The sequence below is a fragment of the Ixodes scapularis genome, unplaced genomic scaffold (genome assembly GCF_016920785.2).
Source record: "Ixodes scapularis isolate PalLabHiFi unplaced genomic scaffold, ASM1692078v2 PGA_scaffold12__126_contigs__length_90152505, whole genome shotgun sequence".
Lineage (NCBI taxonomy): Eukaryota > Metazoa > Arthropoda > Arachnida > Ixodida > Ixodidae > Ixodes > Ixodes scapularis.
The window spans coordinates 16,585,380-16,646,327 of record NW_024609838.1 but is presented as its reverse complement, the minus strand read 5'-3'; the positions used below and the strand labels follow the sequence as shown (position 1 = coordinate 16,646,327).

Sequence of the window (60,948 nt, the reverse complement as noted above, 5' to 3'; positions counted from 1 at the left end):
CCAAAGCACGGATGAAATCAAAAGGACGCAGGAACTTAATTTGTCCCAGCTGCTGAGTAGAATCGACGCCTTGAGACGGCCTTTAGATTTTTCTACCAGATTCGCTGAATTCGAGGACAGCAAGTCTGAAAAAGCGGCGTACTACACGACGTACGACTGGACTGTTTCTCCCTTCTCGAAAATCCGTGTGGGTGTTCACTACATCTCAAGCGACATCTTCATGGTCGGGCCCGGCTACAAGCTTCAGCTGAAGGGCTGCGTTGAGGGAATCTCCACAGTGGAGCTCCAGGTAAAGGTGACCATCTGGACGATTGCCGGCCCAAGCAAAGCCGGCGGCGACATTGAACTCTTGGATGGAGCCAAGATGTGCGTCTTTAGAATGGTGAACAACAATCGTCGCGAAGACAACATCCATAAGGCGTACCTCCTTAAAGAACCCAAGCAGCACCAGAAAGTGAATTTCGATCGGCCGACGGTTGGCCAGTGTCTGGACAGCTTGGCCACTTTAAGTGCTTGGCCACCGGAGGCATAAACAAGGCCGGCAAGGGTCCGGCCACAAACTAGTTGTTTTTAGCTTGTCCGCCGGAGACATAAACACTGCCGGCAAGCGCCTGGCCAAAAGTGCTAATTTTCAGCTTGGCCGCCGGAGACATAAACACGGCCGGCAAGTGTTTGGCCAGCAGTGGTGATTTTCAGCTTGGCCGCCGGGGACATAAACACGGCCGGCAAGTGTTTGGCCAGAAGTGCTTATTTTCAGCTTAGCTGCCGGGGACATAAACACGCCCGGCAAGTGTTTGGCCACAGGTGCTGATTTTCAGCTTGGCCGCCGGAGGCATAAACACGGCCGGCTAGTGTTTGGCCAGCAGTGCTGATTTTCAGCTTGGCCGCTGGAAACATAAACACGGCCGGCGAGTGTTTGGCCAGAAGTGCTGATTCTCAGCTTGGCCGAAGTGGACATAAACATGATCGACAAGTGTTCGGCCAAAAGTGCTGATTTTCAGTTTCGCCGCAGGGACACCCATAATCTAAACTTTCAGCGCGCTGACGAAACTTTGGCATAACGACGGGCAGCGAGAGAAGCATCATAAGCGAGTGGTTGGCAGGATATTAGTGCGTACATCGCGCGAACACTGTTAGCGCAAGCAAACGATCACCGTTTTATTCATTTTTTTTTCGTTAGACTTGAAAGGCTATTGTCTTAACTAGCACTGTCGTGCGATATGTTCATTTGGAACATTACTAGAAGTGGGAAAATATTGTGCCCGTCGTTGTTCTATGAAAATAAAATACGAAAGCAGCGCCGACGTCATCTTCGCGCTAACAATACCGCTCTGTCGCTGCGCGGCACTCTTAGCGCGAATACCACATCCGCGATTTTTCGGTTAGCGCTCCACATATATACTTCCCAACTGCACTCGAAGAAAAAAAAAATTGTAGTCGGGTGCATCGGGCGCACATGCTCCCCTTTCCTGGAAGACGCACCCTCCGTTACCCAGCCAGTGTATACCTGTACACCGACCATAAGCCCCCTTCTCTACCTTAAAAACCTATAGGTGTATCAATGCACTCAGCTTAGTAAACCGCCACGCTAGCCACGCACCCCGATCAGCTTGTGCTTGAATCGGATAAGATTGGATATTTCAGGCTTTGTGTTTTGGAAGAGCCTAAACAAGACGTCTCTCATATATTGATTAAACTTAAGCTAGTCTCAGTAATGTTTTAATTAGGTGCTAGGATACTGATTTTCTGATCCAAGGAAAGCTAACAGCTTCGGTTAAAACCGCAACGGAAACGTTCAAAATCGAACCACACGTAAAAGAAAAAGAAAATGAACATCTCGACCTAGATGTGCAGGACGCTGGTTTTGTTGTTAACAACGTGGTTGTTGGCGGATAGTGGGCAACGCCGTGACGCTATCGACGCTATCGTGGTGATTGACGCCAGTGATGCTCGGCCGTACTACACAGTAAAAGTTTTTACACCTTTAAGGGTCTAACAGGGGTGTTGTAGCAGCTTTCACCCTCGGCTACACCCTTTTAACACCCTAAAAACTAGGAATACAACCTCATATTTTACCGAAAATTTGCTCTTTCGTGTTACACCCTACATTTAGTGAAGAATGTGAGAAGGGTGTAGAGGAGGGTGCTAAATAAATAATGTGAAATGGTTTTGAAAAGCTTATACATGGCTCTGTACATAATGTACAGGTAAGATTTATGCTTGAAAAGCAACAGTTGTTAGCAGTCTAGTTTCTTATAATGTCAGTTGTAATTCATGCAAATAGCTGATAATAAAGTGCCTCTTTTGCATACAATTTTTATGTTTGCAAACAAAATTTTATATATGAGTTTATATTTAATTTTCTTACAAATCACCCCATGCTCAGAAATCGGAAAGTAGGGTGAAATGTTCTATGCTAGCATTTTTTACATATATTTATTGATGGAAGTGTACAGTAAGAAAATCAGTTAGTCTCGAGTTTATATCTGGCAACATGAAATCAAAATATTGTGAAAATGTTTGACAAATATTCAGGACATGCTGCTAGAACCTGTCTCATGACCATGTCAACCCGAGTAAAATATTCATTTGAGAATATGGTGACATGCACAAAAACTCACACACATAAAGAGGCAAATCCCATAATAAACCAGTCCGAGACATCCCATAAAAAATGGCCTATGGTCGTCTATGGGAAATTCAATGAGAGGCTATCACCCCCTGTAGCTTTGCATGGTCGGCCTTAAAAATTTATAGATACAGCTACAGCCAGCTATAGAGAAGTTTAGGGCCCTGTGTCTAAAGTCTCAGGGCTATGTTTCAATAACAACAACAATAATAATAATAATAATAATCAATAAGTTAGTGTTTTAACAGTGTCCAGGGACATGCAGTTGTTCTTCTTGCGGGCGCAGTGCAATAGAACGCACAAACAGACGCTTGCGCGCTCGCAGTCGCACACATACACGCGCGCACGCACGTACACATGCATGCACACGCGCAATCCCACGCCCGCGCGCAGAGGCACACGCACGCACAACCAGAAACGCACACGCGCATGCACGGGGACGTATCCACACGCGCGCGCACCAACACACGCACGGGCATGCACACACACACACACACGCAAACAATTACGACAAAGGAAACGTTGCTTAAGTTAGTTTCGGTTTACACAAAAAAGAAACAACCTGAAGTTTAAATAAAACCTAAGATTTACTCATTTTTTGTAATATTTTACATTATTATTTTAGTGACATTTTTATTGTTACTAAAATAATAATATTTTTCTTAGTATCGTTCTAAAAAAATTAACAATAAATAAAAAGGAAAAGAGACTCTTAAAGGCTGCGCAAGACCATCATGACGTCATGTGCAAGGAGCCTATAGGCTCCTTGCACATGACGTCATTTCCGATACCCTCCAGAGAAGAGGGGGAGAGGGAGCTCCCCTCTTATCAGGACCCTCCTTTGTGCCTTCCGGATTTGCACAGGCGTCGCTATTCTCCTCCCAGAAGATTATAGAAGATTAACCCGTCACTCAAAATTCTTACAAAAGCAGCTTCCCTCTCCTCCTTTTACTTGGTGTGCAAATGTGTGCGATGTGACGTCAATGCAAGGAGCCTATAGACGTTTTCCGCAAGGGCGCCGCCATCTTGAATTGTCGTCACTTCCAGTATGGGCGAAAACATTGTTCTGCCGTCGCCACGCCAATAGAAGACATTTAGCAGAAAAGCACAATCGTCACACATTCTCATTTTGCATCCCCTCTATTTTTTTACTATTTACAGGTTGAAATGTTTTAATAATTTTTTGTCGCCCATACCGGATATGCGTATTAGGTGGCTGACGACGAGAGTACACGGAAAAGGTCTATATGCTCTGTTCACCTTGTTCACCTTATGATGTACCGCAGGAAAGGCTACAAGCGCGAGCTCCTTGCTCTGGGGCAGATCTCGGCGGCACAAGCTCTGGTGAGAGCAGCTCCCAACGCTATGAGCTCGCGCTTCTAGACTTCTCTGCGGTACATCATCAGGTGAAAGTTGAAACGGAGCATAGATGGCGCTAAAGTATTAAAACGGAACTACCCACGATGAAACGGTTTATAGCTTTTTTTTTCTCGTTTACTCTTTGTCCCCGGTCCCCTGGTAGGCATATCTTCTATGGGGGACGAAGAAAAAAAAAAGCAGAATGTTTAAGTTTCGCCTTTAAGAGTGGAACGCGATAGAGTTCTCGAATCCTCGGCCCGCTTGCGGCGCACTGCCTCTGCACGCCTAGCCTTCGACTCCGCCTTCTCGGCTTCAATCTTTCGTGGCCGACCACGCCACCCGTCACCGAGCAGGAGCAGATGCAGCATCCGTACTCGTAGATGACGATGACGTCGATGACGGCAAGATCGCAGCGCCACTGGGCGAATCCGGCGACGGACGGAAACTTTCCGCTCGTCCGCGACAAATGGAGACTGTACGCTTCTCCAGACAGATGAGCCTAGATCACGTGACGGTGACATCATGCTCCTATCGACCAATCAGGATTTTTGCATCACGTCGGCATTTCTGGCAAGCCACCGGTTCAGGCGCGCCACGAGCTCCTTAAAGGGGCCCACCAACACTTTTTTGACCGGTTTGAAGTTGGCGCTGAAAAGGAGCTCCATGAAAGCAGGAACACCGAGAAAAAATAATATTACAGAAATTCGCAATATTTTGTGAGTTATTAGAAAACTAAATATTGCAGAAAACAACTTTAAATAAGCAAAACATTGCGCTTCATGACGTAAAATGAAACAGTTTAGCGATTGGAGCAAAGCGGTTGGCCAATGGGAGCAAAGCATCGGCCCGGGCGATTGGAGCAAAGCGTCGGCCCGGTCGGCTCGTCGGCCATTAGGCCTAGCCGCAACCATCGTAGCTTTGGGATCGGGTTGCCATCATCGATGAATTTACCGGGCTTATCGGATTTTGAGTGCGGAGCTGGGCGTCGCGCCGTACGAGGACACTGCACGCATGGGCCGCGACGCGTCTCTGCCTCAGTCCGCTTCGACTGCCGCGGAAGACTCGTCTCCCGCAACTCCGCCACCGGAGCCACCTCGGCGAGTAGGAGCTACAAACTGGTGTGCGGCCCGTTGGGCAAAAGCTGGGTCCCGTCGCCGCACTTCACTCGAACAGTGAAAAGTCTGTCACAGCATTAAAAGAAAAGAAGGGTTCCCTTGGCTCCTCTTACTGCTTTTAGTTGACCGGGACCGGGGGCGCACAAGTGAAAATACGATGCGCGTTGTGTGCACGGATCACTTGTCGTCTGCTCACGATGGTACGTCGCGGACGCCGCTGGGAGGCGCGCATGAGCGACAACGGCTCTGACAAGGCGTTGTTTTCGCCCTTTTTGAACTTTACTTTGCAACTTTATTAGCTCTATAAAAATGACTTGTTAGAGAAATAATGACGGTTAACGTGTGATATACTTTATTTCGCTTCAAAATTCCTGGGACGGCTGTCGCCAACCACGAAACCCAGAGAATGTGACGTGTAGTGAAAGGGAGCGCCGTTATGCGCGCGCATTCGGCACCCCGCGACGCCACCATCGGTGGAGGTGTTTCCGAGTTGTCAAATTAAAATATGATGCGCTAATATTTTCAAACTCTTTCGTTGTCCACTGGGTTTCCGGGACCACTAGCGTGTAGAAACCGCAAAAAAAAGTCGACGCTCAAATACTGTTGGAGGGCCCCTTTAATGCTGCCCCGTTGGCAATGAAACATTTCAGTCGGCAAATAGTAAAACGATAGAGGGGAGGCAAAGCGAGAATGCGTGACGGTTACGCTTAAATCCTGAATATTTTCTATTTGCGTGGCTACGGCGAAACAATGTTTTCGGCCATCCTGAGTGACAAAATTCAAGATGGCGGCAGCCCTGTGAAAAGGTCGTCCACGATGGCCCTAGTACTCACACAACAGCTGTTTCCGATGCGAATATCTCCCAAAAGAACACAACACGATTAAACGAAATTCCTTCATTGTTGCTTGATCTCAATATTCCTCGGGTTGGTTCTGTATCGGCTAAGGGGCCGCAACGCGTTCCTAGAGGCCCAGAACGACCGGCTTGGGCGTAGCACTCTGCAGGGCGGCGACGCTAGCCTCTCTATGCGTGAAGCTAAGGTAGATATGTTCCAGCGACGTGTCGGTGATGTAGAAGTCCTGCAGCTTGAACGTCTTTTTGATCTTGGCCATCCTGTGGAACATCTCGCTCCACAGAAAGCTCACGTGGGTCATGCGAAATTCCAAGAGACCCTGCGGCAGAAAAGGTATAAACGAGGCAGCGGCGACAACTTCCTTTCACAGAATATAAATAGATAATAGGGACTTTTAGCAAACCGGCTACCGTGTTCCGCGTACCGCACTACCGGAGCCATTTAAAGCAAATCGCCCCGATGATACCTTGACCGCGAGGCGCGCGCTTAAAAGCATGTTTCAAAGATACCAATCGCGCGGTATGTGGAACACGGTAACGGTTTGCTAGAAGTCCCCAAAATGGCAGCGACATTGATCTTTAAAGTCTTATAACGCATGGAATGCACCATTTAAGTTGCGATCGTGATATTTGTTTAGAAAATATTAAACTGCGGTTTCGGAGAGCATAAGAACACCCTAGTTCATCAAATCTCCTTTTAAATATATAATGGCAATTTCCGCAATAAATTTACTGGAAAAATTGAATACGTCCCTGGGTCACGTGATGTCAATTTCCTCGATAAATTTAACTTGCAAACCGAATTGATGTAAAGGGATAAATAACATAAATTTTCTCGCCAAATTTAACCGGGACATGCAGAGGAAGTAATTTTTGTAAATAAAAAGCTCCGTAAAAAAAAAAAAAAAAAAAAGAACCTTGCGTGCTTTTAAATTTTATACCATTGATGACTGAAAGCACGTGTGCTCAATCCTACGTTCGCTTCTTAGTGTTTTAACGAGCAAGCACAGCGATATTTGGGGCTCGTGCGACTTTGCGAAGCAACGTGCCCTCGAGGTTCGAATTCAGAGACCTCCTGCAGTTCGCAAGACATTTTTCGTTTTCTTCCGTTCTCAGTCACGTGGGTTTCATATCTGGTATGCGGAACAATAAAATTATAAGACATTTCAACTTGGACTACACGAGAAAACATAGGTGAGGCAAAGCTATAGCGTACGGTCCACTAAAACTGTCTAATGCTTTGACGCATACGAGAAATGACGACACGAGATGGCTGCGCCCCTATGAACAAGGTGTATACTTATAAATTTTACGCGGTATATTATTTCGTTAAGTTTCAAGTAAGAAGACTAAGTTGTAGAGTTCTATCGGCGCAACCGGTTCTGAACCTCGTAGCGCCTCATCGCGGCGTAATGCCGCGCTATGCATTGCAGGAATCAGTGGAACGCAAAATCCATACGCGCTCCGCTCCTGACCCACAGGTTCCCAGAATGCAGCGCGCGCGGTGACAGATTAATGGAACCAGTGTGTGATGGCCGCCTAGCGATGCGCGCCTTTTGAAGAATGCAAATAGAATGCTTCTCGCCTCATTCTTTTAGGGTTGTCACCTGAGGAGACTATGAAATGATTTTTAAAATCCTTCCTCCCTCGCTTTAATTCTCAACTCAAAAGCGAAATGAGAAATCACCCTGGTCGTGACGTCCCGGATAAGATGGCTCCGAGCTTCCACCGTGCATTTTAAGCACGCCGTGAAACTTGTCATTCGCTAGTGATGATTAGAGCCGTCACGGCACTCGTTGACCACGAACGGGAATCCAAATATTCGTCATCCGATTTGTATGTTGACGAGGGCATACATCCGAGAGACGCGGTTTTCTTGTATAACACCTGAGCTAAGTTCGGCTGATGTGCCTGGACACCGCGGATGCGTCACAGTGAAATGGCGGAGAACTTTTGAAGGAAAGAAGGTCATAAATATTCTACTATATATTTCAAACTTTCCTACCGAATGACGGGTTTTTGGCTTTCCCCCTCTGTGTACTAGTTTTGGCCCACTGAGCAATATGCTATTAGTAAAATCCGCACCTGAAATCATTTACCCCAGACCAAAATCATTTCATGGTCCCATTAATCTACGTGCTCTAAGGGTCCTATCCATCTGAATATTATTTGCGAGCCTTTTCGATTGAGTATAAACACTGCAGGGGTTATCGAAGTCTATACATTGTTGAAGAGGACTCTTGCTTCGCTATGAAAAACCGTTCAAATCATACTTTGGTGAAAACCGACGCTAGTTGGAAGAGGAAAAAAGGAAAAAAAAAAGAAGAAATTGTGATGAAATGTGCTTGGTCCACGCCATAAGCATTTAGACCAGTTTGTGGGTTAGATTCCTCCAAGGTCGCAAAGAGTCCGCTCGCTCATGCTATCAGAATCACGCACGCACACGCGCACACGCACACAAACACACACGCACACACACACAAACACACACGCACACAAACACACACACACACGCGCGCGCACGCACGCACGCACGCACGCACACACAAAAAGAACATTTTCAATGCATATTTATTAACGGTGCATTCTCGGTGTCCACTACATTTCGCTACGTTGCCAAGGCTAGCGTGGCTTCCGCGGTGGTCTACACCTGTCAAAGCTAGCTGCGCGACCGCGTCCGAACGAAACGCAAGACGAGCCACATATTAGGGAGTTTTAGAATTGCGCACACTAAAGCATTGCGTACGCAAAGAATAGCGTCGTCGCCACTGCGCATGCTCCAAACGCTAACCAGGTTTTCCGCTTTGCGTACGCTATTTTAGCGTAAGCTATTTTTTCAAAATTGCGTGCGTACGTCAACGAGGTAGAGGGGCTTAGAGCGATGAACCGCGTTTCCGGTCTGCATTCGAAAGTGACCCCCATAAGGCCGCTGCCATTTTACGCAAATTTGACCACTCGTCACATGACCAAACCAAATGCGTGACGTCACAGGAAAGATGGCAGCGCCCAGGCAGCGGCTGGCCCCAGCTGGGCCGGAGCTTGTCGGGTGCTTTGTTCGTTGTCGTTCGTCTCGGCGAGTTGATTTCAGACCCGAAAAACGTCATATGGGGCCGGTCGAAAGTGACTTTAGAGTTCAGCGCGGTGTCTGACATAGGTATAACGTGAAATTAAGGAGGAACGGCTTGCATTTCGCTGGTGACCGACGGGGATATGGCCACGAAAGAAACAATCGGCCCTAGGTTGCTCGGACCTCGGATTGATTTGGATACCACTAGATAAAATTTTAAGGTGACGTTTCTGTGCTCTGTTGACCATCGGAATCTTCGAGGTCTGCAGTGAAGCGTGTGCAATAGATTTCGATACACTGTTTAGCGACGCACATTGCGTGAGTCGTGCTTGGCAGTGTGCAATCGTGGTGCCGCTTCGTTCAAATGCTCGAAGGCTCACTTTGGTTGTGCGGCGCACCGAAGAGCTGCCTTCAATCTGGTAATTCCTGTGCCGTGCTTTAGGTGATGCTGTGCGGCTTCCTAAATTGTTCTGGCGTCGACGTGCAGTTTCACGGAGCACAGGTGTTGCAGTTCGTATTGATTCTGCTGGTCTGTCGCACGTTTCGTCGAAACGAACGTTTCATCAACACTCGTTACGCGAATTGCTAGTTGTATGGACATTTCATCGCGCGTGTTACCTACCCAGTCCTATGATTAAATATCTTAGGAGCTTCCTCGCTAAAAGTTATGGTTATTCGGTGACGCGGGGCTGAAACAACTTCTCCTGGGCCCTAGCGCGACGTATACCTTTCGCTTCGATCCTCAGATATTCCAACATTCAAACGAAGCTAAGAGAATGTGACAAGTTCATGCTAAAAGCACTCAAAGTTCTATCGATCCTCGAACACATCCGGGATTCCGAGCACTGCTACGGCGATACGGCTAATGCTGTCTCATAGCTGTTAATATCCAGATGACCCAGAGCGATCTTGCGCAAAAAGAGTATAAAGTCCAATTCCTTTATATTTTCACATTATACCTGCGTCAGCGAGCACGAAGAAACCGTCGGAAAGCAGCTGCACATCACGGCTACCGCTCACCGAACAAACTCGTATCCGCCAGCTCTGGGCGCTGCCATCTTACCTGTGACGTCACGGCTCTTGGGAGGTCACGTGACGAGTGGTCACATTTGCGTACATCATGGCGGCAACCGGGGGGGGGGGGGGGGTGCCACTTCTGAACATCCGGTTTATCACTCTAAGTCCCTCTACCTCGTTGGCGTACGTAAAGAGTCTTTGCCAACGTTACTAAAACCCTCAGTTGGGAAAATCACCCTTGAAACCAGGGGGGGGGGGGGGGGTAAAGGTGGGTGAGGAGGAGTGGCAAATCCCGCGCGCCGACATCCTGGGTCCCGAGTGAAAAATCGCGAAAGAGAGCGACAGAACACGAGAGAAAGAAAGCAATGTTGCCAGCTGAAGGACGACAGTCGCAATGGTAATCGCGAAGACTGAAAACTCTCAGCAATACAAACAGTGATAATTTAACGTTGCAAACTAAATTCTGTGCTACTCTAAGGTTTATAAAATGCAGCATACTCATTACGCTGCATTAACTTCCCTTCTGTCGAAATCTCGAAAATCTGGTAGTTGCGCGGTTTCGTAATTCCGAGCGCGACCGCCCGCGCCCGGAAATACGAAACTAAACCAAATAACCGAATCCGGTTATCTGGTTTAGTTTAGTGTTGACGGGAGGCCGTACATCTGCGTGCTATGCAAAAAGAAAGCTTCGAAAGGAACGCGGATATCTTTCCACCGGTAAGTTCGTGGATTGTTGAAGTTCATGAAACTGCTCTGATGATATATTTGTGAAATCGAAGGCAGTTGGTAACCATGTGTGACCCCGAGGGTCTGCCTGCATGCTCCGCCGCTTGCGGCAGCCAGAATGCATGGGAAAATGGCGGACCTTTTCCTCTAGAGTTAGTATGTATGATCTCTATGCTTGAAACCTAGGCCGCTGGCGTCCACCGTAGGGAGGCTCTAGTGAGGGTGGGCGCAACTCAAAACCTGGAGAGCGTTTGCAATTCAATGGCGGCGCCTGAGGGAGAGGATTCGAGAAAGGATATGCGCCAGTGTTGCCTGCACGAGAGCAAGCGCCCGCTCTGTTGCAACTCTGTTGCTCCATGCGCCTTTCCTCCTCTCGCCTCCCATTGCAAGCAACGAGCGCCTTGGCGCAGCCTCTCTCGCTTCCTTCTCGCTCCGAGAGTTGCAAACGTCGAGCGGAGAAAGCAGGGTTGCCAAACAAGCAGCAACGTCCAAGATGGCGGAATTTACCATTTTTCGCGTTAAAAAAATATTTAACCTATCGCAACAAAACTGGTGGCTATGGAAAAGTAATCATTTACACCTTGCGTAAATTATTGAAGCACCGTAATGGGCTTTTATGACCTGAGTTAGGAAAGAAAACGACCCTTTTCCCCATAGACTCCCAGCAAAATTTAGCAATTAAATGGCGTCCATGTCGCGTGATCGCCGATCTAGCAGTTGCACCCACCCTCACTTGAGCCTCCCTAGTCCACCGATACGATAACAGCGCCACCCTTTAGCAACGCGTTTCGACGTAAAAGTTGCTTTCAACGTTACTAAAACCCTCAGTTGGGAAACTCGCCGTCGAAACCGGGACCGCTGGCGTCCACCGAGACCGAGCTAAATGCGACAACAGCGCCACTCTTTGTCACTTGTCCGTACTGTGGCCACCTTGAGCTTTTTGAAAGCCTGTTTTTGCGTAAAAACAAACGGAAAAGACTCTTTTTGTATGAAATTAATGGAGTTTAGTAGAAAAAGAGGGGCGCGTTATGTTTTTAAAATCTTTAGTTTGCACGGTTTTGCGGCACAATTAATATTGTTTTTATACAACCATGCCTCAGCGGTCCTTTCAGGTAGCGCGTCCCGACCTAGGTGCATTTTAACTTCGGTAGGTCGGCGCGGCGTGTCCGCGGGGGAGACGGGCGTGGCACCCCTGTAACCTCTTCCGCTGTATCTGTTCTTAAAGCCAAAATAGAAGTCACGTGCAGTTCCTCGAGTGGCCGCTGCGGGAGAAATGGTGGCGTTGTGTTCGTCATTTGCTCGGTGCTCGGAGACAGATTGGGGCCTTTTTCAAAGCTGTCTCTATGGGAGTTTCCCAACTGAGTGTTTTAGTAACGTTGGTTGCTTTGCATAGCTACTGCGAGATGACCCTGCGAGATGGCGCCATCGGCCCTTGCCCGACTCGACGTGCAGCCGTGCAGTTCCCGGAGTGGACGCTGCGGGACAAATGGCGGCATTGCGATCGCCATTAGCTCGGTTCTCAAGTACGGATCGGAGCCACTTTTTTAAAGCAAGCTCTATGGCAGTTTCCGAACTGAGTGTTCTAGTAACGTTGGTCTTTGCGCTCCTCCAAGGTGGATTCGTAATGAGAATTCGGGTATACAGCCAAGACGAGCAGAATTAGAAAATGGTGGCTCCCAGGGACCATGGCTGCGACCGCTTGGGCGGCGTCGTGAGCGCGACGTCGGCGGCATCCTCACGACTGCGATTTTGAATATGGGACGACATTGCACTCGGTTTAGAAAACCCAGTAAGGTGGGCAACGATCACCGGCAACTTGGCCGCTTGCGACGCGCGAACATGTATCCGGCGGTAAGTACACGAGACCTCTCTTGCCGAAACGATGCATGCGGGCACGACCGGTCTACCGCTCGCGTCGCATTTTCCCGTTTAAACAAATGTAAAATGTTACTCTGGACCAAAAACTTGCGTTTTCTTAAGTTACAGTATTTCGTGTGTGAAACAAAAATCGTGACTATCTTGGTGGCGTTGCAAGCGCGAGATGCATGGGCTTTTGCGTGGCGGCGGAAAAACGCTATTCTAAAACTCTCATGCGTCGTGTGCACTAACGCAAGCGCTAAATGTAGCGCTTGCGTGCGCTAAAATTGCGTACGTTATTTTAAAACTCTTCATTCTGTGGCAGCAGTGCGGTGGTACAGCACCATAAATGCTACGGTAGTCTCGGCGACGAGCCCATACTACAAGCGCGAGCTCCGGGCTTTCAGCTTCCCTGCCAAGCACACGCGCTCGTGGATGGCCGGCCGCAGTTCAAGGCCACAGGCTGTTAAAGGTACGCGCTCAGCAGCAAAGACACCACAATGGCCGCTCATGTGAGATCACCGCAAGCCGTCTACACAGGTACAGCAAACGTTGCGCCGTAAACAATGGCGCAATCTACTTTTTTCTACCTACCTGGTGTAGAGCCACACCCACTAGGAAAGCCGAACGCTTTCGAAAGCCTAAAGCAGAAATTGATGAATTGATTTTATCACATTGGTCCTTGTTCTTATCCTTTGATTCTTGAAGCCGGTGAGCTCGATATAGCTGATCTTGTTCTCCCATCGCCGCTATTAATCCAAAAATATTGAAACTTTTGAGATGGCCACTAGATGGCTCTTAATTTTTGAAAAGGGTCTACTATTAACGCCTTCTATAAAGCCCTACCTCGTAGCTGTGGACCAGTTTGGCGTTCCTAAAGTGGGCCTTGACGGCCCTGGCCACTTCCTCCTGGTAGGTCACGTCCTGCTTCTTGTCCGGGTAGGTCTTGACGGTGATGGTGAAACCTTTACCGAACTTCTGCTTGAGGTGCGGCAGCGAGCCCAGGCACTGCAGCCTGCCTTTGCTCAGGATGGCTATACGGTTGCACAGGAACTCCACATCCGTCAGGCTGCGTGCGGTGCGGACAATCGATACAGTCAGCCCCAAATATGGCGCAATGCGCGGGGCTTCTGCGCGGTTATGCGCGTGCCTAGAACGCGCATCTGAATAGTCTGTTTGCAGTGTCCTCTTTTGAGATCCTACGATTTCCGCCTTCTGACGTCACACTTGTCTTATGCGGTGGCCTCTCTCGATCCCGGGGGTGGCACAGCAGCACTAAAGGGCGCAGCGGACGCCTCTTCTGCTAAAGATCGCTCTGGAGTTTGACAGTGCACGGAGGATTCAGCAGCTAGGTGTGGGGATGCCGTGGCGACAAGCGTCGCTTGCGTTTGCTGGGAGGCTTTGGCGAGACTTCTACGACCCAGGACGGCGACATTCAACAGCGTGGTACGCCGGCTCCCCTAGCGCAATTTTTCGCCACTTCGGGACCACTTTCGATGCACGTGGGCTATGCAAGACGCTATAGACTACACCCCAGTAATCGAAGACTCCTTTCAGTCAGCATATCTGCTAAGCGAGGGGGCTGAGATGGCTGTTCGATTCAATCAAGCACGATGTTCTATTGGGAAAACATACATGTGGGATTAGAGGGAATTCGCTTAGCCTAATAAATAGTTATTATTTAATCGGTTGCAATAAATTACGCCAAGTCAAATATCGGTAAAATAAAGTACGGTGTCCCGAAGGGTTCTATCCTTGGCCCGCTGTTATTTTTAATGTATATTGCCATAACTAACGTACGACATAACTAACGTACGACATAACTAACGTACGACATAACTAACGTATCGCTCTCTGGAGATATAATCCTTTACGCTGATGACACTAATATATATATATATTTTTTTTTTCTGGGAAAAACCTACAAGAGACTGAGCACCATACCAATACGTGGCTCAGAAATATATCATTATGCCTCATAGCAGATAAGCTAGAATTATATACTAAAAAAACTAAGTATATTATTTTTAGACCTTGCAATAAATGTGTCGAGCAAGAAATCATCATATAATATCACGGCGATATTATTGAACGGGTTGTTTCGCACAAATTCCTTAGCGTTTTGTTTCACGAAAACTTAAGCTAGTCTTTTCATGTAGACAAACTAAGAACCGAGATCTAGAGCTCCATTGGACTTATCTGTAGAGTTAGACATTCATTGCCACGTCGAATAAAAAAACAGTTATACTACGCATTGGTTCATTCTCGTTTTAACTACTGCCCTACTTGTATGGGGGACAACAACAAAAACAAATATAGACAGCCTATACACACTGCAAAAGCAAGTCTTACGTTTAAAAGAAAATGTACCTTACAGGAGTCGTACTGCTCCGCTTTTAAGAAAGCACCAGTTATTAAAACTGTTAAATGTTATAAAAATAAATTATCTTTAATCATCTGTAATCAAATAGAGCCCGAGACCGAGTCAACAGCCGTCTTTCAACAGTACCTTCGGAGAGAACATACTTACAATCTTAGATCCACAAACTACACAAGAGAAAATGTACGTACAAACTACGGAAACCAGAAACTATCTAACCAAATTACCATCCTTCTGAATGACCATCCTTATCTGATGGCTAGAATCGAAGACAGTGTATCAGTTCAGGCTTTAAAAAGAAAAATGAATATGCACTTTCTCTCATATCAGGAGTGACTGCTTTCTCAGTTTTTCTTTCCTCTTTGGAGTGCTATGATATGTGCTGTGTCATGTTTATGCTTTTTTTATCACAGCATGTTATTTGGTACTTTCTTGACCTTTATGCAGTGCTGTCCCGTGTGCATTGTTATGTTTATGCTTTTCATAGTTTTGTTTACGCTTCGCAAGGTTTCGTGTGTTCCACTCTGAGTGATGTGCGGGGGGGGGGGGGGGGTCGACACCTTGTCAGGCATTTTTAATTGCCTTTTGCGACGGCCCCCTAGACAACTGTTTGATGTAGTGTGTATTATACGGGAGGGCGTAATGCGTATGTGTATTATAAAGTGGGCTACAGAGAGTGTGTGTGTGGGGGGGGGGGGGGGGTGGAGGGGGGGGGGGGGTTCAGCCTGAACTCCTACCCCCCAAAACAAAATTGCCTGCGCCATTTATATGCAGCTAGTTGCCTCTTTGGAAGAAACTGTGGAGTGCCTGTTACCTGTGCGATGTAAGTACAATAGACATCTTGGCTGCCCGCTGGAGGGCACTTATATAGTTGATAATTCTTTTGCGTGCCAATGTGCTGATGCCGACGTAGGGTTCGTCCAGCAGCAGTACTTGAGGCGTGCCGATCATAGACAGGCACAGAGACAACTTGCGTCTGTTGCCGGCACTGTAAAGGAACAGGAAACACCATCGCCGAGCTACAGTCACTTCAGCAAGCAATAGGCTGCTATGGCCAGCGTTAGGAAGTACTTTAAGTACATTCTACTTAAAGACCCACTTCAAGTAGGTTTAGAAAACTTGTACTTCACTTGAAGTACATTATGTGAGCTTTTATAGTTGTACTTTACTTAAAGTTTTTTTTTCTGGTACTTTCCGAATAAAGTAAAACTCCCTACATCAAAGCACAGTCCCCGAATTTGGTCTTGTTAAATTTATATCACAAAATGACGCTTTGTCAACGAAGAAGTGCCTTATAAGTTGATTGTGTTAAATAGTTCATCAGCGAAAGAAAAACAATGCTCTGTGATCAGTTGACTTTATCCAGTATCCGATACCATTTCCCGAAATAACTCATACAATCCTGATTAAACCTAAAGCAATGCAAAATTATAAAAAAAAGAAAAAAAACGGTATGGGGGAATGAATGGGCAGCATAAGAGATTCTGTAAAAAAGTAGTTTTACTTTGCTTTGAAATTATATTGCATTTATGTGTTTAGAGTGCTTTACTGGAAGTACATTGCGCCTTGTATACTTACTACATTACTTGAAGTACATAACCTCTCATTACTTCGTACTCTTCTTCAAGTACCTGTTAGATGTACTTTCTTCAACGCTGACGCAACGGTAAGTCAATACGTTTGTGGTGACATTGTAACAATTCCGAAGAGGTGGTGTTTTCTTCATTTCTTTCTGAACAGATTCGTGACAGCAAAGACTGAACTGGAATTCTAATAATTTTCGCGAGAAAAGAAATTATAGCTTGGACGCTAAGACAATACTGCTTTCGTGCGCAGATGATAAACTAGAGTAACCCCAAGAAAGCAAGACTCCAAGCAGCACGCAAAGCGCCAACAGCGTGAACGTCATCGCAGTAAAAACCTCATCCACTCCCACACTTGCGATGGACAGACAATATAAGACCAGCGTGTCTAAACTGCGCAGATGTCCGGGAGGCCTATAGAGAACCATTACAATAGGGGGTATTCACTAGATGCCACATCTGGAGTCCGCTGTTCATAGTGCACGCTCGGGACGAGCTCGCAGGCTACAGAGACCAGCCATCCTGTTGGTCTGGAATGCAGGTTACAAGGTCACTGTTTGGGCTCGTCGTTACACCTCGCGCTCAGGAGCCATGGGCTGAGGGCTCCTGAGCGCGAGCCCTGAGCCCATGGCTCAGGAGCCCTGAGCGCCATGGGCTCAGGGCTCCTGAGCACTGGTGAAATTAGCTCCTGAGCGCGAAAGCGCTCAGGAGCTATGGCCACCAGTGTGAATAGCCTGCACAACCTTCTAGCCAGAGCAACACTGCTCATACATCATACTAGAGACACGATGTTCGCCGTAGACATGATGACATAATTATCTGGAGACACGACTCACGCATGTTCAAAGCTTGTCTCCTTCATACATATATGTATTCTTTGAACATGTTTGCAGACAGTTCTTGCATGACCAATCTGGCGTGACCGTTATATGATGAAAGCCTTAGACAGTGTCTGCGGACTGTCTTTTGTACTAGGCTTCAGCAGCGTGGCCGTGGCCTAACGGATGTTACCCATCGAAGCCAAGCGTGAGGTCTTATACCTGTACGTTCCCACTAGCTGCTCGGCGATGTCCTCCATGTTGAAGACCTCCAGCAGGACTTCAGTGTACTTTGTCGTGTCGGCGATGCCCTTGAGTTGACAGTGCAGCATCAGCGTCTCTGTGCCCGTCAGGAGGTCCAGGATTCCGTCTCGTTGAGGACAGTAGCCCAGGTAGCTCTGGAACTGTATGCCGCCGCATGATGCCGCCGCCATGCGGCGCAACAAAGGAAAGTTCACAACGCAAGGTACGTCAGCTGAAGAGGAACAGAGCTGGAAACAAAGGGCCCGCGAAGGAGAACATGGCGTAGGCTTTTAACTGCTATACAAAAACGAAGTGCTGGCGTTTCCGGTAAAAATGGGAAAGTAATGGATTAACGTACCGATTATTGAATTAATTCATTAATTGACGTACCAATTTCTTGACCTTTTTAACCAATCAAGGGTGGACCCTAGGAACACGGAGAGAAATGAACAAAAACACAGCGTTTATCCCCTCCTCTATACGTTCATCATCTATGTATAACCTTGAAGAGCCGTCAGCGAGCTTGCCGCTGGCTATTTGTATCATATTACAAGATTTTCATGTGCCCTCGTGCATCTGCATATGATAGTCCTGCACTGAACAAGTAAAATACAAAACAATATATGATTTAAATTTTGTTCCTTACTAAGTTATCAGGGCATTTTTCTTAGAGGGGCAAGGGGGTGAAGGGGGAAGGTAGAGGAGTACTTCTGAGCTATACCAAATACTTTAATAGAAATAATTCCTCCCTCCCCGCTCATCTGCATAAGACAGTTCCCGCCGGGCCAAATTATCTCCTAGCGGTTTGAGCGTTTCGCTTCAGAGAGAACACATGCGTATAGCACTATCCGCGCTCCCAGTGTGAGGGTTACCGCCGGCGCACGTAGACATCAAGTTCACACTGGCGCTAGAAGAGATAGATGGCGCCAGCCACTCCTCCCAGTTCCATAAAAAACCACCAGGCTGCGGCACGTCCAGCCGTTCGAACTACACAAAACCTGCCTGCGCCAGGGCCATAGGATTTTCGCAGAGTTAGATTCATTTCCGCATACTTTGTTGTAGTTTAAGAAAATCAGGACAAGCCTTCCCGCAAAGCCCTCCACACTTTCCACTTTAGCAGAGTGAACGCTGGAGTGGACTCGCCTCCTTTCCAGGTTTCGCTCTGCTATAGCAGAAAGAGTGGACTGCTTTGTGGGAGGATCATCTTCTGCTTTCCGTAGCCATGCAGCAGCGGAGTATAGTCATGTATCGGGTAATACGCACAGATCTGGTATCCTTGACGACAGAGAGTGTGTTGATGTACGCGTCGCCGCAGGCAGGCATGAAGTAGCCCGTGAGGATCCTGAAGGTGGTCGTCTTGCCGGCCCCGTTTACGCCCAGCAAGCCGAAGCACTCCCCGGTCCGTAGGGTGAAGCTGAGCCCCTGCAACACGGGCTTCTTCTCCCACCAGCCGTACGCCTTCGTCAGGCGGCTCACAAACATGGTGGTCTTGTGGACCGGCGAAATAGGTATCGAGGACGCTTGGCGAGAGGACTGGCCCATGCCCTCTACCAGCTGATTCTCCCGGACCACGTCAGAATCTTCCGCCCGGTGCTGCGAAGTGTAAACCGAACGTGCAGCTCACTTTTTTATCTCCAACGGCCAGGGCAGCTGGATACCGCTTGACCAATGCATTTAATTCGCTCGTTTGGAAACGAACGTGAACTACGTTATCAACTGCCCGTTGCCTCTTGCTAAAAAGAAATAATCGTAGAACTGAAATTCTAGAAGCACAATAAGCTACACCGAGTGTCCCATGGACAATAGATGCGAAAAGGAGTCACACGGGGGCAACTTCAAAATGGCATCAAGGAATTGCTTTATTTAAATCACCAGAATGCTAAGGTTCTATACTCCGTTTCACTTTAATTGCGACCGCAACCAAAACTACAATCCAGTAGAGTCAATGAAGCAGTGATAAAAGTGCATCGTCAAGGCGCTCGTTGTCTTATGAATTCGCTAGTAACCCTTCAACCAATGACGCGAAAAAAACAAACAAACAAAAACGCATGATTGTGGCGTATTTATCTGACGCGACTGGTCTAGTCGGTGATTGGGAATGCACTTATGCGATGAGTGATGTGAGGTAGAAATTTCGACGTTGCTTAGTTTACTCTATCTGAACGGCCAAAATACGTAAAACGTTTTAGGTCTAGTCTTTTTTTTTTTTTTTTTACACAGGTATAATTACGGGGTTTACACTGCAAGCCTTTTGTCGCTTACATCCTTCGTAACACTTCAACGTTATAAAGTTTAGAACAACCAGTCCTGATGCAGCTTTGCAATGTTCCTTGCAGAAGAACCAACGATAAGAAGAAAAAGTTCCGCGCGAGTTCATAGCGACTTTTAGCAAACCGTTACCGTTTTCAGCGTACCGCACTACCGGAACCTTTGAAGCATGCTTTTAATTAGGCCCGCGCCCGGGTGATACGGTGACCAGGCTCCAGTAGTGCGGTACGCGGAACGCGGTAACGTTTGCTAAAAAGTTCCTAATGTGTACATGACCGCCATTACGAGAAGAAAACCGCTGCTTTTGCTAAATAAGCTAAGCATGTTTTCCTGGCTTAGCGCTTAATAACACCATTCTCATAAGGACTACAATCGAGAGATCTTCCGCGGAACGATAGCGAAGCGAAAAGAAAAAAAGTCAAAGCCATTCCTCATTCTTTTTTTCTTGTCCTGAAGCCAGCACCATGGTCACTACTTTCAACTTTCACCAGTTCACTTGCGTTCAAACCATATTATGCTTTACATTTAAAAAGACTCCTGATTTTAAGTCAAAGGGAGCTCTATCAGCTGACCAAGACGCCCCCGTGATGCGTACAAAGTGACGTCAATATTTACCATTTATATTGAACTATTCTTTGTATCACTAACTGCAAGCCATAGCCTCTCGTATTTGCCTATGTGCGAGTGTAGATACAGAAGCTACAAAAGCCAGCTCCGGGATTTCCGCACCCCTGCCAAGTACACTCACTCGCGCATCGCAAGCATCCTTGAAGGCAACATGTTTATAGTTGTAGCTTCGGCTTCGTTCATACATAACTAGGCGTATTGCTAAATTACCCGAGCATCAAGAAGAATAGACCGATCTCACCGGCCAGTTTGACAACGCCACCGCTGCCGCAATGCATCAAGAAAATTTTAGTCTTTCTGCACGTGCCCGAATCTCGCTGGAACACTGCACGTGAAGGGCGCGGGACGGCTCGAGCCGTCTCCAACACTCCCGCCTGCTTCTTGTGAACTAAAGCATAGCCTCCTCTGTACTCACAAAGCCTGTCAGTTCGACGACGTAGTCATAGAGTACCCGGTGGTGGATTTGGAGCGCGAGGATTTGGTACCACAAAGCACTTCTCGGGGAAGCTGGACGTCAGCCCACAGAGTTTGCAGCGGCAAAGACCCGAAACATAGTTTTCAAACTCGACGAGAAAAGACCTCCAGTGAATACCCCATATAGATGTTAGCTAGTCTTTTGACAGGTTACGTTTTACATATTACAATCCGTTTCTTCTTTTCTACAGCGGAGCTGTTCAAGGCTAGTTTCCCCAGTTTCGTGTCCGTCACTAAATAAATGTCGACACAAAACTCTGGACAGCAACCGCCATCTATGAGCGATGGCGGTAACCAGACAAATGGCTTGACGGTTGTCTGGTTGCCGCCGTCGCCCATAGATGGTGGCAACCTTTCTAGCCTTTCCACTATGGTTTTCACCAGAGTGGAAAGGCTGAATTTCTCTAGGCGTCGTCCTAAAAGTCGTCCTCAAGGTAGTCTTAGAAGTCGTCCTTGAGATCGTGGTACAATAGTACAGCTTCGCTGCTCTTCCTTCTTCACAAAAGTGAAAGGCTATATATATATATATATATATATATATATATATATATATATATATGTATATATATATATATATATATATATATATATATTTTTTTTTTTTTGAACAACGCCATTTTTAGTTTTACAGCGCTCCCTGGGGGGAGTGCGCCGGAACCTGCAGCCTCGCTGGGTTGGGGCGGAAGCTGCCCTTTTTCACCTGCCATTGACGTGCGAAAATGACTGCGTCCGATGAAATAAAGTTTCATGATCGCCTTGCGCGTCTTCCTCCCGTTTGCCCAACCCAGCGAGGAGAAAAGCGCGCGTGCAAGCCCTTTTCCAGTTCTCTCTCGCCCTCTTTTAGTAATGCGATCTAGCTGGCCGGGTTAAAATTGCGGGGACCAAAATTTCCGTGTGTGATGCAATTTATCTGAAAGAATAATCCCACACTGTAGAAAGAATAATGCCTTTCGTCTTTTTTCTTCGTTTTTTCCCCTTTCTTGTTCGTTACGACGTTACAAATGACAACGCTCTGGTTTAGCTCTGTTGCATTGGCCTCACCCTGGACGGCCGCGGGGCCAGGCTGGAGGTGACGCTGATGGAGGACTTCTCCTTCGGCGCGCTGAGCATGCTCTCGGTCCTGTAAACCCAGCGTGACTCAAAGAACATGAGCAGCAGGAAGAGGACGCAACCCTCGACGGCCAGCGTGACCACTTCGTAGTAGGCCGAGTAGTGGTGGGCCGACAGGGGCTGGATCAGGATGTGCTCGAAACGCTGGTGTTCGGGCGCTGAGAGAAACGGCACGAACGACACACAGTCATGGAAACGACGAGCACGAAACCGAGAAAGGACAAAAAGGGCGGTGAAACGATAGTTTGTTGGAATGTTTCAGCTTCACACGAGCTTCCTGACACTATAGTGGGGACGCTAGTATACTCGCAAGCAACGCCCCTGACCAAGAAATCTCTTTGTTGCGGAGTAAGTTCAAGCATAAAAGCGAGCGTTTTCTTTCAATCTCCCTTTCGTGAAACTTGGTGACGTAGTTTGAGGTCGCAGTTTTGGCGTAGTCCCCTGGTGACGACATTTGAATGCTGCTCGTAGATTGTACCCAAGTGTTGCGTGAGCACTCGGTTGTGGCTTGCGATAATCAATGGCTCTACAAGCATTCGCATATTGGCTCGTGTCCAATCTTCGTAATTACGACCGCAGCCGAACCATAATAACAATGTTTCGAACTCAGCGCGTGTCCTGTGCGATGCCAAGGCTCAGCGCGTGACTATAACCACTAACACCTTACCAGGGACCCATATGAAGGAAACTCTAAGTGGTTCGATACATTATTCCGTCTTGTGCACGTAGTATACATTAAAACACAAAAACGTGGTGGTACCGTCCGTCACATCGATTTGATTAAAATTATCGCCAATTTACAGGGTGGAAGACAACAGTATCATTTATGTTCCATTTGACCAGGAAAGTATATATGTAAGAAAACCATGACCAAAGATAAAATTTACGTGTGCGTTTTTTTTTTAAAGAAAACTACATATCGCAATATGATTTCATATAGTGATTTCATATGATATTAGGGGGCATAGGTCGTATGGGTACGGCATAGAGTCTTATGATGTACGCTGGGGGTTCAACAAGCGATAGTGTCTATATGCGACGTCTGAGAGGTAAATAGAAGCAGGTAGCAGAAAGTCTACATTTGCGGTGCTCCTGAGCATTCCTATGAGAAAACGGGCATGCATTTTGTCTCTTCGCGAGAAAATAACATGGAACACTTTTGTTATTAGGGTCGCACCGAATGAGATGTGCCTTTACTATCAAATGCAATTGCTTTATTTAGCGCAAGTTCCTTCATCAGTGAACCATGTTAAATTTCGCAATATTTCAGGCCCATACCTCTGTAGTGTTGACGATTGGGCTAGTTGGTCATTCATATTAGCGGAAAACAAACAGCGCAAGGACAAGGACAGAGTAGAAGGTGGTAGACACACACAGCGCTGTGTGTGTCTACCACCTTCTACTCTGTCCTTGTCCTTGCGCTGTTTGTTTTCCGCCATACCTCTGTTCCACAGCAGGTGTGTAAAAACAAGCGACGATTATAAGAAAAATTATAATAAAAAAGAATAAATAGCGTGTTCAAGGCTCACCAGCATTCCGGTGACGCTTATTAATTGCTAAAATGTCAGTCCTGTCACTATATGAAAATGACTCCGTCGTGCATCTTTACGAGCGGTTAAAATTGTTCAAAACGTAAAGAATAAAATATGTTGGCTATGAAACGTGTCTCTTTTATTATTTTCTATGCCGGGCAGCCTTTATCTGGAACTTGTTATCAAAAATTTCGAGCGTGCGGGTGATGTTTTAAAAGCAGAACAAGCATGTTCGCACAGAGCAGAAAGAATAAAGCAGCACTTACTTATTAAAAATCGGATTGTATTAGGTTGCGTTCAATGAATTTTGATCGTACATGCACAGGGAGTTACTGATCTAGTGTTACTGCGTAGTTCTTGCCGTCTTTCTTAGTTTTCCAGATGTCCTTTGCTCGTTTGGTACGTATATCCCTCATGCTGAAAAGCGCCGACGTCGTGTTCGCGCTAACAGTGCCCGACAGTGCACATAAATGCACGTACGAAGCCGTTTTAGCACTGTTTTTATTGGGATGAGTTTGAAAGAAAAACGCCGTAACTGACCAATTATTTCGTTTGCGTGACTGAATAATGTTTGAAGCTATCTAGTACGTACGAGTTATTCGGGCTATTTATTCTTATAATTGAGCGGAAGGAGAAAATGACACTAACTCTTTCCATAGAACTGGATTACCGCAGGTCAATTTCGACTGGTTGCTGCCTGCTTCCATTTGCCACAGCACACTAGCGCCAGTAGAACCTCTAGCGTACATTATATAACTCTATGCTGTGAACACACCAGGAACGCATCTCCAACTGGTGTGTCCACAGCATAAAAAAAGGACCCTTCGATTTTCGCCTGATGACGTCACCGAAGTGTCATGCTGTCGCCCGACGCGATCCTGGCGGTGGCACAGCGGCGCTGGTAGAGGCGGCAGACGCCTGTCCTGCTACAGGACGCTTCCTATAGTTTGACAGACCACGGAAGCTTCAACAGCAGGAGTTGGGACGCCACGACGACGGCGACACTCACGCTACCTCGTGCTTTCATCCGGAACTTCTACGCCCAACCGCCTAGATCGCGACATCCGACAGCATGACACTCCAGCTTTTTTTGGGAAGTCGTTTTGTTGCCACCTCAGGTTCACTTTCGATGCATGGGTGGAATAGGACATTAAACTCACCTGTCAAAGACGCGTTCCAGTCGTGGGCGCAAATAGTTTTTTTTTCTTCTTTTTAATAAGCAAGAAACACTTGAACTGTACTAATACGGCAACAAATGTCATTGGTCGCGGGAGGCCCGTCCGCAGGAAATATACAGTTAGATAAACAAAAGTTACAGGAAGATCCTACGCATTAACTCTCCGTTAATGCGTAGCATGACGCTTGTGAACGCCGCACATATCCCCCTTTAGGAAACGCTCACTCTGACACCTTCACTTTTGCTTTCGGCTTTCTCTTTTGCTTCCTCCATTTTTTGCTGCCTCTTTTTTGCCCTATTACAGGGTCAGTGTTAGCGTTTCCCAAAGGGGGAGATGTTTGAATTTTCCTAAAGTTCATGCTAACGGATTCCTAAAAAAATCCACCAACAGATCTTCCCGTAATTTGTATCACCCCTTTTTTGTCCTGCCTTGTTTCGGCCTGTCAGAGTACGTCGACGCCCTTGAATACGGTCATTCATATCACTCGAGGAAAGAACCACATCCATACAACTCGTGCAATGAGTTGCATCGATCACTTTAACAAAACACACATCTTAGCCCCAGGCACCGCTACTAGGGAAACAGAGCGACGAACAACCGGCGACGACAGGGCATCAACAGAGCAAGCCCGCAATCCACCGCACCACCGCGCAACACCTCCTAGATAACAAGGCCGTAGTGCTGAATGAGATGGCGCCATCAGATAGTGGCAACGCTCGGCACAGATTGGACACGACGATTGCGTCGGCTCAAACTTGACTCCAAGCCGAGCGCTGACGCATCACTCGTTTCCAATCTGTGTCCAGCGCTGTCCTTCTCTGATGACGCCATCTCATTCAACACAACGGCTTTGTTATCCGCGGCGCCTCCTTCTTTGTGGCTCCGCGCCAGCTGTGCCCTTGGCTTTGCCGAAAACGAAAGGGCTCGTTTGAACGAAAATCCCGCGGTGTCTGTCAGTTTGTCAGGGCCGGGGAGAAAGAGAGAGGCTGACGCGTGCTCACGTGAGCGCTTCGGACCAATAGAAGCGTCGCACGCGACAACTGACAAACGAAAGACACCGCCGGGTTTTCGTTCAAACGAAAGCTCTAATGCTAACGAATTAGAAACGAGTCAATTGGTTTTAAATGCTATAGATGTCATGGACGCCGGCGAAAACTATTTCCAGAATTCCCACAGAAGTTTCTTGAGCATTTAAATAAAGAAAACATTCTACTAGGCGATGCAAAATTTCTATCGCATTAAATCTACAATCAATGGTTTCTGAGCAGCGTTCACGTGGAGCGAATGCGCTGCTTGAAACCGTGTGATTTTCGCGTGTTCACGCCTTTGTGATCACCTATTCTCCTGGAACATATACTATACACCAACTCATGTTTACAAACAAACCGGAGCGCCCCTAGCGGACGCCACCGGCGCCGCGCATGCGCGATGGGGGTGTGGGCAAAAAGCTCGCCGTCGCCCATAAACAAACCATTGAAATGCGATGTTGTCGGCGTCGGTGTGAGTCCCCCTGCCCTTTTTCGCGTTCGAATTGTTGATTCTACGTCTTCCTGGCGATGTCTGACTACTTGAGCGGTGTTAGCGAAATTATTGAGGCTCGTTACTCCGCGAAACTTCGCGTGAATAATGTGACATGTGGCGATTCATTCCGCGTGGACGCCGCAGTATGTACGCTAAAACCTGATTCGCATGATGAGATTTCGCTCGCAATTTTCAGTCGCGATGCCGCTCGGGCTGCAAAAGCTTGTACCGTAGCTGAGATAGTCGACGTCGATACTGAAAATCGCAAGTAGAATCGGATAAAGTCAATTAGGCATAGCAAGTCAGTGATGGTCACTCGTTACAATGATCATCTCCTTGTATTTACTGTTTACATGGAGCCTGCTTACCAACCTTCAAACTTAAGTCTTTTGAGGCCTGCACTTACTTCGTATAGCAAGTACCGGGCCAACATTTAATCTACGGCCGGCGTCGTCTAAGAGAGCAGACGACAAGCAGAAACGTTTGAAAGAGCAGACGACAGTTCGAACGATCAGGCGGCCGTTTGAGCTTGAAGACGCACTGAACGTAGTCCGCAGGTGGTCCGCACAACTTGATGGTTTTCTGGCGTTCATGTTGGAATAAAACAAATAAATCTGATGACCACAAGTATCCGTGAATTCAACTCAAAGTGCTTCCCGCCCAAGCAATCGTTGTCCGACGGCGTCTGCTTTTCCCTTTTCACGGCACATATCCAGATTCTCGGACGAATCGAGCACGTGAAAACTGACATTCAAACCTTTCTCGACTCTTTTTTTACGGCCTCAGTCCCGGCGTTTTGACGAGAAGATAGGTTTTTGTCTGGTTTCCTTCAAAACAATGCAGGAATACACGTCTGGCATGGGGACTTCTGCCCACAGCCCCAGACCGGAAATGCGACCGACGCGCCACCACCGCGCCGTGACGTCACACAGATGAGTTGGTGTATAGACGCTTTCAGCGAGTCAGTTAATCGAGCTGCCACCAGTCGGCTCGCCCTTCGCGCGCTTTCCGGGCCGCCATAGCCGACCTTGTTTCTCGCCGTTGCTCCGCGTTGTGTGCTGTTCAGGCCACTACCGGAGCTTATTTTTCGTGTTCTTTTACGTTGCGCGTTAAAATCTTGTAATTGCTTTAGGCCTTTTCGATATTTAGGACTTTCATTTAATCAATTGATATCTATATTTCGACATAGCTCTTGTATTTTCTTATTTATCGAATGGAATCGGACAGCGAATGGGTCGACGATACAAGATTATGAGGCTTCAATGACCATGTAAGTTCATGCCATTCTTACGTTTTTGTCGCTAATAAAGGGCAGTCAACACTATTGCGACATATGTAAATCGCAACTGACGCAGTAAGGCAATGACAGTCGTGCTTCTCGCTGCATGTGCGCGCTAGTTTCCGTAAAGCCGACCCGCGATTTAGCGCGCGACGAGACGAGCGACGGAGAATTCTCACCGTCGCCCGTCGCATCGCTCGGTTTTGGGATTTTTAGAAAACGTCGCTCACCGTCTTGGTCGCTTGCTCCGTCGCTTCCATGTAGTTTGCCTCGTCGCGCGACTGACTGAGCGGCAGCGAAGCGGGTCGCTTATCTGATCGCTCGCCAAATCGCTTACATGCGGCTCATACTCAATTAATTTCCATGCACACACCATTGAACCATCGGCGCCTCGATATTAAGTATAAACCGCATGCAAGCGATTCGGCGAGCAACGAGACAAGCGACAGTGACCCGCTTCGCTGTCGCTCGGGCAGTCGCGCGACGAGGCAAACAGCATGGAAGCGACGGGAGCAGGCGACCAAGACGGTGAGCGAAGTTCTCTAGAAACCCGAAAAACCGAGCGATGCAACAGGCGGCAGTGAGAAATCTTCGTCGCTAACTCTCGTCGTCGTCGCCGTCGCTCGTATCGTCGCACGCTAAATCGCTTACATGCGGGTAGGCTTTACGGAAACGAGCGCGCACAAATCAGCGAGAAGCAGGACTGGATAGTCAGTTGAAATTTGCATATGTCGCAATGGCGTTGACTGCCCTTCATTAACGAGAAAAACGTTAGAATGGGATGAACTTACATGTCCTCTGAAGCCATAATCTTGTATCGTCGATCCATTCGCTGTCGGATTCCATTTAATAAATAAGAAAATACAAGACCTATGTTGAAATATAGATATCAAATGATTAAATGAAAGCCCGAAATATCGAAACGACCTAAAGAAAACACGCGATTTCAACGCGGAACGTAAAAGAACGCGAAAACAAAGCTCCGGTAGCGGCCGGAGCAGTACACAACGCGGAGGAACGGCGAGAAACTGAAGGGCGGCTATGGCGGCAGGGTCACGTGACGTCAAGATGGCGGCGCCCATGAAATGTTGCCTGAAAGGGTCTACATTTCAGCTTCAGTCCCGACGGAGCCGACGCTACGAGTTAATGGGACCAATCAACCAGCGTTGAAGCGCAACTCACTACGCCTTTTTAGTTTATGATTGGTTCAGCCATAATAGATCACATACAGAAATACAACAAACACCATGATGGTGCTCTTTCGACAAAGTCTGAATGGTCCCTTCAGCTCGCAGCGTCAGCTGCGTCTAAACTTAAGGTAAAACGAAGTATAGAAACAATCTAAAACAAGCGCATTTACTCCTCTGAAAGTAAAACAAACTATGTTTCGAAAAAAAATGCAAGCATATTCAGTGGATCTTCCGAGTGTAAGTGGGAATCTCACTTTCGCAGCACAGCTTGAGCGCTGGCTTGAAGTCGATTGCATGCGTGTGGCAGATGCGCTCGAGGTCGACGCCACCTTTGCGGCAGATGGCGTTCTCCCTGCTCAGCTCCAGGATCTTGGTCATGCCGCGGGAGTAGGAGAAGGAGGGCACCAGCCGCATCACTTGCAGCATCACCTCCAGAGCCACGATGAGAAAGGGAGCCTTCAGGTTGTGCGAGAAGTGCTCCATAAACACGGTCGCCAGGCTGCCCAGTAGCGCTGCGAACGCCGGAACGACATTCAACGCCGGCTAACGCATAGACCTGTAGCTCTCAAATTTGGAGCGGCGCCCCTGGCGAGGAAAGTCGGATGTCTTTTTAGGTCGCGTGTCGTTTGTTCCGTCCGTTCAAACGTTTTGCTAGTGCCCGTAGACGGGCGCTGAGGGTCAATGAGACGTTAGTTTGCACTGGTGGGTCCCACGTAATGGAGCGCTAGGACGCCGCTTCACGTCAGCACCGAAAGGCCACGTCTCGCGGAGACTGGCAGGGGCGCTTTTGTGGTCGCATGTCAAGACGCTACAGCGCCCCCTAGACAAGAGATACAGGCCTATAGGTATAAGGGTATGAGTTTGACGAACTTTGGGGGTCCAAATCTTCTGACACTCCCCCCCCCCTTTGTTTTTTTTTTTTTTGTTTTTTTTTTGGGGGGGGGGGGGGGGGGTTACATGCGTAAATTTTTCGGGCAGAAGGGAGGGAGGGTGCTTTCTCAAACATTTGACAAGCTGACGCCCCTAGACCCACTAGATAAGCTACGCTTGAGACTAACGAGACTTCGGCCATCTCGTGATCAAACTCATGGTTGTTAATTATCTGAAGCTTTATCTGAAATCGCTGGAGACGCTTTTCCGTCTTCCAGAAACGCTAGAAGAGTTCGCCACAGAGCAAAACGGTATCACCTGAGCTTCCTAACACCGTGGCTAAAGCTGAGGGAGTCGCATGTTGTAATTGTGACGATCGTCAGTTGCGTCTGCTTTGCTCTAAGCACCAAGATGGCGGCGCCCACTAGCAGATCGGGGAACGGTGTGCCGATGCTCAAAGCGCAGCTCATTCAGTAGCTCTAGATTCCCTCTTACGAAAAACTTCCATCCGCCTTTGTTTACCACGTCCTTTGTTGTTCCTCTCGATGTCCGCTTGACCTCCTAGAAGCTTGTGACTAGCCACGATCTTTGCGGTGGTGCAGCAGCGGAAGCGGATATGACAAACGCTTAGGCCAAAAACACACGAGCAACAAAAGCCACAGACTTATTATGTTAATATATACGCAAACGTCCCACGGATTTCGGCCCCTTCGGAACGGCGGGGCGTAGACAAGGGCATCTGAGGCCCCATAAACCACCGTCGCCATTTTGGGACCACTTTTGGTACGTGGGCGGTCTCGAACGCTACACACATACCCGGCGAGGACGCGTTCTAGGCAACGCAATGTAGGCAATACTAGCAATAGCGCTGACTTCCCAGGGATCTGGAATCATTCGGGCTGCTGTACTTTTACCTGCTTCCGCGGTGCACTGTTTTCCGAATATGAGGATTTATTTTTTAGCGTTATCATGCTTCGAATCGAATACCACGATAGAGCACAATAAATACCGATGGCTGTATTCCTATCACTCTCAAAAAGAAAATAGCTGGTCATAAAAGAACTCTTTCGGGTTTTTCGGCTTGTTCATGGTTTTCTCCTTGAAAAGTTATTTTAAGCACCCGCTAAAAGGTTTTCGTGAAAAACCTATAGGTGTTGTTTTAGCTCCTTCTTTTGATGCGAAAGGGTTCTTCATCGCACAGTTGTCTTTCTAGTGCGGCAGGGGGCAATAGCGCCAGGGGCGAAACCGTTCTTCACAAGCTGAAAGTGTCCGTGAGGTGTCAAAGAACTTTTCAACGATCGATGTTTTTTTAGAGTGTAGAGTAACACTTAATTTTACGCCTAATCGTCTCAAGGATAAACGTCGAAAACCAAACAAGCAGTCAGAATCGACGTCAACGCATGATTAGACGCTCTTTGACGGATCCAAAAAGAACGGTTTAAAATGTCACAGATTAGCTAGTCATTCAGTTCTTCAGCGTTAGTGAGAAAGTGAATGGAAAATCGCCGGGCACAATATGATGCTCACATAGGACGAAGGAATAGATAGCAAGCATCGAATAGCCGAAGGTCGGATTGTCGAAGGCGAACGACATGACGTAGATGCCCGGAAGTGCTGCGAATCCGTGCAATAGGTTCAGCAGTACGATGCTCCCTGCAAGAACAAAAAAAAAAAACTATTGGTCAGGCTGACGGATTTAAATCCGTCCAAGATTTTTTTTTTTCTGTCGTAATCAGGCTTGCGGAAGTAGTTGCAATGGATTCATTACAAGTCGTCTAAAAACCAGTCACAGTGGACCTTTAACTCCCGTCTAGTATAGAGTTTTAGCACGGCACCCGGTACTCGCTTCCGACTGATGTGTTTACTGCGTCCAAAAAAGTAGTCCCCTCGATTTCGGTTTCATGACGTCATAGAAGCGTCATGTCGCAGGCCGCGATTCTGACGGCGTCACAGCAGCGACAGTGAACGTGACAGACGCCAGTTCTGCTGCAGGTCCCTCTCCATCATATGTTGCCACGGAAGCTTCGGCAATCAGTAGTTGAGGCGCTGCGACGACAGCGAGACCCACAATTGTTTGTGGTTTTTTTCCCCCGGAACTTCTACTACCAACCATCAGGATCGCGACATCCGACATCATGGCTGGCACTCTGGCTTCTGTGACGTCACTCGTTGCCACTTGGGGACCCCTTTTCGATGCATTGGCGGGACAGGACGCTAAGTGGACACGCAGTCGAAGACGCGCCCCGGCAGGCACCGTAGTCTGAGGAACTTACGAAGGTCTGTGTCCGTGAAACTTTCGGCCTGCAAAAGAATAGGTGGGAGCACGAAGAGCGCCGTGCCCATGTAGAATAAGAAGTCCCAGAAGAAGTGGACGGACCAGTAGAGGAGCGTGCTCACGCCACCCATGAGGTGCAGGTGCTTCACCTGAGTGAGAGCGAAATCTTCTAAAGCTCTATTGAGATGTACACCGCTTTAAAAAAAAATCTTAACGTTGATCAGAACTTAGAAACAGAGAGAGAACCCAAAGAACATCGTCGCTTCACTACTGGGCTGTTGAAAGCGCGACCGGTAATGGCACGCATTCTCTTGTTGACATGTAGCGTGTTAGGGGGAGGCACATTTAGAGCGTCGAACCCCTGGCGGCAAAGTTTAACACTTGATTGACGTAGCCGCTAGGGACCAATGAGTAAAGCACCGGTTGAACGAGAGTTCCAGCCGAATCTGAGCCGAGAAAGATGAAGAAAAAGATGCAGTATCTATGCACGCTTTGCTTTGGGTCCCAAGCTCTCTAAAAAAAAAAAAACGCTGGGCGAAGCGTCCCCTTCACCAATGCCTTTCCACACATTTTAATCCACTCATTTGGATTTTGGTCTGGATGCTGTAGGCAGTACGCCTACATAATCCAAACCTGTGGAGACAGCCCCGAAAGAAGGCGCAATGCGCTGCGCCGAGGAAAAGGGCTGCCGCCAGCCAATGCGCCGATATACCGGATTCGCCAAGACATCGTCTGCTCTCTAAAAGGCACGACAATTTAAAGGAAAAAATTCCAAGCCTGCACCCGTCCCAACATCCCTACCGTGCAAAAGCTGTCGACACCAAGGCACTCAATTTTCGCCAAGTAATACCTATATTTTTACGGGCAGCCCTAACCGCAGTTAAGTGTTATTGTGTACATGGATGAATGAATGGATGGATACTCGTAGCCGTACACTTTATAACGAGCGGGAACTTGCGCTACCTAGCTTAGAATTTAACTGATTTAATTAGATTATATTTAACTGCGGTTGATGTGGCCCGACGGGCATCCTGAACCGCAGCTACGCTCAAGTAATCCTAGCAGTCAAGTCTGGTCTCAGGGTGCCGCCATCTTGCTCAGTTGGGTGCGCTTGGGTGCGGCCATAATCTGATTACGACGCCTTAACAAGGCTTCGTAATCAGATTATGACGCGTCCAAGCGCAACCCAAGCGAGCAAGATGGCGGCGCCCTGAAGCCGGACTTGCAAGCGTGTATACCCTAGCTACATGATCCTTAAGGGCAGTTAAGTCTGACCTCAGTCACACTTAACTGCGGTTCGGGGTGCCCATATGATATAAGATGCATTCCTTAGTAAACTATTTGCCCTTCAGTTGGATCTCCTTGCCAATACAACACTCGTTTTCGTCGTCGTTCTGCGGTTGCCTGTCGCGCAGCCTAATTTTCTTGCCTGCCGCGTGTGGAGCCTCCGAACTTACCTGGACCACCCGCTCGGTGATGGGGAAGATGACGAAGTTGCTGCACATGAGGCTGGACACCATGGGGAAGAGGATGGAGCGCAGAATCTTGGGCATCACCTCGCGGTACGTGTTCTGGTTCTGCTCGGCCTCGCCCTCCTCGATCAGGGCCACGGGATGCGCGCGTACGCTGAATGTCATGCGCGACCTGGGGCTCCCAGTCAAGTTGCGCAACCGTGCCGTGTTGTACGCCACGAGCACCAAGAGGCCGGCGTGGGGGTTCTGCCCGTTGTACCACAGGAGCGTTCTGCGCATGCGCGATTACTATCCCATGAGCCGAGCCTGTCTTACTTCGTCTTCGTCCTTGTTGTTTACGACGCTCTTATTCTTTTTTAAGCTAAGCACCAACTAGCCCAATTAAACCCTTTGCTAAGCCTGAGCCCGGTTTCTTGTCCACAATACAGCGATGGCTACAGTGGCTACAGCTCGTACTGGCTTTTGTATTAAACATGGAATGCTCATTCATAGCGTTTGTCCGCTCGACCGTCTGTGCATTTCCCCGGTAATTAAGCGAGTAAATCACCGTCACGTGACCTATACAGTATACGTCCTAATTCAGTTTCCACGCTAAATTTAGCGGAAAAGTTGGCGTGAAATGACCAATATCGTCACTTCACTACTGGACTTTTGGGAGCGCGACAGGCGACGGCATGCTTTCCCTTGATGAGTGGTAGCACGTTATTGGGAAGGACATCTAGACCATCGGGCCCCTGGCGCTGAAGTTGAAAACTCAGTGGACGTAGCCGCTAGGGCTCAATAAGAAAGGCAGAGATTGAACAAGAGCTCCAACCGAACTCGGCAGTTGTGCTTAATCTGGGCCGAGGAAGATGACGAAAAGAATGCAGTCTCCGCACATTGTTTTGGGCCTTAATCATCAATTTTGTTTCCCGGTAAGTTGACATCACGTGACCCGATGTCACGAGGCGTGCATTTTTGTGATGAATAGGATGGGAAATTATTAAAAGATAGGCTCTTATTCATTTCCCGAGACGACCGTTTAATGTGTCTTCTAAATAAAAATAAACCCGCTTAAACACCAAATTCCAGGCATCATAGTGATTTTGAGATATAGATCACGGCCTATTTTGTTTTCTTTTTTTATCTTGTGGTTAACACATGGCCCCCTTTTATACGATTTCGAAATTACCACTTTGTTCTTGGAGACAATTTTGGAATTACAGCGTTGTTCTTTCAGAAAAATTTTGAAATTACAATTTTGTTCTATCCACTTCTCAACTTATTCTCAGACTTTCTAAACGTACTTATATTCTAACTTAGAACTCCATACCTATGACGCAAGTGCAATAAATTGTTTTTAAACGAGCGTACTGCCACGAGCTGCGGTCCTGTATATGCGCAGAAATCTTAGTAAACAAAAGATGCTCGTCGAAAGCCTCAAGTTTCAGCACGATGATGCCGAGGAAGCGGTATACCGTCGCGAGGTGGCATTAAAGAGAGGAGTTCATTTAAAATTTTCCACGTAACTTTCTTCTCATCGTCGCACTCATATAAGATGAACTACGGCCTAAGCCATGGGGCCGCTAGATCCAATTTCTAGTAATGTATCGAACCACGAAGACATTTGCTCAGATATAGCAGTATGTGCACTTTTCGGCGCGATAATACACGCGTCGGAGCCTTATACCTCGTTGTTTCTAACCGGCATGTGACTGTAACCGGCGACCTGGAGCTATGACCGTAGTCCAAAAAAAAGAAAATGCTTCTGCGCTTTTTAGGTGGTAGGCGAGACGAACGCACCCGGCTTGCTTGGTAAACTGGAAGCCAGCGTGCTCGTCGAAAACGTATTCGCGCAGCGTGGTCCGACCCATGTCCAGCAGGTACTCCATGACGTCCACTCCCGAAGGCAAATTCACCGCTTCAAAGTTTTGCTCACTCAGAACATTTCCGAGGTACTTCTCAATGAACTCGGACTGCGTGTCGTACTGCATGAAACCCTGGCGGGAAGAGAGAGAAAAAAAAAAGCATTGTCAGAAGAACACCCCGCCTATCGTCTACCCCGTTTTCCGACGCCATCAAGCTCGCGCGTGTCTAGGTATCATAAGCCACATATCGCTCAAAAGAGCTCAACCAGATGGCGGACAGAATTCGCGTGAATAGCCTCTACCAAAAACGGTTTGCAAGCCCATCAGCCGAGCACAACTTAAGGCACGTACCCAATGATGTAAAGCAAGTGCAAGGAAGAATAAAGAAAAAATTATGAGCCATTCTGCTCTGTGAAGGTAGATAACCAGCGAAACTGTTTAGCACGCGACACAGACGTGGCACAGAATTTGGAAAAAGGTACCAACTATCGCCGCCCCGAGGAGGCGGAGAAAACTACACGCACGCTGGGAGCGCCACCTCGGGAGAGCGGAAGGAAACTAGGCATGCAAGCGCTTGGAATAACGACAAAAAGAGGGCGCGCAAGGTTTTGTTGACGTAGAGTTCCTGTATATGCTACCTACGGTAGCAGAGTTGCGCATTCAGCCTCGGCGCGTGGCCGTAGCGCCGGCTTTCCCGCACGAGCTGGATGCTTTGCTCCTCACGTGACTAAATTTGGCGAATAGCGGCGCCGCGCGCGCCGCCGCGCATGGAAAACAGGAGAGGAGGAAAAGGAGGCAGAAAGCAGGGAAACATACGCCGGGGCAAGAGAAACGTCGGCGGAGCGACCGTAAAGGTGGCTTTCTTGCACGCCACCGGATGCTTTGCTCCTCACGTGATGGATCTCGGCGAATAGCGGCGTGGCGGCGCGGGGAAAACAAATGCGCAACTCTGGCTCCCGTAGGGAGCCTATACAGGAACTCTATGTTGACGCACGTAAAATAAATCCACAGAACCCTAGCCATAGACAGCTTCGCTGTAAAGGTAACTGTAATCTAGTAATAAAGAATTAAAATCTCGCGATAGACTGCTGCACTTCAAATATCGTTTGGCCCCGCAATAAAGTGAGCTGTGTACGCATACCCAGCGGCCTGCCGGAAAATGTCACGTGACCCGGCACTCTCAAAATGGACACTTCCTTGAAAGCGCTTTTCAGGGAGGAGCAGCGCTCATTAATCCGGTTTTCGGGTGCAGAGCACGTACAGTTTCCGGTTATTCGTCGCAAAATGTCGAAGCCCTATGGAGGCTTCTGTGTGCCACTTCAACAGGTGTACGAGTGGTACAAAATTTTTCAAAGCCTAAACTCAGGTCTGTCTGATGCAGCTTGTTTCGGCCGTCCTTACCCTTCGACGACGCTGCACTCAATATTAGATGTCGAACGGCTTTTACAGAAAAACCTCCGTGTCCCTACCTATGAAATGGCTCAAAAATTGAACGTTGGTCATAGCTCGATGAACCGTAATATTCATTATATTGTGTAGTGATATAAAGTGTCCGCAAGGTTGGTTCCAAAACGCCCTACGCCACACTTTGAAGGGGTATTCAAACGGAGGATGAATCCTTCCCTTTGCTCCCCTGGCTGCGGATTACCTAATAACAACGTCACACCTTTGCGCAAGCACTCCCCTCCCCATCTTGGCGCGAGATCTCTTTGCAATTTGAGGTATTTTGTTCGACGTGTCTGGCAACCTTAACAGGTTTTGCTCAGCGAGACAAGAGCGGTTGCATCAGGATCGTATAACTTGTTGTGGCTTGCGCTGTTGCGCAAAGCGTCCGAGGCACCCGAAGGAGTTTTTGATATTCCTCAATGCCGCCTTCAAGCTGCTCCTTTTCCAACTGACTCTTGATTCTATGTTTATTGTGTTGCATCGGCCTATTCAAAAGGAGTCTTTCTTTTAGCCGGAAGCAGCTCGTTGTCTTCTGCACCTAACACCGTTTTATGGACGCCTCAATGACTTTGGTCCTACATCGGCTCCCCGCCGTTCGTGTGAATGCTTGAATCGGGGAGGGAGTGCAGCTGGTTTCGGTCGATCATTGACGTCACGCTTACCTTTCCCGAAAAGCATCCCTCGTGTGAATACTTCTTAAGGAGCGCAACGTGGATTTGTGCGAGACGCTGCTCCGACGCTATGAAGCCGAGGGAGATAATTTTTTTTACGTATCGTCACTCGGGATGATTGTTATATTCACTATGCCCAGTCTGAGACCAAGCAGGCAAGCAAAGAGTGGAACCACACTTCGTTGCCAACTCCAAAGACGTTCCCAGCAGTTCCGATGCAGGGCGAGGTCATGCTTACGGTCTTCTGTGGCCGTGAAGGGACAATAATCAAACATTACTTGTCCAAGAAACTCGGCGTCAACTGCACGTTGTATCAAAACCTCCTCGAGAACAACTTTAAATCTTTGATCAAGTCTAAGCGTCGTGGTTTTCTGACCTTTGGTGAGTTGCTGCAACGGGACGAGAGGAACCTCACAAGGCACATGAGACAGCGGTAAAATATTGAAGGTCTACGTTTCCAGCGCATTACGCATCCCTTACATTTAAAGGACCTGGCACCGAGCGATTTTAGTGTGTCAGAAACACCCCAAGCAGTTCTCGGCGGAATGAAGCTCCGCACAGGGACTGGGCTGAAAGCGGTGGTGCATCCCTGTCTTTGTAACAAACCAGCAAAATGTTCTTCCATAGTATCTACGCGTTGGTGAAGCGTTGGAGCACATGTGTTGAAAGCGGCGATACTATGTTACAAAAACTGCAAATTGCTTTTAATCCTGTTTCAAGTATTACGTAAATAAAAAACATATATTGTGATTACTTTTTTTCACTCTGCTTCTCTAAGCAGAACAGATTTTGGCCAAGAATTGGCCAATGGTTGGCCGATGGCTGATGGCCAGTGGCAAGTGGCCAATGGACAGAGAAAGGCCATTCATCGGCCGATGACTGGCCACTGTCTGGCATCTGGCCAAAGGACCATTGCCATCCACTGGCCATTGATTGGCCAAAAGTCTGCTGGCTGGTGCCATTTTTTATTTTGTGGTAGTGCACATAGAGCGTTTTTTGTTCGCTTTTTCGTAACCACACGGACACGCGCGTGCCGGGTCGTTGAGATTGCACACCCTGGCCTGTATATTTACAAGAATTGAAAAGATACTGATATGTGAAAAGCCTACAAAATAAAGTCATCTGACCCTAGAAGCGGTTCAAGTCAACCAAACCCGACATTAGGGAGACCTCGAGGCCGGGTGCTGCGATACGTTTCTGTGCACGAGGTCACGAGGTAATCTGCCCATTTCCTACCAGTTGAGTACGAATGCTCAGCCGCAATATTCAGCCGTCGCGCTTGCTGCAGTGGATAAGAATATAGGTAATCCTCTCCAAAAACCACAGCAGGGGTTGCGGACACCAGGCTAGGTTGCGCGACTTCTAAAGTTAAGAACTCTCGCTCCAAGCCTTTGCTGTTTTTGACGTTTTTGCGGCGAGCAAGTCGTCTGCTTCTTGAGCAGGAGCTTCGGTAACGTCAGAGCGACGGCGAACTCTGATTGGCTTTGATTGGAAAGATAGTGGTAGACCTCAATGCGACATGCCTCACGGTCTACCCCCTATTTTTTTTTTTTTTCGATCAGCCAGTAAGGGTTTGACGTTCTGACATCATCGCAACCCCTGTGCCTGAAGCAGACGAACCTGCCCTTCGCATAAAGTCACTGACGTCTTTAAAAAAATATAAAAAAAAAAAAAAACATAACACAGAGCCTGGGGAGTTGTGAGCATCCTATTGTCGCTCTTCAGCCAATGAGATTGCTCCTTTAGCAGAAAGTCGACCAAGAATCAATCACGAGGCTAGAAGATCATAAGCCCTACCCCGCGTTTCGTAAACTGTTCGTGCATATAGTGCATGGTAATTTCTTGTTATTGCTGCAAAAGGAAAACGGCGTAATTCAATCAAACGATGAAAAAAAAGTGCGCGTAGCCTTTTCAGTTTGTCGACCACGGGGCCTGGAACGCGTCTCCATCTGTGGTATTTATCAGAGTTTATCATCCTATATTATGGCTTGCACTGACGTCACGTCAGCCGCCGCCATTGCGCCTGTACCATACTCCAGTGCCTCTAACTTCTCCAGCATATGCTTGAGACAATCGAATTTGTTAGTATGATCGATAGAATTCGTTCGAAAATCAGCGAGAACGATAAAAAAAAAAATAATTCGATGGTACGAAATGTATGCTGCAGAGGGTACAGGACAAGGAGCTTGGTACGGAGCAATGGCGGCTGGTATACGGTGCCATATGATGTCGCGTGCAAGGCATGCACACCAGCGATGCAATGAGAGTGGTTCCCAAGTGGCGAAAAATGGCGTCATAAAAGCCGGAGTGTCATGCCATTGGCTGCCGCTATCCCAACAATAGAGCGTAATTCAGAAAAAGAAGAAAAAAAAAAAAGAAAGAAAGAGAGACAGAGAGTACGGGAGTGCCGAGTCATAGCTTCCTCCATACTAACAAAGCCTGACAGATCGCCAAAGGTGGAGCGGCAGACAACGAATGACAGGAGAGCCACTTGACTGGCGGCCCGCTGCGGCGAGACGCCGAAACACACTTCTCCCGAGCGATGGAATGTCCGCTCGTGCTCCTCGCATTCCTCGCGCTACCGCTTCGCTTCTCTTCGGGTTTGAAAACCATGTTTCGGGTCCTCGCCGCTGCAAAAGCTGTGCGCTGACGTCCAGGTTCCCCGAGAAATGTTCTCTGCTACCAGATCCTCGTGCTCCAAATCTGGGACCGGGCACTCTATGGCTCCCTCGTCAAACTGCCAGCCTTTGTGAGCACAAAGGAGGCTATGGCAGAATTCGTCGTGGCGTCCTAACTTCTGGCTGCCGAAGTTTCGTGGACTGTCAAGCTGGAGTGAAACCGGCAGCAGAACATGCGTCTGCCACTACCACTGCTCCGACACCGCCAGGATCGCGACCGGCGACAGCATGACCCTTCTATGACGTCATCAGGCGGAAGTCGAGGGACCACTTTTGAGGACGCGGTCGACCCACCAGTCAAAGACGCGTCCCATGAACCATATTGTCGACTGCGGCACGCGGGTCCCCCATCGCGCAGCAGGGCAGTGCTGTACGTACATGGCCAGAGCCGAGGACTTTGTGGAAGCGGTAGCCCAGCTCGTTGTCCCTGCCGCCCCTGGCGTAGCCGCTCCCTCGGAGGGTCGCGTTCTCGAGGAAGAAGAGCAGAAAGAGCAGGAGTGGCGGTAGGATCCAGCTGAACAGCGGCATCCTCCACTGGCGTCGGGTGCAGATGGCCCGCTTCGAGAGCAGCGCGAAAGTCTTCTTCACCAGGCTCGGCTTGAAGCGCTTGGTGCTCACAATCACCTTTATCACCGACTCTGTTTCAGAAAAGCGGGGATGTATCAGCCTCAGCTTCAGTTCGACGCCACACCACGACCCAGCTAGGGAGACATTGGCGAGTTTTAGTAGACCGTGTTTCCCGCTCCGCTCAGCCCCTCCGCTACACCTGAATTCTACAGCCAAGGACATCGGCGCGCAGGCGCAGTGGCGGTTTCTTCGTAACGGAGGGTTAGCGGAGAAGGAAACACGGTCCACTGAAACTCCCTATTGGGAATACGAATGAAATGGTGGAAATCTAACAATAGGGACTTTTAGCAAACCGTCACCGAGTTCCCGGTACCACATCACTGGAGCCTTTGAAGCCTGCTTTCAAACTCGCACACCGCTGTCAGGGTATCACTTACGGGCATGCGCTTAAAAGCATGCTTCAAATTCTCCAGCAGTGTGGTACGCGGAAGACAACACGCTAACCGGTTTGATAAAAGTCCTTAATAACAACCTAAGCGTAGTACAAAAAAAAAGTACAAAAAAAAAAAAAAGGTTTGCTGTGAGCCAAGCAAGAATCTAGATAACAATAGGCCACGCCCTGCGCTACTTAAGCTCTACGTGGCTTTAGAAGACTGGCTTTGATATACACTCTAAACAGAAATTCCGAGGACACCTAAGCATTTCTAGTGAGTTGTGAATGCGAAAGCACCAATGCCGAATTGAACGTGCTCCCAGCTTTACAGTGCGAGTATTAAGGCGCCGCCATGTTCGCCGGCGCCGACAGAAACACACTAAATTTAGGAAAAAAGTTTTCCGCTAAATTTAGCGGAAAAATTTTCCTGCTAAATTTAGCGGGAATATTTTCCCGCTAGATTAATTAGAAAAAGACCCCGCTAAATTCAACGAAAAAATTTTCCCGCTAAATTTGGCGAAAAATTTCACCACTATATCAAGCGGGAAAATTGACGTCATGTGACCTCAACACCAATTCACTTTCCCTCTAAATTTAGAAAGGAAATTTTCACTAATGTTCCCTCTAAATTTTGCGGGAAAATGTTGGTAATGTTTTCGCTAGATTTAGTAGAAATATTTCCCCACTAAATTTAGCGGGGAAATTTTCGCTTAATTTAGCGGGAAATTTCGCAAAAATTTTCCGCTAAAGTTGAGAACAGCAGGTAAGGAGGAGGGGAGCGTACGGAGGGGGAGCAGGGGCATACCCTCCCCTTTGTACCCTCCCCTCCTTTTCCAAGTCAAGCCAGCTCCCAGCTATGAAACTTTAACCACGCGCAAAGCTAGCCACGGCACCGTTTACACCGCTTTGATCCCATTGTTTAGCGCGCGTTCACCAGGCTCCCATTCGCCGGACACGCAGCGCCATGAACTAGCCGGTCGTTGAAACCGTCGTTGCGCGTCAGTTTCAACGACCGGCCACCACATGGCGCTGCGTGTCCGTCAGCGCCAGGTCAGCGCACCAACACGCGTAGAGCAAGAATGATGTACACGCTTTCGCATTCACAACTCATAAGAAGTACTTAGATGTACCTAATATTTTTTTTCTTCATAGTTCTGGACGTAGGCCAAGGTCATACTTTCTGCAACTAGATATTATCATCACCTTCAGATAGCCATTTCGTCCCTGTTTTCTTGCCGCTAGACGTGATAAAGGCGGGCGGGACCGTACCCGATTGCCGGCCGCGCTCCTCGCTTCACGCCGGTGACGTCACGTTTGGATGGCGAGGAAAACTGGGAAACAACTAGGAAGAACGGAGTTCTGGTTTCGGTAGAAAACAAAATATAATTTCCTTTTAATTAGAGCAGGTCAGCGGACCTTTCGGTATCCGCGAGACATTGTAAGGGTCCGCAAGCTTTGCCTCATCAATCAAGCCCGGAAATAAAAGTTGTATTTCTTTTAGATTGAGACGAAACTTTCCAATTTGCGAATGAGTTTTCTCGTGTTTATGTCAATGACAGAAGTCTACTTCACATTATAGCCCTTATTTATATTGATTTATTAGATCAGTATCATATTTGCCTATCCCATCCCGCTCCCCTCGACACGAGCAGGGTCCTCCGTCATCTCCGCCGATCTACAAAAGGTCCACGAAACATCAATGGTTGGGAACCACTGAACTAGAGTGAATTTTGGGGAACGATATAGCATTTCAGAATCAGGAAGCCATCCGCATTCAGATGGCATGTTTGGATTAGGTAGCTAAAAAAATCGGCGGAGTTCCCCTTTGAACAATTTACAAGACCACCCGTTTTTCTCCCGATCTCTGCATTGCCCTAGACAACAACGGCGAGTCATACGTCTGGCTTCGATCATTTCCTGGTTGTCATCGGCGTCCGGCTGCATGTGGTGTCGTTGGATGTGGTGCTCCTCACCGACCCGCATGAGCACGTCCTCAAGCGTCGTGACGGCCAGGCCCAGCGACTCAAAGCCCAGTTCCTCCTTGCGCTGCTCCAGTTCCTTGAACATGGTGATGGTGTGCCTGATGGCCACGATCTGCCCCAGCACGAACATGGCCTCGTTGTCTGAGTCGCTCTGCAGATGTGCCCGGGGCGCGTACTTGCGCAGCAGGAACTCGATGGCGAACAGGTTGCATTGGGGCGTCTTGTTCACTTGGAGGTGGTAACCCGTGGTGAAGCGTTGCTTGAGGAAGGTCGGCGAACCTATACACCGGATGCGGCCATTGGCCATGATAGCGATGCGGTCGCCCAGGACGTCGGCCTCGTCAAGGTGCTGGGTAGTGAGCAAGATGGTTGAGTGGCGCCGGACCTTGAGCAGGAGCTCCCACATCTCGCGGCGGCCGTCCGGGTCCATGTTGGCAGTCGGCTCATCTAGCACCACGATCTGAGTGCGACCAGACGGAGACTCGTAACTGAACAGGTTACGTTTAGAGTATCAATACTGTACGTTAGTTTTCGTTTTGGGCGCCGCCATTATGAAGCTAGGTACAGAGCAGGCACAATAGACCCCTTACAAAAGTTTGCGCCACCTAGTGTGTAGCTGCTGAACCAATTATTTCACTCCGTCCATGGCCCCCGAGATTCTTGGCGCGGAACGTTATGCTCCGACCGTTCCATTCGTCGGGAAAGACTGACATAGAAAAAAAAAATGACTCGAGGTTGTTTTTGTGGCGCGGTGGCGCTGGTACAGAGCTAGAATCACAAACATCGAGCTTGCTTGGCTAGCTGCCAGGATAAAAAGGCGTTTGTTTGACCGAACTGTAGTGGTTGCTTCTTACCACTACACACATTGCTGCCAGAGCCAGAGTACCAGCTGAGTGACTTTTGAATCGGGTATATATTTATACTCTGGCGCGACGCATCCTTTCCAGTGTTAACGAAATTACGAGCTGTATACCGCGTCCACACATTTAACTTTTGGAATATTATTAACATCAATAATAATAATAAGATTTATTGGCTCAGGAAAGCCGCAGCACGGTAGAAAGGCAACAGCTCGTACCACGGATACTTTCGCTACCGCGTCTAGATGGTAATTATGTGACGATATATAATATACAGCATGGAGGACAACGTGTTTTCTTGATCGTCGCGAAAACCGCAGACCAAGTTTTGGAAGTTCGGGGGCGGTTGAGGGCGAGTCAGCCAGCGAGGCCAGGCGATCTTGAGGGCTGTTCAACGAAGGTTTCAGATGTTAACACCCCGGCAGTCTGGTCGACCGGGTGGTGCGGTCACTCAACTCAGCGAAGACAGCGGGTTGCAGGAGGGGGCCAAGTCGAAAGAGACGGCCACCACCCCCAAGGCATTCATGAAGGCTTGAAACGTTGTGCCACGGTCACCCGGTAAAGCTTCCTGTCACCGTCGTCATCGTCGTCCAGGATGGTGGTATCAGCATCATAAATGGCTCCGTATCTTGTCTTTGCGAAGCTATGCAGAAGTTATGCTATACGCTCCTTCTGCTGAGCAAACGAGCGTTTGGAAGGATCGAAGGCGAGCTGTGAGCGTCAAGAATCTAAAAGGCCATGGTCCGCCATTGTTTGGCAACATCCTCTCAGCAGATATCGGACGTATCGGACACGAGGGCTGCGTAGACGTTCGTCAGGGACTCTGATCCAATCGCACGCTTTGTGCCGATGGATGGAGGGATGCTAACGGCTGTACCATATATAACGGGTGGTAGGTTGCGCCACCTAGCCTAGAGAATAAGATCTAAAAGTGTGATTTCTTTCCTTCGCCAATTTGCTTAATATCTGTAATTTCGTAACTATAGTATCACCACACGGTGTGGCATATAACCATGACCTTTAAGGGGATCGGGAAAAAAAACTAAAAACATCATCCCCCGCCTCTTCCTCCCGGCGAGGGAGACGCCAATTTTCTTCTGGTTAAACCTAGTCGGCGTTACCCCGGCACCGGGCCCACTGGGAGACAGTGTGGAGACTTTGGGCCGGAGCAACGCACAAGGTAGTTCCAATTATCCGTCGTCCCTGTTCCGTTCTGTGGCAGTTAGTTGTACGTTATTCAATTCTTCCTGGATAATTTCCCAACAAATGGTGACCATAAATGTTGCCTGAGGAGGTTTTAAAAAGGGTCTATCGGCAATCCTTACGCCGGCACTATTTGCAGGTAGTATTTCACGCGAATAAACTAATATAGTATTTTATTCTATTCGTTTTGGGACAGGTAAAAACGATAGTGACAGCACCCTTCGAAACGAACTAGTGTGCATAAAGTACGCCAGCGTTTGTGCCAGGTTTTGAACAGAAAATACACCGCATCGTCGTCACCTTGGGGTTCCCGATGACTGCCAGCGCAGTGCAGAGGCGTCGCTGTAGCCCCGAAGACAGAGAGACGGCGAGCTGGTCGCTCACCGACGTCAGGCCTACGTCCCGGAGAAGGGTCACCACCTCCAGCCGCACGCGGTCGCGTGGAATGCCCCTCACCTGTATCATTAAATAGGACAGGTCCCAGGAAGCAACATACATATGTACAGGTCGCTGAAATAGAGGAACGGAATACCTTTACTCGTTACGCACCCAAAAGTAATTAAGCAGGTTCTTGGCCACTGCAATTCAAAATGAACGCGTTACCTCAGCTCAAACGTAACGTGTTATTTTATCGTTACCCCGAATGTACCCTTCTTTATGAATCAGAGCCGCTTCCAATATATGACGCCGTTAATGATTCCTCGCTTTTTTAACGCGCTCATTCGTGGGTGACCGTGTCAATACTGACGTACCTTGTGAATACCTCTTCATGGTCTATCCAGAGTTTTCTCGTCGTACAAATTGTAGACGCGAACTGGGGTGAGAACAATAGGTGGGTACTCGCGTCGTACACGTTCCCCTCCAGAAGTAACTAAATGCCGTTACGTCACTTAATGAAAAGCTAACATTTGCTCGCTCCTTTTATTAACAAGTAGCTAGGTCGTTACTTCGTTACCGAAAAAAGCAACTATAGTCGGTGAGAGGTCAAGAGTAAAGTGGAAGTTCCTCCCACCTTTTCTCCTTTAGCAGAGCGAAGGCTGGCGAGGAGCTCGCCTCCTCTCAGCGTTCGCTCTGCTGAAGGGGAGAGGGGGGGGGGGGGGGAGTTTTCTCTGAACTCTTAACCTGTCAATGACCATGTGGAGTGCAAGTCGTCTGCTTCTTTAGCAGGGGTTGTGGTGACGTCAGAACGCCGAGCTCTGATTGGTTCTGTATGAATTGGATAGTGGGTATACCTCAAGGCAGCCTGCTTTGAGGTCTACCCATTATTTCTCAATCACAGTCAATCAGAGCTTTGCGTTTTTCTGACGTGACCGCGACTCCTGCGCAAGAAGCGGGCGGCTTGCACCCCGCATAGGTGCAAGGAACGCGTCGTTGGTGACGCGCACACTTCATTGCGCACAACAACAGACACCCTTCAAAAGTTCACTCACACAAAGAAAGAGCACCCACACAGCGCCGACTCTCTCAACTCTGGTTTGCATTACGCTACCTCTGCATTTTCTCTTACTCTTATATATGAAGACCTAATTCAATCTGCAGCTCATATCACTAGGGTAACTTTTGTATTTTGGAGGAGGCCCGTGTTGGTAGTGAGATGGTGATCCGAGAGGTGCTGCCGTGTACCGGCGCAGGGCTACGTGGATGGCCTTGAACATTGGTGGTGACGACGTGTTGTCACGTCGCTGTCGGGATAAAGCAGCTGCTGGTGCTGCAGCAGCTGTGGTCACTGTCGGGTTTGAGGCGCATTGAAGACAACACCCTGTAACGGCGGGGGCCCGCGTCCTCGCGGGACCCGCCAAGGGCGAGGAAGGACACCGGTAGCTGTCGACTTATTTAATCAGAAACCCCGGGGTTAACGTTACGGAGAGATTCTATCAAAAGCCGAGCACGGACCACTGCGAGAAGCCCGCGCTTCTCTCGCTCAAAATTCGGGCCCGTACAACCACCAAACTGAGAATATTACAGTACCCTTTTCTAAATAGACTGTTTAGGGAAAGTTACCCAGCAATATGAGCTGCAGTTTGAATTATTTCTTTATATCTAAGAGTAAAAGAAGATGAAAAAGGAGCGCAATGCAAACCAGAGTTGAGCGTCATTGCTGTGTGGGTGTTTTTTTTTTTTTTTTTTGTGCGAGTGAACTCCTGCCAGCACGGTGTCCATGACACGCTGGAAGGTGGCTGGTGCTGTAGTCTGTTCTTGTGCGCTGTGAAGTGTAATCATGAACTACCAACTCACTCAAGCTGAAGTATTGACCAATTGGTGACGCGTTACGTTCAAGTCTGGAAGCACAGATGAGTTTGGTGAATGTCCAGAGGGCATTCATAGAACGCTGGAACATTCATGGAGGTGCTATGGTCGTTCCACGGACGTTCACAGGACGCGTATGATTCCCTAGGTAATCCTGAGGACCTCTTTTGTACAATACATGCTGCCAGGACTGCTTCAAGTGTTAGAGTAAAGTTCATTGAAAATGAAACGCTAGCGATACAACAAAGACTTCCCAATAAAAGTGCGCTATACACCACATACGTTCATGCATGTAATAACTGCGATAAGCGTCATTATTGAACATGAAGCTCCATAAAGATGCCTAGAACACTCAAATAAAAAACGGTTAGGGTGTGAGCAATCCTTTCCCAGATACTCTTGTGGACGTCACCATATATTGGTAATTTGTGAAGAGCGAGGACGCAACTGGCGATAAGTTAAAGGGGCACTAAAGTGCTTTTTGAAATCCTTGTTTTATTGTCAAATTTCAATCTACGAGCTCTAATCATCCTAAAACAAATTACAGGAAGACCCCTTGGTGGACTCTTAGCGAGTGCGCTAGCATGACCCTTGGAAACGCTACACACGCCTCCCTTTGGGAAGCGTTAACGCTGACTCATTCATTTTTTTCTTTTGGCTTTCTCTTTTGCTTCCCCTGTTTTTTACTGCCTCTTTTTGGCCTTGTTACGGGCTCAGTGTTAGCGTTTCTCAAAGGGCATGTGTTTGCCGTTTCCCAAGGTTCATGCTAACAGATTCCCCCAAAATACACCAATAAATCTTTCTGTGATTTTTTTCACTTTTTTTTTGTACTCTGCCTGTCAGAGTACTTTGGCGCTTTGGACCAATGAAAGCGTCGCACGCGACAACTGACAAACGAGAGACACCGCCGGGGTTTCGTCGAAACGAGTGTTCTAATGGTTAACGCATTAAAAACGAAATTACATTCATACGCGGCCGATTTGCATAATAAAAGAAGTGATCAAAGTTCTCGACACTTATCGTCGGCGCGGAACGACAAGGGGGCGCCTGTCAGCCATTCGAGACGCGCGGGGACCCATCGCTCTTGAGTGGCTGGCAGGCGCCGTCCGTTGTTCGACCATATTCAACAAAGTTCGGTAGCGCCATCTGTCGTTCCGCGTCGACGGTAAGTGTCGGGAGCTTTAATCATAATTTCGGGTTTTTTCGGATGCTTAGAGATCGTAAATTGAGCTATGTTTATAGAACGTGGATCTGAGAAAGGACTTTAGTGCCCCTTTAAGGTTCGAAAATGCGACTTCCTGAGTTTCGGGTACGGTGTCAAAAAGTTAAGACGATATCGTTTTTTTCTCTCAGCGGACTGTTTAGATATTCATGGAGGACGGAAAACCGTTGTCTGAGATTTCACACAAAGCTTCAGATTACAAGCAATAATGATTTTATGCAACAAAAAGACTAAGCGTTGTTACTCCGAAGCGTGGCATATATTTAGTGGCTCTAGAGGCCCTGCTGAAAAAAACCGTATACTTTTAGTACGGGTCCTACCCGTTTGGGTCATATGGTGTTATGGACATACAGGTCCCGTATTCAGTCGGGTCGGGTCAACCCGACTGAACCATGCTGTTTGTGGTTGGGTTGACCCGACCGTAGACACGGGTCGACCCGACCGTCGACACGGGTCGACCCGACCGTAGACACGGGTCGACCCGACCGTAGACACGGGTCGACCCGACCGTAGACACGGGTTGACCTGACCGTAGACACTGGTCGACCTGACTGTAGACATGGGTTGACCCGACTGTAGACACGGGTCAACCCGACCTACGACACGGGTCGACCTGACTGTAGACACAGGTCAACCCGACTATAGACACAGGTCGACCTACGTAAACCAGCAGATACGGGTGCCATGCAATTCCTGTTCACAAAAGGTTAGCCTCCCGAGACAGTACCACCTAGATAGGCAAGCATCGAGCTAATGACGAACACAACGCCGTTTCTCCCGCAGCGGCCACTCGAGAAACTGCGCGTGACTTCTATTTTTGGCTTAGACAGGAGTCACCCCCGACCCCCGGCGGACGCGCCGCGTCGAACTACTGAAGTTAAAATGCACCTAGGTCGGGACGCGCTACCTGAAAGGCCGGCTGAGGCATGGTTTTATAAAAACAATATTAATTGTTCCGCAAAACCTTGCGAACTAAAGATAATAAAAACATCACGCGCCCATCATTTGGTACTAAACTCCAATAAATTTCATACAAAAAGAGTCTTTTTCGTTTGTTTTTACGCAAAAACAGGCTTTCAAAAACCTCAGAGTGACCACAGTACAGACAAATGATAATGGGTGGCGCTGTTGTCGCATTTAGCTTGGTCTCGGTGGACGCCAGCGGCCCAGGTTTCGACTGCGAGTTTCCCAACTGAGTGTTTTAGTAACGTTGCTCTGAGGCAAACAAAACAGAGACCTGTGATGTCGTAGTGCTGCTGCAGTCAAGATTGTCGTGACTATACTCACTCAAAGTTTCTTGAAATCAGTACCGTCTTTTCTGTGTCCAGATTGGTCATGAAAGTCGCATTGCAAAGATTAATTCTATTACGAATATGTGCTTTAGATGCTCTACGACAGGGGTGGCCAATCTTCGGCTCGCCGCATGCGGCTCTTCATTGGCCAAGTGATCTCGTAATCTGAGGACTCCCAAATTAAAATAGTTGGGACGAAACACTAAGCTTGTTGATGAAAACATTACAATAAGAAACAGGCGGCAAACATGACATGAAATACAATGTTGATCAGCTTTTCTAAGTAAGATCTGTTCAGAAGGGAACAAATTAGATGAAAACATCATCTCGATTTTAAAATTCGCTACTTTGCTGCCTTCCCACCTGCTAGGTTGAGGCAGCATCAATTTTGTGTGGCAACTTGTGTGAAATTCCCCTCTACTTAACAGAAAATGAAGGTAGACATTGATCAGATAGGAAACCAAAGCTCCCTGAAACATAGTTCCTGTATGTTTTCTAAACAATCAGTTATTGCAAAGGCCAAGAGAACAATATTCCCTCCTGTCACCCCCCCCCCCCCCTTCCCAGTGCTGCTCTCGAAAAATTGACAATTTTGATTGCGGCTCTTGGACAGTGTAAGTTTGGCGACACCTGCTCTACAACCTTAAAACAACCTCGTGCGTAACGACATGACTGGAAAGCTGGCAGCAAACCTGAGTATCTTATTCTTGAGCAGCATTAAAAATAAAGGAGATTTGATGCTACAAATATCTTGTGGGGGCAGATTGAACAATAGATGGGTGAGTAAAAATTTCGACAATAAATACCTTTTCTGTGTCTCTTTATAAAGATCGGTGAAATTCCCTTTTTTGTACTTCTGATATATATCTTTTTGTTTTATACAGACTACAATTGCAGACATCCTTAATGCGTGCTCCACTTTTATGTAGATATTTTTATTTCATTGTCCCTAATTTGCTTTAAATTTGTAGAAACCAGGTGTATTAAAACATTTCCGTTTTTCGCGAGTCGCCGGCCTTTTCGCTTCAGTTCTTCGCCGCGGTATCACGAACTGATAAACGGCCACAGCTTTCCCGCTTATCAGTAGAGTTACCGGGTGACCGCCATGACTATCCGGTTCACCGGCTTAGCGCACCGGGCGACCGCTTTGCTTTCCTGGAGTTCCGGTAATGCCCGGTATGACCGGAGCCACAGTCCAATACACCAGTTAGGGCAACCGCTATGAAGCTACCGGGCTCCAGACTAAGTAAACCGGTCCCGGTAAAACACTCCGGGCCGTCGCTATGGCGTCACCGGGACTCTGGACAACGTACACCGGTCCCGGTAAAGCTACTCCGGGCCGCCGCTATGACCGGAGCCACAGTCCGGTACACCAGTTAAGGCAACCGCTATGAGGCTACCGGGGCTCCGGGCTAAGTAAACCGGTCCCGGTAAAGCGCTCCGGGCCGCCGCTATGGCGTCACCGGGACTCCGGAGAACGGACACCGGTCCCGGTAAAGCTACTCCGGGCCGCCGCTATAATGCTATCGGGCCTCCGGTCTAAATATACCGGACCGGTATGATCCGGTATAACTTCATATGGGTTTTTTCAGTAGGGGGGGACTTTAGGCAAAAAGCTGGAAATTCTTTGCGGAGAAACTTCTAAACATAGAAGAAATCAGGGTCGAGCGCCACCGTCTTCTCGACGCTTCTTTGCTGCCCCAGGTGCGTACAATTGCGAAGAAAAGCAGGTGCTCTTCGACCGTCAAGTCTTCGAAGAGGATGTTGTGTTGCGCGCAATAGCCGATGCTCTCGCGCGCGTCCCTGGTGCTCTTTCGGATGTCGTAGCCTCCCAGTAACACCGTACCGGAGCTGGAATCGATAAAACCTGCGTACATAAAAACGCCCCGTGAGTATTACGTAGGAATTGCTTGGAACACGGCAGAATAACACGCGTTCGGTTCGGAATCATGAGGTTCTAGTACGGCGCTTACTGGTGTCCCTTCGGTTTACGAAGGCGAGATTCACGTGAATGCCACGCAGTACAAAAAAAAAAAAAAGCATAGCGGCTAAAGATTTGTTACGTGACAAGGCTACCAAGTCGGCGACTAGTCAGAGAGAACGTAAACGGTCAATTAGTACAATGGTAAATTTTATATTAATAATATTGTAGGTCGGATCCTCGAGCCGGTATACGACCGCATGCAGCGCCACCGTGCATATCCGGGACCTTTCTACGCTCGCCGCTCGTCGGTGCCTGATCCCACTACCCCTTTCTAGTATGTGCCGCCTTTTCAACCGCTTAGTGGCGGGTATGTCGACGTGTCATTTATTGTTTCCGTACTTTATAAAATGCATTTGTTTCTTTTCTGATCTAGAATACAGAAGAACTACTTTCAAAAATAATTGAAACAGTTCGCGCCACTTAGATTTTGTATTTCGACAAAAAAAAAAAAAAAAAAAAAACTTTTAGCGGCTCTGACCAGCAGTAAGGCCAGGACCGAAGACGTCACATATTGCTCGCTTTCGGCACCGCGGGTCGCCACTGTCGGAGGAGGAGGTTTCTGCGTCGTCCGGTTAAAATTTGACGCAGTGATATTTAGTTACTCTCTTCGTGCCCCCTGCTTGCCCGAACCCCAAGAGACGTGGAAACGGTAAAAAAAAAAAAGGCTAGACGCTTAAATATGATTGCAGGGCCCCTTCAAAGTAAACATACACATTATTTTCTTAAAATTTAAACTAATCAAATTTCTAATACTTGTGCGTTATGGTGCAGAATACCTTCATTTTGTTGTTTTTAGAAACTTCTTATCGTACGTAAAGAAGAAATTGAAACGAAATATCAAGTAAGCAATCACCCACATTCAGCTAGCTGCACGTTTTAAATAGTGTAATCAAGTACTTTGGTTTCGCAGTATAATGGTTACTTGGTAACGGCTCTTTAGGGCCACTATACATGCATGGAAAGTGTGGTGATGATGATGATGATGCTCACCGGTGATGATGTTGAGGAGGGTGCTTTTTCCGGCGCCATTGTGGCCCAAGAGCACTGTGATCTGGCTCTCGAGGATACGTAGGTTGGCGCTACAGACTGCCCTCACCGTATCGTAGTTCTGCGGGTGAAAGCACAAGCATGTACCGAGCAATTATTTTTTTAATGCATGCTTTGCTTTTTTCACCAAACCCCCTGATTCCACTCATCTGTCCGTCCGTGAAGTTTCCCGCCATTTGTTTCGGGCGAATTGATGTCACGTGACCTGATGGTCCGTCACGTCAGGCCACATTTCACTCTAACGTCACGGTACCAAATCCAACGTTATTAGATTAGCTCAGTTAAGGAACTGACCTTATACACCAACTCATGTTTACAAACAAACCGGAGCGCCCCTAGCGGACGCCACCGGCGCCGCGCATGCGCGGTGGATGGTGGGCAAGAAGCCCGCCGTCGCCCATAAACAAACCATTGAACTGCGTTGTTGTCGGCGTCGGTGGGAGTCCCCGTGCTCTTTTTCGTGTTGGAATTGTTGATGCTACGCCCTCCTAACAATGTCTGGCTACTTGAGCGGCTTCAGTAAAACTAACGAGGCAAAACTTTGCGTGAATAATGTGACGTGCGGCGATTCATTTCACGTGGACGCCGCAGAATGGGCGGTAAAGCCTGACTCCCACGATGAGATTCTGCTCGCTGTTTTCAGACGCGACATTGCTAGGACTGCAAAAGCGTGGACCGTAGCTGAGATGGTGGACGTCGATACTGAAAACCGCAAGTAGAATCGGGCATTACAAGTCGGTAATGGCCACCGGTAACAATAATGATAAACATCTTCTTGTATCTGTTTACACTTAACCTACTTATACCCCAACCAACCTTCAAAAGTGTTTTGAGGCCTGCACTTAGTTCTTATCGCAATTACCGGGTCAACGTTTGGTTTACGGGCCGCTGTCGTTTGAACGAGCTGACGACAAAAAGCAGCCAAGTTTGAAAGAGCAGACGACAGTTCGAACGCATGCGTAATGGGGTACGGACAAGAAGCACCGCGTCCCGCGGCAACAAACCACTCGAATGTCACGTTGTCGGCGTCTGTGTGAGACTGCATACTCTTTTTCGCGTTAGAATTGTCGATTCTACGTCCTCATTGCAATGTCTTACCGCTTTAATCGCCTAAGCGAAATTATCAAGGCTCGTTACGCCGCTAAACTTTCCGTAAATAATTTGACGTGCGGCGATTCATTCGCATGAACGCCGCAGAATGGACGCCAAAACAATGATGATATTCTTCCAGCTATTTTCGGAAGCGACATCGCTCGTGTTGCAAAAGTGTAGAAGGTAGCGGCGATGATCGACGTCGATATTGAAAATCGGAAGCGGGAACAGACCAAGCGTAACAAGTCGGTGATGGCCACCGGTACCAATGATGAACATCTTGTATCTATTGCTTACACCGAGCCTACTTAAGTCTTTTGAAGCCTGCACTTACTTCTTATTGCAATCACCGGGTCAAAGTTTGGTCTACGGGCCGCTTTTGTTTGAACGAGCAGACGACAAAAAGCAGACGTTTGAAAGAGCAGGCGAAAGTTCGAACGATCAGGCGGCCGTGTGAATTTGAAGACGCACTGAACCCGTGGGTGGTTCGGACAACTTGGCGGTTTTCTCTCGTTTATGTTGGAACAAAGCAAATACATCTGGCGACCACAAAGTGTTGCTCGCGCACGCAATCGTAGTTCGACAGCGTCTGGTTTGCCCTTTTCACGGCTACTATCCACGTTCTCGGACGAACGGAGGGGGCAAAAACATATGAAAACTGATCTTCAAACCTTCCAGACTCTCTTGGTACAATCCCCGTCGCAGCATTTTGATGAGAAAGCAGGTTTTTTGTCTCGTTTCTTCCAAGGGACCACAGGAATGCATGTCTGGCACGGCGACTTCTGCCCACCGCCCCAGACCGGAAGTGCGTCCGGCGCGCCACCACCGCGGCGTGACGTAGGAGAGTTGAGTTCGTGTATACACTGCTTTCAAGAGCAGTACGCCCCCCCCGCCCCGCCCCCGCCCCCCCCCCCCCCCTCCCTCCCCCACGGCCCGCCTCCTGTCGTTTGACACGCCACCGTTTTTGGTACGGCTGCTATAGTAACTGCAGTGTATAACTATGGAACAAATATGTTTCGAAGAACAGCGTTTAAATGGTGTTTCATCCTACTCTGCGGGAGGGTGGTTCCCGTTTCGACCCATTCCCATTTCAACCTTTCCGTTTCGACCCGGCTCAAAACGACCTGCTCGTTTCGTGTTTTTCTATTTCGCCCACCAAACCGGAATGGTTTGTTTCGGGCTACACCCCTATGAAACACAAACGCCTGAAACGAAAATCTAGGTGGCGCTCGAGATGTCGACGGGAGAAAAACAGAAAAAGAGGGTAAGGGAGTGGGAGGGGGTGGGGGAACACTTTACGCGAGATTTCCACAGCTGGACTAATCCAGTAACGCTGGTCAAGTCGCGGTGTCAAGTAAAACCATGACGTCTCGTCAGATCACTTTCTCCGCTAAATTGAACGGAGACAATAATAAACAATAGAGAGTTTTAGTAGACCGTTCCGATACCTCCGATAGCCCCGATAACGATACTATGCATGCACAATGGAGGCGGTGGCGGAGTATCGGGTATCGTTATCGGAGTCATGGGAACGATCTACTAAAACTCTCTAATATGTTCGTCACTCCACGAAACGACTGTTTAATGGCTTCTAAACAAATTTAAACGATCGTTGAATGCACGGATAGCAGTTAAATACTTTATTCCGTGCATTATGGAACTTTGAAGATAAAGCCGGGTCACACTGCTTATATATCATACAGAAGACAGCCTGCAAACAGATTCGGACGCAAGTCGCCACGAGATCCGTGCTTCGAATTCCGCTGACGAGTTCAAGGACAAACTTGGCACGCGACATTCCAACCATGGGTGATGTTTGCCAGACTGTCTTTCGTATGCTACGTAAGCAGAGTGACCGCGGTTTTAAAAGCCGCTGGTAATTTGTTTTCTTGCAAGCATCAAGGACCAACCTTGCAGGCCTGCACAATTTCAATGGCGACCATCTGGTTATTGGGTTCAGCCTCGAAGTTATCTTTCTCTTGGGCCGTTATCTCCGGAGTCGTGACGAACTCTTTCCGCGGGACCCAGTAGCTCGCCTAAAGTGCAAACATAACTTGATATTAGTGCCAAAACTGTGACGACCGGGAGATTTAATCCTTCCTAAAGTGAATCGCCTAAACGTAGTCATCGCCCGAAACATTAAACTTCGTTACAGAAGGTAGGCATGACGCCGTACACTGCCAGAATATACGGGTATTTTCATTTTATTTCTTGCATTTTACCCGTAAATGCCCACTGGGGGCTTTACATAAAGGGAGCGGGGGATGGAACTATAAATGGGAGAATAAAAATGAACAATAGCTAAATTTTCTCACATGAACAAACATGATGTTACGTGGCGTGGAGAGTGGCAATGACAGATCGCAAACTGTCCACTTCTGGGATGGGAACAATATGCTCAGTTATATTATTCCAATCAGAGATAGCAAAATTTAAGGGCAAAAACTTCAACTGGTTAGTCCGAGGTATAACTAGTTGAATTTTTTATTGCAAGATTAGTGCGAGGGGAGATGGAAAGCCGACAGACAGTATGCATCTTTTTTTTAAGAAAAGTGGTAATACATTTTGTACTGGTGTGCTGTACTTTGCGTGATATGTTTCTTCGGCATTTCAAAAGGGGGAGGCTTAGTTCAGATTTCAATGCAGTGATGCTGGTCGTAGACGTATAATTACAAAGGACGAAACGAGTGGCCAAGTTTTGAAAGGCTTCCAGTTCTTCTTCTAGGTATAGACCAACACGCGGCCCTGACGTCACGCAGCTGCGGTGGCGCTGTCGACGGCACTTCGCGTGCGCAGACGCTTCACTTCACCCGAATTTGGTTGTGCGCGCGCGCAGTGCCCACACCTGGTGTGAGCAAACGCGGGCTTGTTTTTAAACAGCGTGTCGGTATATAACTGATGGGGGTTCCAGACAGGTGAGGCGTATTTGAACTGGGGACGGACGAGAGCATTATATGCGATGAGTTTAGTTCCGGACGCAGCCTGATTAAGAGAGGGCCTTTTAAAAATCTTAAACTTCGGTTAGCTTTTGCAGAGATGTGGCTGATACGAGGTTCCCACGATAAGTTAATATGAAAATTAGTGCCGAGATATTTGTATGTTGCTACAGCTTCAAATGGTACCCGTGAAAGTGAATAATCAAACTGGGTAGTACTTTTCTTGGTAGTGAAGTTGAGGAAGTAAGTTTTATTAACGTTAATTTCAATTTGCCCATGTCGACATCACGATTCAACATGAAGCAAATCAGTTTGAAAAGGGTACAATCGGACACTTTTGTTATTTTTTTTATAAATTACTAAATAACACAGTCATTCCCACATAACCGAATAGTTGAGCAAAGAAGATTTGGGAGGTCGTTTATGAATATTAAATATAGTAAAGGGCCCCGCACGGTTCCCTGCGGTACTGCTACTTAACACTTTTTTTGTAAAAAGCAAATAGTATATATTGTAACATTATGAATTCTATCTGAGAGTAAATTAGTTATCCAATTTTAAATCGATGCTTTTATTTGGAGGGTGTTAAATTCTTGATTGAGACGACTATACGGGTATTTGTCAAAAGTTGTTTTAATATTGATGGTCGCGTTTTCAAGATGTTGCTTTTGGTGGATATCAGTATACATATTTAAACAACTGAAATTCACAGAACCGGGACCGCCGGAAACCGTGCTGGTTAGTGAAAAGTAAATTGTTGAGACACGAATAATGCAAATAATGCATTACAGTAGAATAGTTAACATGTTCCATCATTTTTCATGACACAAACGTAAAACTTATTGGCTTGTAGTTAGAAGGATCATCTTTTAAACAATCTTTAGAAACCGGAATAAACATAGCACTTTTCCAATTAGCCGGTACTACATCAGAATCGAGGGATTTTTTAGAAGGTGTGATGCAGTACACTGTATATTTCTCTAGTGATTTTTTGCAGTTCAGACGATATTAAATCAGGACCAGGAGCCGAATTTGATGGTAACTCTGATATTACTTTTAAAATACCGTTTGTCAAGTTTGAAAGACTGACTTCTTGCAAACTTGTATAACGCTCCAGGATAACGTGTAGTCAGCGTACACTATCTGTAAAAAATTCGGAAATTGCCAAGTTTACCATAAACTGAGAAACGGATTACTGTATTTTTGCTTCCGGTAATAATTCCCAATCTCGAAACTCGCGCGGTTACAAACTACAAACTCGCGCGGAGTTACAAAACTAAAAAATTCTTCGAAAAAAAAAAAAATACGCCGGGCAGAGGCACCCTCGTGACCTTGGTGAGGGTGCATTAGCTGAAAGACACGCAAACCATACCGTAAATGGAAAATATAAAGGCCTGGCGATTCCTGGTCCGATCGGAAGGACGTTGTCCAGGTACCAGACAAGCAGGGCAATGAAGCAGTCGAACACGAGGCCTACGGCCACGATTTCGGCCACTGTGACGTTGTCCGGCGTCGCCGAGTGGTCGAAGAAGTTGCCCCATGTGGCACCTGTGTCCACTGCACAAAATGTTAAAAGAGGAAGTCCAAATGGGCCCCAGAGCGTCGAAGGCCTCCTACAGTTGAAGAGACACCGGGCGCAATGATCCCCAAGAACATAATCATCATCGCAACGCAGTCGATGAGATTGCAGCATCGGCCAATAAGAAGGCCGAAGAACGACTACCGGAAGTAAATGCGCCGTCATAACAGAGATATTGCAAAAGTACGTTGGAAGAGAGATGAAATTACCTTACTATTACTCTTCTGAAAACTGCAAAAATGTATTTAAATTACATTACAAATTACTGCGGACTAAAATAATGACATTGCATCACTGTTACTTTTCAAAAGTAATGAAACCAATCAAACGTTTTTTTCTCTTTCAAATCCTTCAGGCAGTGAATGGTGCAAATTTTGTTTACAGTATATACGTGGTGCCTGAAATGCCGACGCTCGATTTAAAATGAGCCCTAAAAATCGGCGCCTACAAGCAGCAATATGAACTTTTCGCCAAAGGTGTATTCCACAGCTGGTTTTTGCTATGCAAACTTACAACGCGTAGCTCCCTTTCTGCAAAAGGTAGGACCAAAAAACTTGCCAGGGTCAACGGCGGACGGTGTCTCAGACTCTCAGACGACCGAGCCGAGTAATGGTGCGCATTTGGCGCACGTATTGATAGATTATAATGCAATTAAATGCAAAGGGGCAAGCGAGCTGGACAATAATGATGAAAACAATCCCTGGAGAAGGGGAACAAGAGGGACAAGGGACAAACATAAATCTCCAAACACAGCTAGGTGACTGGTGAGCGACCGAACAAATCCGCCTGGTCCGGGTATCGAACCCGGGACCTCTTGTAATGGACTCCACTTGTAATGGAGAGGTCCCGGGTTCGATACCCGGACCAGGCGGATTTGTTCGGTCGCTCACCAGTCACCTAGCTGTGTTTGGAGATTTATGTTTGTCCCTTGTCCCTCTTGTTCCCCTTCTCCAGGGATTGTTTTCATCATTATTGATAGATGGCGTGAGAAGCAGCGTCGGAAAGTGTAACCGACCAGCGAAAGAAGGGAGAGGACACACAGACAGAATACGTCGGTAGCGAGAGCGCCGTCCTTATCCAACCGCGTTTTTTTTTATGATTCTTCTAACTTTAAGTTTTTGCTGCTATTGTCCGCAGTTATTTTTAAACCAAGTCTACTTTACAAAAAGATGACGCTCATTTTAGTAGACGACGGTCGACGCGGGCACTTTTGATATAATATATATATTAGCAAGTCGGAACAAGGAGGTAGCGCCATCTATCAATACGTGCGCCAAACGCTCCCCGCCACTCAACTCGGTCGTCTGTGTCACCGTCCGCCGTTGACCCTGACCAGTTTTTTGACCCTATTTTTTCGTGGAAAGGGAGCTAGGCCTTGCAATTTTACAAAGTAAAACCCACTTCTGAAATATGCCTCTGACGAAAAGTTTAGATTGCTACGTGCAGGCGCCGATTTTTACGGCCCATATTAGGTCGAGCCTCGGCATTTCAGACACCCCATATAGCAAACTGAGATTTTCTTGTTGGCGTTGCAGCAGCCACGTGCGCCTCGATTTGAGCCAGACTGAATCGTCGCTTCGCTGGCGCATACGACGGAAGTGTTAAACATGATTGACAGCTTCTTTAGCAGTTGTCTATCATCGGCTTCGCTGTACATGCAACGGTAAAGGTATTGATTTAAAGGGTGATATAATTCCATCTTCCTGATTTTTAACAAGTCGTAGTACGTGTCAGTAACCTGCAGTGTTGTGCCCGTTACCGAAAAAAAGTAACGAAGTAGCGTTACTCGTTAGTTTGGTAAAATGTAACGCGTTATCGAGCTACGTCACTCTTTTACAAACGTAACGATATACCGTTACCGTTACTTTTCAAAAATAACGCACGTTACTTTTACGTTACTTTTCTGTTCGAGTACATATGTTTGGCAGAGATGTATGATAAGCCTCCTTAACAAGCCTGGATAAAGACAAAAAATTACAGAGCGGTTTCATAGTGTTTTGATGCGCGAAGCAGCTTAATTTTCGGCATGCAGATTAGGCATTCAAACTGTAAATTACCTGATTCTGTCTCCTTTAGTTGATACATTTCATTCAGACCTGCTGGCCATGGCGACGGACTTTCGTTATTCATGCCCATCTCAAGTGCAGAATGAGTCGGAGATGTTAGTCAATCGGCTTTTATAAACTACTGCATGCGAATGAGGACTGCTGGAACACACCCAGCCAACCAACAACCCTCATCTGTACGCCGGTTTTAGTAACAGTCCGGTTAATACTATTACCAGAGACTGATTTACTTCACTATCTGGAACAGGACACTGGTTACCAGCACACTGGCTATAATCACTTGCTGCCTCTTACCAGCAGTAGCTCTTAGCTTTACTGTGAAGAAAAAAAAAATGGTTTCGTGTTTGTAAGTT

General features: G+C 47.7%; 3 protein-coding genes across 3 annotated transcripts in view; all 3 read right to left on the bottom strand.

Moving 5' to 3' along the window:
* Positions 1-6,030: 6,030 nt before the first annotated feature.
* Positions 6,031-31,343, bottom strand: LOC8037982 (phospholipid-transporting ATPase ABCA3). Its single transcript, XM_040213193.1, has 8 exons — positions 31,224-31,343; positions 29,081-29,338; positions 22,058-22,284; positions 18,911-19,240; positions 17,627-17,808; positions 15,818-15,991; positions 13,470-13,692; positions 6,031-6,276 (listed from the first exon to the last, which is right to left on the bottom strand). The coding sequence occupies exons 1-8, from the start codon at positions 31,288-31,290 to the stop codon at positions 6,067-6,069; spliced, it is 1,671 nt and encodes a 556-aa protein (XP_040069127.1). The 5' UTR covers positions 31,291-31,343; the 3' UTR covers positions 6,031-6,066.
* Positions 31,344-31,460: 117 nt separating this feature from the next.
* On the bottom strand, positions 31,461-43,374 carry LOC121835308 (phospholipid-transporting ATPase ABCA3-like). The gene is made up of 6 exons (XM_042289334.1): positions 42,984-43,374; positions 40,464-40,723; positions 35,226-35,422; positions 33,429-33,714; positions 31,970-32,120; positions 31,461-31,471 (listed from the first exon to the last, which is right to left on the bottom strand). Exons 1-6 carry the CDS (start codon positions 43,372-43,374, stop codon positions 31,461-31,463), a joined length of 1,296 nt encoding a protein of 431 aa, XP_042145268.1.
* A 12,538-nt stretch (positions 43,375-55,912) lies between these two features.
* LOC121047851 (phospholipid-transporting ATPase ABCA3-like) overlaps positions 55,913-60,948 on the bottom strand; it is a 17,820-nt gene continuing 12,784 nt past the window's right edge. Inside the window, exons 5-6 of the mRNA XM_042289333.1 lie at positions 58,323-58,507; positions 55,913-56,050 (exon numbers count right to left, since the gene is read on the bottom strand). Of these exons, the coding sequence (XP_042145267.1) occupies positions 55,913-56,050; positions 58,323-58,507 (323 nt within the window). The remainder of the gene's footprint in view (positions 56,051-58,322; positions 58,508-60,948) is intronic.

Coding starts and splice junctions, on each gene's coding strand:
- LOC8037982 (XM_040213193.1), bottom strand. CDS start 31,290: ATGTCGTTCGCCTTCGACAATCCGACCTTCGGCTATTCGATGCTTGCT. Junction 19,241..22,057: donor TGGCCCCGCGGCCGTCCAGG/GTGAGGCCAATG, acceptor TACACTTCGCAG/CACCGGGCGGAAGATTCTGA. Junction 17,809..18,910: donor TCGTCAAGGATACCAGATCT/GTGCGTATTACC, acceptor GGCGGCATACAG/TTCCAGAGCTACCTGGGCTA.
- LOC121835308 (XM_042289334.1), bottom strand. CDS start 43,374: ATGGCCAATGGCCGCATCCGGTGTATAGGTTCGCCGACCTTCCTCAAG. Junction 40,724..42,983: donor GGAAATGATCGAAGCCAGAC/GTATGACTCGCC, acceptor TTTCTGAAACAG/AGTCGGTGATAAAGGTGATT. Junction 35,423..40,463: donor AAGTCCTCGGCTCTGGCCAT/GTACGTACAGCA, acceptor TCTTCCCGCCAG/GGTTTCATGCAGTACGACAC.